General features: G+C 40.5%; 9 protein-coding genes across 10 annotated transcripts; all 9 read right to left on the reverse strand.

Annotated features, from left to right (window-relative positions):
- Positions 1-14,605: 14,605 nt before the first annotated feature.
- LOC124408366 (trypsin-3-like) lies at positions 14,606-15,631 on the reverse strand. Its single transcript, XM_046885258.1, has 2 exons — positions 15,553-15,631; positions 14,606-15,373 (listed from the first exon to the last, which is right to left on the reverse strand). The coding sequence occupies exons 1-2, from the start codon at positions 15,593-15,595 to the stop codon at positions 14,655-14,657; spliced, it is 762 nt and encodes a 253-aa protein (XP_046741214.1). The 5' UTR covers positions 15,596-15,631; the 3' UTR covers positions 14,606-14,654.
- Positions 15,632-16,593: 962 nt separating this feature from the next.
- LOC124408365 (trypsin-1-like) lies at positions 16,594-17,692 on the reverse strand. Its single transcript, XM_046885257.1, has 2 exons — positions 17,587-17,692; positions 16,594-17,411 (listed from the first exon to the last, which is right to left on the reverse strand). Exons 1-2 carry the CDS (start codon positions 17,627-17,629, stop codon positions 16,675-16,677), a joined length of 780 nt encoding a protein of 259 aa, XP_046741213.1. The 5' UTR covers positions 17,630-17,692; the 3' UTR covers positions 16,594-16,674.
- A 1,340-nt stretch (positions 17,693-19,032) lies between these two features.
- Positions 19,033-20,270, reverse strand: LOC124408360 (trypsin-3-like). Its single transcript, XM_046885250.1, has 2 exons — positions 20,179-20,270; positions 19,033-19,833 (listed from the first exon to the last, which is right to left on the reverse strand). Exons 1-2 carry the CDS (start codon positions 20,222-20,224, stop codon positions 19,097-19,099), a joined length of 783 nt encoding a protein of 260 aa, XP_046741206.1. The 5' UTR covers positions 20,225-20,270; the 3' UTR covers positions 19,033-19,096.
- Positions 20,271-21,522: 1,252 nt separating this feature from the next.
- Positions 21,523-22,659, reverse strand: LOC124408361 (trypsin-1-like). The gene is made up of 2 exons (XM_046885251.1): positions 22,555-22,659; positions 21,523-22,276 (listed from the first exon to the last, which is right to left on the reverse strand). Exons 1-2 carry the CDS (start codon positions 22,595-22,597, stop codon positions 21,537-21,539), a joined length of 783 nt encoding a protein of 260 aa, XP_046741207.1. The 5' UTR covers positions 22,598-22,659; the 3' UTR covers positions 21,523-21,536.
- A 1,760-nt stretch (positions 22,660-24,419) lies between these two features.
- On the reverse strand, positions 24,420-26,429 carry LOC124407941 (trypsin-1-like). Its single transcript, XM_046884553.1, has 3 exons — positions 26,370-26,429; positions 26,282-26,316; positions 24,420-25,133 (listed from the first exon to the last, which is right to left on the reverse strand). The coding sequence occupies exons 1-3, from the start codon at positions 26,427-26,429 to the stop codon at positions 24,515-24,517; spliced, it is 714 nt and encodes a 237-aa protein (XP_046740509.1). The 3' UTR covers positions 24,420-24,514.
- A 1,171-nt stretch (positions 26,430-27,600) lies between these two features.
- LOC124408362 (trypsin delta-like) lies at positions 27,601-28,842 on the reverse strand. The gene is made up of 2 exons (XM_046885252.1): positions 28,718-28,842; positions 27,601-28,445 (listed from the first exon to the last, which is right to left on the reverse strand). The coding sequence occupies exons 1-2, from the start codon at positions 28,758-28,760 to the stop codon at positions 27,709-27,711; spliced, it is 780 nt and encodes a 259-aa protein (XP_046741208.1). The 5' UTR covers positions 28,761-28,842; the 3' UTR covers positions 27,601-27,708.
- Positions 28,843-32,317: 3,475 nt separating this feature from the next.
- Positions 32,318-33,556, reverse strand: LOC124408364 (trypsin delta-like). Its single transcript, XM_046885256.1, has 2 exons — positions 33,432-33,556; positions 32,318-33,159 (listed from the first exon to the last, which is right to left on the reverse strand). The coding sequence occupies exons 1-2, from the start codon at positions 33,472-33,474 to the stop codon at positions 32,423-32,425; spliced, it is 780 nt and encodes a 259-aa protein (XP_046741212.1). The 5' UTR covers positions 33,475-33,556; the 3' UTR covers positions 32,318-32,422.
- Positions 33,557-37,033: 3,477 nt separating this feature from the next.
- LOC124408363 (trypsin delta-like) lies at positions 37,034-43,168 on the reverse strand. Of its 2 annotated transcripts, none has more exons than XM_046885255.1 (2): positions 43,078-43,168; positions 37,034-37,875 (listed from the first exon to the last, which is right to left on the reverse strand). In XM_046885255.1, the coding sequence occupies exons 1-2, from the start codon at positions 43,118-43,120 to the stop codon at positions 37,139-37,141; spliced, it is 780 nt and encodes a 259-aa protein (XP_046741211.1). In that variant the 5' UTR covers positions 43,121-43,168; the 3' UTR covers positions 37,034-37,138. The 2 variants fall into 2 exon arrangements, with proteins under 2 accessions (XP_046741211.1, XP_046741210.1); XM_046885254.1 differs by lacking the exon at positions 43,078-43,168 and adding an exon at positions 38,148-38,272.
- Positions 41,975-55,338, reverse strand: LOC124408367 (trypsin alpha-3-like). The gene is made up of 3 exons (XM_046885259.1): positions 55,302-55,338; positions 51,534-51,538; positions 41,975-42,667 (listed from the first exon to the last, which is right to left on the reverse strand). Exons 1-3 carry the CDS (start codon positions 55,320-55,322, stop codon positions 42,076-42,078), a joined length of 618 nt encoding a protein of 205 aa, XP_046741215.1. The 5' UTR covers positions 55,323-55,338; the 3' UTR covers positions 41,975-42,075.
- Between the last annotated feature and the right edge of the window lie 14,927 nt (positions 55,339-70,265).

The raw sequence follows: 70,265 nt of genomic DNA on the forward strand, positions 1-70,265 counted from the left end.
TGGCAGGTAAACAATTTCACCGTTTTTTTTTTCTGCCCCTCACTAACGTTCGGGTTCACTACGAATTCGTGCATATATATATCTGACAGCTATGGCAGATGGCATATTAATCGAGAAACGCTGATCAAACGAGAAAGATTCCGTCGTCGTATTTTTCCTCTTGTTTTAGCTTAGTTTTTTTTTTTTTTTTTTTCCCATTGCTTTTAACTCGAAGATATTTTTTACACATTCCTATCAGACTGGTAAGTTGAAACTGGTTTAAATTGTTTTTTTGTAATTCATATTGTTTCACTTTTGACTTTTGATCCCATTGCTAGATAAGTAATATAAAAAAAAAAAAAAAAAAACACAAAGTACTAATATCGAAGAAAATAATTGGGCGAATGACGTATCCGGAAAGAATAATTTCTCTGCCGTATGAAGATTCTTGTACACTCGGTAGAAAAATATTTTAGTGTCTGAGAAAAAACAGGAACGCTTGTAAAAAAAATTCAAATCAATAAAAGCTGCATTTTAACGAAAATTTTGGTAATTATTTGTACAGTATTTTCATTATAAATCGTGACAAATTCAATCGTTTTATTGTCCGCTACAAGGAAAAATGCTTTTTTTTTTTTTCAACATTATTGTATTATATTAATGAATTATAAGATACAAAGTAAAATAAAAGAAACATCAAACTTTGCAGATACAATTACCTTCAGGTTACTTACAAGTCTGCGAAAATTATTTGGAATAAAAATATCGGATCTTCATTGCGATAATCCGGACTGTCACGTTTCTAGTCAATATCTAAAGAGATTTTTTCCGTACACCAAAATATATTTCCGAGAAAACTTTTTTCCCAGGGGGTGACGAGGGGTCGAAAAAATGGTCGAAAATCTTTTTTCCGGCCTCTTTTTTCCTCTCTTTTAACGTACAAACCGCCCTCACACGAGGGTGGGAATAAATTTGAGCCTCCGTTGAAAATTAATCGGGCTAAAATGTTCGCGGGGAAATTATATCTTACAGCGTCTAGGGATGTGAATTGTTTTTTTTTTTTTTTTCTCATCCTTACTCTCAAAATTCATTAAACACATTTATCATATATATATATATAAACGCGTGAATTCATAAATTTAAATTCACTCTTCGGCCAACGACGTGGCAGACAATCTGTACGAAGAGGGTGTATGTATAAAAAAAAGTTTGAAAAAAAAAACCCAGCAAATATATAAATATATATATATATATATATGTATATGCATATGAAGATGTATATATATATATATATAATGCCAAACAAACGGGCTGTTTGTTGATAAACAATGGATGTTGATTTATCGTGGTTTTATCAGTAAATCGAATCCATTTATCAAACGGGCACCCTGCAGATAGCCGTTGGCTTTGCTGCTGCTGCTGCTGCTGGGAGACTCGGTTTACGTTCTATGAATGAAGGCTTCACGTTCGACCAGTTTCCGATGTATATATATATATATATATATGTATATATGTATATACACATACCTATATATAACACGAACCGGGCACCGCAGCCTTATGAATTATGGGACCCGGCAATCTATCGCTTTCTCGCCTTCTCGCTTCTGTTCCACTCGGAATCGCTCTGCCGGCTCTGAGGCCCGATAAAATCGGCATGTGGAATGACGTTTGGCTATTGTAGATATTCGATGAGATACAGGCTTGGCTTGGCAGCTCGTTACAAAAATAATCCACGCCTATTTACGTTGAGAATGTAATTTCGGTGAAAATTTTTTGCAATTTTTTTTGCAATTTTTTAACCTTAGAAAGGTAACGGAAAACGTGAGGGGCGGGGGGGTGAAAATCACTTCACAAGAATTTAAATTTCACGCTACAAATTTTAAATCAAGATAAACGACTATAATTCTATTTCATTATCGGAGAGTTGAAAAAGTTTTTTCAACCACGTGATTCTTTGTTAAAAAATTAGGAAAATGAGACCATATAGGACTTTCAACGATATAATTTACCTACGGAGTTTCGGAATAGGTAAAAAAAAAAAAATTGTCTTACCATTCTAAGATTAAGATTGGATTATGAGATAATCGTACGTCTAATGTTTACCTAATTATTATGGCTATTCGTGAGATGTGAAGATGTCGTTGACTTCATTTCACGAGGACTTATATTGTTCGGAATTCGTTGAGGCAGGTTTTGTTTGAGTAACCAGTAATTCAATATTGCCATATTTGTTGGTCATGATCAGTATCGGTGAAATGTTGCAAAATGAAATATTTCATAATGCGAATTTTATATGAATATACTGCTTCAGAGTAAACTTGTAAAAAGAATTACCAGAATAGACTAGATTTTGAACAATTCCGAACATTTTTTTTATAACTGCCACATCGATATGTAAACTTTTATTTACACTTCCAGTATTCACTATTTTTGAGTTTTGAGCCAATTTTATATCTATCAAATATGTACCTAGCAGTTCATGCTAGCCGAACCAGCGACTTATCCTGGCCATATCTGATCTGATTTCGTATCTTCATCACTGTCAGAGGATTTAAAAGATCGTAAAACTTTTTTTACTTTCAATTTTCTCGCTCAAGCCGTTATCGGTCATTAGCAATTTTTCAAGCTCGTGCATAGAAACACCAATTTAATTCAAACGATTTTGCAAGGAAACGGATTCAAAAATGTGTCAATTTGTTGTAATGAAGCGTTACTTTGAAATGTGAAATCATTTTTTTTCCTTGTTTTTTTTTTTTTTTTTTCGTTTTTTATCACTTTCCGATTAACCGTCCATATCCAAAAATCTTATATTTATCTTAACGTAGTATTTATGGCCTTGTGGTTTTTTTTTTTTTTTTTTTTTTTTGTTTAATTTGATATCAGCAGTTTTTTGAAAGAAATCGGGAAAATAAATTGACTACGAAACTAATGACGAATCAGTTTTGAGAAAAATAGAAAAAATAAATAAAGTTTAACGTTGCGGAAAGTTTGCAATAATTTCCATAAATTTACGTAAATGAGGATGGATTTTGCATGTGTTTGAACCAGTTTATGTGATAAATTATATACCTGACTACATATCTATACAATATTCCTCGAAAATTGAACATTAAAAAAAAGTTTAAAAATTCCAAAAACTTTGAATGTATTGAAAATGGAAAACGGCATTAATTCATCGTCACAATCGATACGACGTTAGAGCTCATCGTCAATAATTGGGCGCTTTTAATATACCCTCCAACGTCAATATTTGTAACAGGATGAAGCCATTTATAGTACAGGAAAAATACTAATACGCTAATATATATATATATAGATGTGTGTGTGTTGTATACCAGTTTTGTAATAAGATTCCGTAGGATTTGTTACCGATTTTCGTCGAGCTTCGATATAGACTCACCCCTGAAATATGAGCTTAACTGTATTTTATGCCTTGTTAAGTATTCCCAATATAATAATACGGTAAACCTAACACGCATCTAAATACATTTTGTATATCGTGCTGAAACCTTGCGCCGAAACGTCTGTGAACTGTCAAACTTTTATCATACAGGTGCATGATTGCGATAAAAATTAGAATATCATTATATACGCAAGAATGATACGACCTGACAATTGCTGTTATCGTTTACTTTCATATCTCGATCAGATCTAGAGAAAAAGAAATAAAGGAAGAAAAAATTTCACCGATCATACCGTGTGTATCAAATTTCACTTACGATAATTTTTAGTTTCAAATATTTGCCAAACTACAGTTCGACTATAGCCGTTTCAAGCGGTTGATGTATTATCCTTAGTTACCCTTAGCGAGCGTTGATTGATCATGGAAACTCGGACGGTTGGAGCGGGTCGAAAGTATAACGAGCGGCGAAGAGAAAGAGAGAGAGAGAGAGAGAGAGAGAGAGAGAGAGAGAGAGAAATAGAGAAATTGCAAGGAAAAAGAGAGGAAGTAAAAAAAAGAAAAATCAAGCATCATTCCAACATGTGCGTTCGACTCGAGAGAAATGGAATGGCCTTGGCGTGCAGACACCCCCCCCCCCCCCCCCCCCCCCCCACCCCCCCATCACCCTTCTCCGACAACCAGCGGTGGCGGCAACCGCGCAGATTTTCTTTGCCATGAAAACCGCTTGCCACTAATTCATTTTCACCCTAATGTCCTTCTGCTGCTCTCTCCGCTTCGGATGTACAGAAATAAAAATAAAACGAAGAAGAAAGAAGAGAAAGTATGAAAAAAAAGTGAAAGAAAAAAACAAAAAAAAAAAAACGGCGGACGGAAAAAGGAATAACACGAGAACGTAAAGAAGAACAATATCAACAAAAAAAAGAAAAAGAGAGAGAGAGAGAGAGAAAAGTACTATACAAAAAACCTCGCACCTCCCATTTTTGCAATATATCAAACCAGCCAGAGGCTAGAGGCCGAGGAAATGAAACGACGGTGTGGTGGGTCAGCAAGGGGGGGGGGGGGGGGGAGGGGGAGAACGATGGATGGGAGAGAAGGATAGGTGCAGAACCAAGGTGTCTGCAGTGTGAACAGGATTAGAACCTATCAACATATCATATCATATCATATTATTGCAGTTGCAAAAATATATTTTTCATTTGAATGGTTCCGTACTTAACACTCCCCCCCCCCCCCCCCCCTCCCGTCCCCCGTCACTCGTAGTCAAGATGCAAGATTTGCGTATCCAGGATACATGAATAACCAGTTTTGATCACCTTAGAACCCCCAGATTCTTTGATTAACATGAATACCGATGAGAAGAAAAAAGAAGAAACAAACGACGTGTATCAAGTATAAAGAATTCCGTCCAAAACTTTTTAAAATTTGGATCTTAGTCAGGAATTGCATTACCGGAGAGATTAACAGTCAAATCAGGAAACATTGAGGTTTAGAAGGGTGGTTAGAAAAATGACGCATCACAACCCCTTACGTTCCTTGCAGAGGCGGTAAACTAACAGTAGCTACTATAAACGAGATGCGGCTGGCTGAGCTCTGGTTTCTTTCAAAGAAGGAGTAAACTCTTCGCGTCTGGACTCCCGAGGGAAGACTTAACCGTCCTCCCCTTCTAACGCCGCCTTGGATCCTGAAACCCCCTGGAAACCATCGTTGAATAGTGAGGAATTACGCTGGCAGCGATTCCCCCCATCCATTAGTCCGGTAGTTACATGGAATTGCTCAGCGATTTTCCATCCATCCCTTCTACTACTTTCTATACTTTGGATTTTATACTTCGCGGAGGATGACTACCGGTCATTATACTATAGTTCGAAGGGAAGAAGAGAGGAAAAAATTGATAAGCCGTAAAACGTTCGTGATTATAGTTATACTCACTCACTTAGTCGATAATATTTCACCAATTTTACTTCTCGTTACTTTATCTTATATGTATATATGCTGCTGGGACTTGTAAGTATACGTCAGTTGTTCGTAATTATCTGAAGTTAGAGGGAAACAGTTTTAGTTCAAATGACTTACAGGAAAAACCTAATGTGAAAATAACCAGCGATTTAATTGATCAATTATACAGTATGGTAGTCAGAAATGATTGCAGAGATTCTTTTTCCTTCAGAAATAATTTGAAATTATGTGATCGTTATTAGAACGGTTTCTTATTCTTTTCCATACGATCATCGTTGACTTGTGTTTCAATGATCCTGAGTTTCGGTATCTACGAGGTATAATCAGAATTTTTTCCAATACATATATCTAAATACTTTGAAAAATTTAATCCATTTCAAACAAAAAAAAAAAAAAGAAAATGATATCACAAATGTGTCTAAATTTCTTTTTCATCTCTTTTATCAAAGTCTCTGATGACTGATATCCTCAATTCATACTTTAACCATCGAAATTCGCAGGCATAGAGTTCGAGTTTTCTATACATATGTATACAGGGGCGCAAAAATCTGGTCAAATGATTAGCTCGCGTGACGATTATTGGGGTCCCGAAGTTGTAGGAACGAGAAAACGTTGGCCAAAGTCTCGAGTATGAACTTGAATAGGCCACGTGGAGTTCGACGAAGAAGAGCGACGAAAGAAGAGGGGCGGAAGGGGTATTGGAAAAGCCATTAAGACTTTGGACTTTATTGTGTTCACGGGGAAGTGGGGGGAGGGGTGGTGGTACCTTGAAAGCTAGCGCACCACCAGCCGTGGATACTATTCTGTAGAAAACCGTCGTAACTAACTACTTCCGGAACCATGATGAGGGAGAAATAGAACCAGGAACGTGACCAAGGTTAGCGATAAATCGTCAATATCAGAGCTTGATTTTCTTCCTTGGTCGTCGTTCGTTGCATTGTCTGTTTTCTTGCCAATTACTGCCATTGAAATCTTGACTTCTCACATTGTTCAAAGGGCAAAAAACCCCTCGAAGAATCACTGATCAGAAATGGATTCTCGCATGTATTTTGTTTTGTTCAATCCCTTCTTTGATGGAGTTTCCTATTGTTCTGAAGGCTTGGTATTGGCTCAGAACCATGCAACGTCAAGCTTCTTCGTTTGATCAGAACTCTTTATTAGGAGCTTATGATTTCTGCAACTAGAAGCTCGTACTGAGAAGTTTGATTGTTTTGCAGTAGAATCGATCGTTTCAATTAATTTTAATTCCTTCATATCGGAGAATATTCAAACCCAGAGACGGTCACTTAGTTTCAATTTATTGGAAATCGATGACGGACGACGTTCAGTTTCCCTTGGAAAAGCTCCTGGGATCCCCCCCCCCCCCCATCATCCTGTTTAAATGGGTTTCTTGCATCTAGGCCGTCGATTGTGTTTTGCTAGTTTGCGTAATTGTACGCGGTCGGTGGGTAAATAAGAGCATCCACAGCAGATGGTTTGTGTTTAATGACGGGTTCACGCTGATTCCAGGGTTTGCATATTGCTGACCAAAGGCTTTCGCCCATTCTCGGCATCGACGAAAACCGAAATCCAAATTTCGCCTTACTTTCATTGTTTCTCGCGAATCTTTGTTGCAAGGTTGCAACGCACACTTTAATGTTTGCAAATTGCGTGCGGATCGATTTTTACCATCTTTGAAATGGCTTTGTTTGTAATTACTGGTGCAGACTGGTGGTGGACGGCTATCTGACGCGTCTATCGATACTGATTGATTGCCTGGATCGCGACTGAGATTAGTAGATATGCTTATTCGTGTAATCTTTCTTGAACCATCATGATAAAAGAATTGACGTCATCGAGAGTTGATGTGTGGATTGTGATTTTGGCTGTGATTTTTACATTGTTTTATACGCGTGTATTTATTATTCACACTCAGATTTCAGACGACTTTCTGGTATAAACTGATTCCGAAATCTGTAAAAACGTATATTTTCTAAATTCTAGCGTTTTTTTTAAACTTTATGGGATATCCAGGCTTCTTCGAGCGAGTTTTTCGACAAGCAGTACGTTTAAAAATTAGCCGATTAATATACTTCGTAAATTTGCGACCTTTTCCATGTTTTCGGTAGAAAAAAAAAATAAAAAATTCTCCTTCGAGGATTACCCTTTTGTGTACGAATCAGAAAAGCTTCCACCATAAAGATGAAACGAGTAAAGGTAAGGGTGAGAAAGGGTCGACCATTGTAGGAAGTTCGCGTTGAGAAATGGTAGGGAGGGTGATAAAAATTCTGGTGAAATTTTATGAAAATTTGAACCGTTGACAATATGTCATAAAAATCGAGATCTGGATTTAAGCAGGCGGGGAATGAGACTCGTCGACGTGACTTTTATTCGTTTTTATTTTTTACCGTTATACATATATACGTTGCCGGTAATGCGTGATAACGATACTTGCAGTCGCAGCATCTGTTGTTTTCCTCGTCAAGGAATACGCTAACGACAACATAAAAGGGGGTGGTTCGACCGACTACGTGCTTCGATCAGAGTTATAATCCCCAACGAGTGGAAAAAGTTTATCCCCGGAACGTAAAGGCGAAGCCGAAATCCTCCGGGACCCTACTTTCAATCCTCCACGGTGTGTAGCAGGTGAAGCGAGTTCGCACGTAGAAAATAAAAATGAAATTCGCGACCCACGAAAGATAAACTTTTCCTCGTTCAGATTAGTTCGCTCCTCCCCGCCCCCCTTCCTCCCCTGTCATTTCTCCTCCGCCCCACCTATCACCGAATAAAACTTTCTTCAATATAACATCTCATTCCCGTGGCTTTTACGCTTGGCTGCCGATTTCTGCTCACACTTATCTTATCCTCGATCCTCGTACCCGGTATAGGTGCATACCTACATCTTTGAAAATAAAGTCGTTTTTTCATTCTTCGATATCCACGAGTGTGTCAGCAATTCGTTGTCGAAGGCTCCAGGGAAAATTACTTCCTAATTTCATCAGGGCGAAGGATCGTTACTTCATCAGCTAAATTCATACTTTACAAACCATTGAAGGACATGTGGAGTTGGAATTGCTTCTTTAACACTTGGCAATGGATCTCTGCATGCAGAATACGTATAATACGAATGGAATAGTAAACCAAGGAATGAACTTACAAAATCTCTGATATTCTCGAAATACTCTTCCCACCCTGATCAGATTTTATTGAATCTGTTGTGAATAGATTTTCGGATAAGCAGTGGGTGCAGGAAGTGGTACACGAGGCACGATTACATCCTTCAAAATTTTAACCCGAACTCTTGTTCTCCAGGGGGAATATCACGGACTACAAACAATCGGTTTGCCCACGAGGGAAACTTCCGCAGAAGGCTTGTTCCAGGGAGTTGGAAATGCTCGGCCACGTGGTCTGTTAATAATGTTTCCCGGCGACGGCGGTCGCCAACCCAAGACATAAATCGACATCTTATTTCTCTGCAGGGAGTCTCGCGGGCTGCGCCCACATCCACGCCGGGACTCGAAAGCTCTTTATGGATCGGTTTAGAAATAGAAGCACCCCCTCCTCCCCCCCCCCCCCCGCCCCCTCCTTCCACCAAGCTTATTTATTTATGGCTATTGCCTATCAGGTGACTATTTTACAGGTCTCGGCTAAGATTTACTGCTAAAAGTATCCTAAGACTTCCTTTACGGCCGTGCTCCTCTTTTCCCCAATAACGCCGAAATGACACCAACGATAAATACGCGCTGTAACCATTCATGAAAGGCTGTCGAAGCTTTATTCAAAAGCTTCTGGAAATACTCGAATGTATTCAATGTCTATTTACAAACGACTATCAGGCTTAACAGTAAGGTAAGTGTACCAGGTATTTACACGTTTAGACACAATTGTTGACCCTTTTATTTTCCAAAATTATAAATTGCTAAAGAGTTGGATTCTACAAATTTATTGTTCGGCAATTTTAGAATTAAGGATCAAACAGACGCAAACAAAAAAGAAGGGTATAATTGGTACACTTACCTTGGTACAAAGCAGTTTCAGGTGTTATTAGATTCGTTGTGATTGAATATAAATTCATGTTTGTATGCGATTCGCCGTTTTCAGGTTTCCGTTTCACTTTCATATTTGGAATACTCGTTTTGCTATACTTGGTGTGCCTGAAAATTCTTTCGAGTTTTCAGTGGTTAACATGCCAAGGGTTCACGCAGGTCACGTGTATCGTAAATCGGAGCATACGTGGGCAACAGCTGTCACCTGACGTCACCTAACGTCACCTAACAATGATTTATCAGATGCGAATAACACGGCACACTACTTGGGAGTGGATCGCAAGATCTCTGGCACTAACAAGCGAACCAATAACTCATGTGGATACTGAGGCACTCGAGTGATTTCAACCGTCCAATTTCCAGGATACGTGGTGATAGTAATCCAGCGAATCAGGTTCTCATTTTATCGCAAAAATGGCAGATTTGTGGTTCGAGATCACCACGCAAGGCCTCGGAATATGATTATCAATAGATTTCTTATTCTCTTATTCACTTGTCGAATTGACTCTCAGGTGCTTCTCCACGAAATGGAGTCTCGCTTGTATTATGTATCGGACCCTCGATATTCATCTGTGAAATTTATGGTTATAGTCATCGTCTTTGTCCACTGGGTGCAGAATGGTGGGTTTGTAAATGGGGTGGGTTTGTAGGTTTCTACAACTGTTACAGATGGCACTGAGTGACTTTTAGTGAGTACGCTAGAATTAGCGTTCGAATTAAGGGGGAGGGTGAGCCGAAACTCGAAAGCTGCCTGTAATTGCCTCCAGACACGAAGTTCGCCCAGGAATCGAGTCCCGAGTCTGAAATTATTATGTATAATCCTATTAAGAATATTAGACTTAAAGCCTTGCCTAATCCACCGCGAAAAGCAGGTATCGAGATTCCAGATATTCGCCCAAGAGCCAAGCCTACGCCTCAATTTCCGTTAATATAAATTTCCGGCGATTGATCGCACCCGAAACCACAACCGTATATAGTTCTTCGATTATCAACGAGACCATTGCTTTGTTTCAATCTCGCCCATTTCCCACCCGAAGTAATTCTTCCTCGATGTGCCGGTTCACCCCCGGATATGCCTTTGTGTTGAGTATCGTTAGCCTCAGCCGCTCGCTGGGTGAATTCTTTCTTCCGCAAGCCTTTCTGGGATTCCGGGGATTTCAAGGATTCCTTGGATTTAGTTCCATTGTGTCTCGTGCCACATAGTCGGGTCTTCTGTTGCCGTTGCGAGAGGGTGAAAAGAATTGACAAACCATAAAAGGAACGGATCGGATATTTTTCACTTGGGAATACAATGCGAATACTCCGCGTCCTCTATCTCACTCAAATTTTTGGTGCTCATGGTGCCTGAACATTCGCTGTAACGGCAGCATCCCGTCGTCCCTTCGGAATCAACAGACACTGGCAACGATAACACGCTTCCTAGTGATCTATGATGCTATAATTATCTTGCACGGGCATGCTTTTAATTATTCCCAAGGGAATCAGACGAGTAGCTATATCGCTAATGCGTGGCTACCCTACACCGAGGCATGTGATGGGTTATCTACTCGATTCACGCCGCTTCCGTTTCACCTGGACGATTAGTGAACCTCCGGCTTATACTCAAGGTTGGAGGTGGGAAACTCTCGGCGGTACGGGGAGGGAAAGAGAAAGAAAAGAAAAATCCACGTATAAAAATTTGGTCGTCGTGGCAGGTGCAGGTGAGAATCGATCCCAGTTTCATAAGTATGGAAAGCCATTAGCACTTGAGCACTGTCTACCAACTCCGTTGCCAAAACCTGTTCTTTACATTTCCATTCCATTATTGTTCTCCGGTTTCTCGTCCCACCCCGCCGCGGCCCTCTGCACCCCATTACACCCCGTTTCTCTGCCCCCAAAGCTCTGCACATTGTGTTTCAGTACAATACGCCTACAGCCATACACGAGGGTGCAGATTGTATATATGTTTCCAGTCATGTACATGGGTATGTAATGCGACGGAGTGAGCTGGCAACAATATAGTTAACGTTGCATAATACATTTTCGTTGCTAGGGCAGATTATTGGGTAGAGAGACACGTATATAGCTATAGTTGACTTGTGTCACACGTCGATCTAGTCCTTCGCTTATGTACTTGATGTGTGTGTATATGTAGGTGCAGGGGGATATAGTGTAAGAGATGTGAAAGGTTGACGATGTAGGTACGCTATCGTGCGTGGCACTCTGCAGGATCTACAAGTCCTTTGTTCAGCAGCTCGAGAGCGAGAAGGACAAACATGTTTGTAATTGTTTCGAACCAATTACGTATAGTCTGGTAAGTTGAAGAGTACTCGACGTCAAGGTATTGTTTCATCACTCTGCTCGAAAGCGGAGTTGGAACTCCGGACTAGGCTGTTGCCTCTATCATTCTCCTTCACACACACACACACATACGAATCGGTATCTGTAAAAGTGCGAAAAATTTTCAGGGTAAGGCAGGTTGCGTAGAATGTTCATTATCGTCGCCTTCAAACACTTGAAGGTTCATTGGTAGAGTCTTGTGATCTGTGCTGTCGAAACGCTTCTGGATCGCTTCGAGTGAATTTCTCAGACAATGGCTCTTTAAGTGCCAAAATCCTGCATTTCGTGTACTTCATATAGCTTTTACGAGTATATTTGCTGGCTCTGCAGTACAGATCGATGAACGCTGCATCTGTAGGCATTTCTGAATAATAGTTCAGCACAATATGACTTGGTTCGTTTGAAACTTGAATGGCACTGCTTTTTGTTGCAATCGACATACGGTATGAACGGTTGCTCGATGGCTGATGATACAGTGAGGTTGGAACACAATAGTTTGAAGGCTAGGATTCATGGCGTTGGCCATTGCTGTTGATGATGCTGTTTCGGCCGTTTGTTTTGATCGAACCGTTGACAGAGGAGAACGAAGGATTTTGGCTGGTTGCTAAAATTAACATTTATTATTAGGGTCTGGAATAACCTTTATATACGTGGTTACAAATGAAAGGGGGGATTACCACGACCGGCTTACTGTTTAATAAATGTTCGAGCTTCCGAAATCTGGATGCGAAAAGCTCGATTTAACGGTTTAATGGTGTTCATATATACCCCACAAACACCAATACGGGCTCCCATTTCCTATTAGGTGAAGGACTTTAGGTCCTTTGTGTGTAATATTTTGCTCACTCGGTGCCCCGAGGCCAAAAATGTTGCCGAATTCCGTAAAGTCAAACACGCCTGGATTTTGAACGTGTTTTAAATTGAGACAATTGTTAAACAAAAAGATGCGAAAGTGAGGACAATTCCAAGTTCACGACAACACGTCTATCCTTGGTACAGTAGGAAATCAAACGTCCGAACACTCCAGTGAATTATCTTATCGTTATATTTGTGGATAGCTGAAAATCATTTTAATTTATAATCAAGCTTTCGAAATCTCGTTACCATCATGAGAATCATTAATGAAAGTATAACAGACGCGATGAGAACTTTGAATCTCCCTGTTAGTAGCCACAGAATAATCGTATGAGATATATTGCAGAACATTTGTTACTTGATTCCTAGTATTTCAGGAAATGGATGAGCGCTAATCATAGCGAACTACACAGTCAGTGATAGATGTTTTCGTTGTTTATAATGTGATAAGCCACTGTGGCTAATTTATAACGTCAATAAAATTTGATTGAGTAAATATTAGGGTGGGCTAGAAAAAATAAAAATAAAAACATTTTGATGTTTTACCAAAGAACACTTGATGAACTTCACGAAAAATATGATGTTTTATGTTTTTGAGTCATTCTTTCGTGATGAAATATAAAAAAAATTGTGGAAGTCATCGTATACCATTTGAGGTTGAACTTTAACCTCGAATAATTATTAAACGAGTTGACTTGACGATAAATTAAGTAAGACCTTTTTTGTAGGTCGTTCAATTTTCTACAAGAATATGTATTGATTTCTACAACCTGCTAATTCGTTAGAACGCGATAAAATTTCAAAAAAAAAATATGTATATTTCCCGTGTTATTTAAATGGGACATCAAAAATCACGATGAGGCACTTCTTAATATTAATATTAAGAGCTCAAATTTTATCAGAATTTGTTTGTCATCATCTTGAACGACATTTTCACGGTGTTCGCGCTCGAACCTCATGGACCCGTTGGTACCTCGCGACGTTGAGGGTATCGAGCCGCATGGCGGCGCGCTGTGCGAAAACGGGGTCTAGAGGGCGCGCGCACGATTCACTTAGAATCGAGCGCTCGAGTAGGTAGGATGTACTGCTAATTCTCCTTATTCTGCCCGTGTGTGCGATTACCGCGTTCTTCCCGCGCTCGGTCGGGTGTCGAGTTCTTTCCATCTCACGTAGTTTTGAGGATTGCGTTTTTAGGGTTGGTTATGGGAACGGGCTCCACCTTTTGGTGACCTGAGGTGCCCGTTCCTAGGGGGAGCGTCAACGCAGCGAAACACTTGTCGCCCGAGCACAACAGCGTTGGACCCCCGAGAAATCGGGACCGCTGTTTGCACGGCCGTGAGCCATTTTGGACGCTCCCCGTTACCCCACTTCCACGTAACAGTCGTAAGTGCGGCGTGTTGATAAGTTGTACATACTTGGTAGGTTGAATAAGATTATTGAATGATCATTCAATTTAAATTAATTTGTTTAATAAGGAACGTGCCAGGCAATTCATTACTCTGTAGCCTGCTGAACTGATTTTTGTTGAATAAATACAGGACTTGCTTCGGCTTTTCCTTCTAAACCGTGAGGGCTTCTGTGCCGAAGCAAGCGCTTTCTCATCTCTCGCGAAATTGCGGACCTTATCGATTCATCCTCTCACTCACTCATTCCATCCTGATTAGCTTTGGAATTGAACTCTAGACAACTAACGAAACACACAGTAACTGAAAAAAAAATTATTGCATGGGTCGCCGGGGCTTATCATTAGTAGCAAAGCCAGGGGAGCAGGATTGGACTGGGTTCAACTTACATCCGAAGCTTCATGTCGGAGTGGTAAAACCGGCGTGAATTTACAAATTTGCAGAAGCTCTCCACGAAACACTCATTCAACTCATGCCACAAAACATCCCGGGCCTTTCGTCTCTCCTGAATGTCGTACCTCGAACTTAGACAGACCAGTATCTAGTTTCTTGCTAGTCAGATTCTTGCCAATACAAGTTTGGAAGGACAGGACAATGAAAATTGTTAACGTGATTTTAATTCATCCACAACAAGTGCCGTGTCTCACTCCATCAGCATTCAAAAGAAAGACCCAAGACTGTGACGATAGTAAAGAGTCAGGGCCCGGCTCCTTACACTCCTGAAATCCCAGATATCCAGCTGCGATGAGCCGCGATTTCAGTATACACACTGGGAAGTCCAGGCTGGGAGCATCCGTAGCTCCACGACATGACTCCAGCAAGCCGTCGCTGAACGAAGAGAGGACCGCCCTGGTCTCCATGGCAAGTGCCCCGACCGCCTTCGAGGAAACCAGCGCATATCTGACCAGCAGGAAGTCCTCCCCAGAAGCTGTAAGCGCTGCTACACTCGGCCTTGGAGACGATGGGGATGTTGATGATCTGGAGGTTTGTGGAGATGCTGCCACCCTCGATGAGCGCACCCCACCCAGTGATAACGGCACGATCACCGGCCATAACCTCTTCGTTTTCAGAGTACATAGAAACCGGCTGGCGCGTCGCGTCCAGGATAAGCGGTGAGCCCAGCCGCAGAAGGGAAATGTCGTTGACGTGGAGACCCCAGTTGTTTGAACCATAGTTCGGGTGGTTGACGACTAGGAGCAGCGAGTTCAGGCTGCCACCGTTAGTCGAAGTGATGGATCCAGCCCGGACAAGGTACCAGCTTCTGGGGTAGACCATGCAGTGAGCCGCGGTCAGGACCCAGTTTTCGGAGATTATGCTGCCACCGCAAGTGTGGGACCCTAGGAGATTCAGGGATACCTGGTAAGGTGCCTCAGCCATCACTGCATCCATGCCACCAACGATGCGACTCGTGGGGTTCAGAGGATTTGGAGCTGGAATAAAAACATCCGAGAGAAGCGTCGATTGGCGAATTGACTGCCTCTGGTGGGCGTTTTGTCACTGGCATTTTCATTAGCCGTGGATGTTACACAAATACACGTCTATGCAGTTGATTCTACATACTGATTCATGACGGTGCTAGTATTGTACTGTATGGGTATTGGGTACTCACCAGCAGCAGCTACGATGGCGAGCATAATAACGATCTTGATCATCCTGATACGATGCCGATTTGATCGTTGGTTTCCAAGATTGTACAGACGTTAATTTACTGTAAGTCTACTTTATATGGTCTGGGAATCGAGCTTATCAGGATCGACTACCTCAGAACATGATTGAATGTAATTGAATATCTCCTTGTATGCAGCTTTTATGTACCTGTGTTGGACAGATCTACGTAATCGTTGATAATGCACTAGAAATTGATCGAAGTCTTAAGAACCTCACATTTTTTTATTCGGCAGCCAGATTGTTATAAAGATTACTCAGGTCATTTGCATTTTCCATCTTCCGTTGGATTAACTCCGCATTAATCTGTCCCAAGCATAGCGGTAATTCTCTCAAACGATCCTTGGTATATATTCTGATATTATTATTGCTTCAGACGCTCAAGGTACACGTGAGATACCAGGATGAGCATGATAATGGGAAATTTGAGTAAAACGCAAAATTGTTCTAACGTCGACAGTCGTTAGGTTTCGCATCGCATAAATGACGATTAATCAAACCAGTACTTTATCAAACGAAATTAATCATCTTTATCAAATAAATCTCGTAGCACGTACACACACTGCAGATGCCAGACGGATATAAACCTTCGATAACATTCTAAGGGTGATTGAAAATCTATGTAACTATCAAACACTTGACTTGAACGCTTTTCGTCTTGATGTCTTTTATCTATTTACATGGTGAATCATATCTAGATTAAATACCCGTTATAGGAGTTTTCATAGTGTAAAGAATGGTTCATCAGTTGTTATATTTCATGGTTCAAGTAGTTGAGAAATCTCAGGAGACAACGAAGTACTTGTTATTCGATGTTCATATATATTGGTAATAAAATCAAAGTTAGGAGTATGTATAGCAAATTTACACAAATTTGAAGACGGCAAAGACACTGTTGCTTAAGTGAATAAGAAGATGAATGGTTCAACAGCCCCAAGATTAACGGGTTCATCAAACATGTATTTAGTTAAATTGCTATATCGACCATGATATCAAAATATCGTGAATGAAATTACGCCCCGCGGTTGATTGAAAGGTAGTCGAGGTGCAATGGAGAGACTACTTCTTAGACTCCAGAGTTGGTGGAGATCCAGCTGCGGTAGGAAGCGACCTCGGTGTATACACCGGGCCATCCAGCGCGGGCACATCCGTTACCCCAGGAAACGACACCAGCGAGACGTCCGCTGATGGCGAGGGGACCACCAGAGTCACCCTGGCAGGCGTCCTTGCCTCCCTTAGGATACGCGGCACAGATTTGACCATCGGGAAGTCCTCCCCAGACGCTGTAGGCGCTGTTGCATTCAGTCTTGGAAATAACGGGGACAGAGACAGTCTGGAGAGTTCTGGAAGCCCTGCCTCCCTCGGTAAGAGTACCCCATCCGGTTATGACAGCGACAGAACCGACGGCGGCTTCTTCGTCAACGGCGTACAGAGAGATGGGTTGACGGGTGGAGTCCAGGGTGAGGGCTGATGCCAGTTGGAGCAGAGCGATGTCGTTGATCGGAATTCCCCATCTGTTTGAACTGTAGCTTGCGTGGTTCACCACTGAACTGAGTGATGTACGGCTGCCGCCAATGCTGGAGACGGTGGAACCGGCGCGAACGGTGAACCATCTTCTGGGGTAAACCATGCAGTGAGCAGCGGTCAAGATCCAGGTCTCGGAGATGATGGCACCACCGCAAATGTGCGAGCCGAAGACCTGGAGAGATACCTGGTAGGGTACTTCAGTGATGTCGACATCCTCACCACCAACGATGCGACCAGTCGGGCTTACCTTGCCAGTTTGGAACGAAGCATTTACAGCTGAAATAGAGAGGATACTGATCAATAAGTGGAGAATATGCTTTGGCTCTTGGTAATGATGCGGGTTTCGTAAATTTGAGCAGCGAATATAATCCTCATAACCAGTGTAAGGTATGAAATACATATTTTTTGGAAAACTTTGTATTAAACATGTGTACGGGTGTCAGGCACTCACAGGCAACAGCCACGAGGGCAACCAGAACGGCAATCTTGATCATCCTCAGACTGAAATAATGTGTTCGTTGGTTTCAAAAATGCGACTGACGGTTGACTTTTATATTTAGCTATATTTATACGGTATGAATACAAATTTTGTCTGAACTACGTAGGAACTTGTCTGATTGAACATGATTAAATCGACTCATGAGTTTGGAATGATAACTGAGATATTCGTGCTTGTCTGCAGGTAGGAATTCAGGTGACAATGTGCCGCGTATAATTAGAGGATTTAAACTTCACTCTTATTCTGACACTTGATCGATCAGATATGATTACATCAGACACTGTGATCGTGAGTTTTGATCTTGAAGAGAGATGAGATTAACGTGACGGTATATTAGGCTCCGGCATCTGAAACTTTGAGGCAATTCTCATTCTGGTTATAGAATCCTGAACATATTTTTCGCTGGAGGTTCGTGAAATAATCATTGTTTCATTCGACGTTGCATAATCTCGTACACATTTATGATTGATTCGTCGTATCAAAAAATTGTGGAAAAAAATGTTGCAACCGACGTTGAATTTATTTAACCCCACGTGAGGAGAAAGCAAGAAGAACCGCGCAAGGGCATCGTCGTCGGCCATGTTATACAATTTTATCGTTCGTTCAATGGCTAATGAGTGGGTATCCATGTGTCTGTTCAAATGGCCGGTAAATCCAGCCCCGAAGAAACGCTAGTAAATCTCTTTAATCAGCTGGAGTCCCAGGGTAACTCTTCCTTAGGGTCTAACTCATTTTGCTCCGTAAAGCACGACCCAGACAATAATTATCGCAGCTGCTATCCTAGCTGATATGTGCTTCCCCCGCAGAGAAAGATCGCGGTAGGAAATTACATTATTTTCCTCTGTTGGATTAGGGAGAGAGAGAGATACGGACAAATGGTATTTTTAGCTCCTTTTAACCCATATTACTTTACTAGCTTGCTCGACATCTAACAAGTCATTCTCAGTGTTTATTACTAGTTTCATGGTATAGTATACAGAAACAAATGAAGCCAGTCGAGAACCACTGACTCATGTGCGGATGGTGAAAAACACATAAGATTGGACTCTTGGCGAAGTTCGTATTACGATGTACTACATGAAATGTTTCAGGTGACAAAATAATAGCTTGATTCAATTACCACCACGTTGCAGATTAGACTGGATACAGAAACCTAGGTCTGGATTAAACCACCCAAGTTAATTTACAGAACTTACGGTGAATTGCTACGATTTATAACAAAACACCATATTTTATTACACAGTGTTAGTAATACTTAGTAGTAAAAATACTCCGAAGGTAGAGATTGGAAGTGGCAAAAACGTTGTGAATTTCGAGCTAGTTTAAAAAAATTTCATTCGGGATCCAAACCTTTCACACTTATTGAAAATGAACTTGGAAAATAGAAAGTAGTACGAGTTTATTAAAACTAATGTTTTCTCAAATAATTTGGATTTCGGTTACGGAGCTGCAACGTCGATTCTTAGACTCCAGAGGTCTCGGTGATCCAGGTTCGGTAGGCAGCGACTTCGGTATAGACACCAGGGAATCCGACAGCGCCGCATTGGAACGTCCACGAAACGATACCTGCAAGGCGTCCATGAACGGCAACGGGGCTACCAGTATCACCCTGACAAGCTCCCAGACCACCATCAGTCCAAGCGGCGCATATGTGGTTGTCTTCAATCCCCCCGATACTGGCGTACGCTGCGGTGCAATCATCCTGAGAGATGATGGGCACGGCAATGGCCTGGAGGGTGGTGGAGTAGGCGCCATGGTTGGAGATCGCACCCCATCCAGTGACGATGGCGGGGGCACCAACGACTGTTGGTTCGCTCAGTTCATACAGTGAGATCGCAGCCTGAGTGGAGTCGAAGACGATGCTGCTGCTCAGCTGGATGAGGGCGATGTCGTTCACGGGGTACCAGTAGGCGTTCGAACCAAAGCTCGGGTGCAGGATCGTCGCTGCAGCCTGGGTGACGGTGCCACCACTGTTGGAGAGGGCGGATCCGGTGCGGACCGTGTACCAGGTCCACGGGAAAGGCAGGCATTCTGCGGCGGTAAGGATCCAGGTCTCAGAGATTATGCTGCCACCACACCAGTGGGTACCCAAAGCGAGAATCGAAACCTGGTAAGGCGTCTCTTCGATGGTGGTCGCCGCTCCGCCGACTATGCGATGGGTCGGGTTGAGCTCACGGGTGCGGAGCAAAGGAACTGCGCCTGGTAAACGAGCGACAGTCTTAAGTGTGGACCAGAAATTAAGATTAGGGAGGAGACCGGACTGTTATTCCCACTTCAAGGAAAAAGTGGAACCAATTTTGGTTACGGAATTCATCAGTTCCGAAAACATCACCCGCAGCACCGTGGTGCAAGAAAGTTATAGAAATTGTGGGTAACTGCCGAACTCCGTAAGCGAAATTTGGTCTACATTTACAAAAAGAGTTCACATAAGGCTTCTTACTGATTTTGCTTCCTGATCTAGACTTTCAAGAAGCGATTGGTTACAGCTCACTTACGGGAAACTTTGTCAACTTGAGGTTTTATAGTTATCGTTTGATTACTTACCGACTGTGGCAGCAGCCAGTGCGAATAAAAATGTAAACTTGATCATCGCCCAATCGAGTTTACTGTTTGCGTGAATTTGAAGCTTGAAACTGGCCTGATAATCATTGACGGCTCTTTTTATAGTATTTAGGCCTCAAGTTTATCGCGATCAAGGAAGCACGTATTTGATTAAATGCGATCAGTTCGGTGATCTTCAACCTGCCGCAACATTGTATTAACGTGCTGGGTACTTGTAGTGGCTTTACGTGACGTGGCTTAACTCGTGCTCAAAATGATATACCGGCCAATTTCTACCTCCAACTCCTCTTGTGTTACCTTTCTCATCATCGACTCGTCACGTGCCAATTGCAAACGCAATGATTCATGTGCGGGGAGGGGGGTTCCAATCGCGAATGTTCTCCTCAACTATTTTAGAAACACCATTGCTAATCAAGACCTGGAAAAACTCGAATTTGGTTTAACTAAGGCTTGAGTATTATTTCACCGATTCGAGAGTCACTTGTAATACAAGTTTTCACCTGGATTGCGTTGCAATTCCCACTGCAATGGAAAATCTTCCGCTATGTCGGACTTTGACAGGTACTAAGATAAATTTGGACACAGAATTTGTGCTTTCTAGGCAGAACTGATACGAATCTTATTTTTTGATTATCGCGTCCGATAATAATTCCCCACGAGCTTGAATCATGTTCAAACTTCAATCTTTTTCGTTTACCTAAGTTGGCGGTTTTTAAAAGTCAAAATAATTTTATTTGACGTTTTGGTCCGAAGAAAAAGACCATCTTCAGAGTGAAAGAAAATTTTTTATGACAACACAAAGAAATTCGTATAAAATTGGCATGCCCAAAAATTGATTAAAAAATTTTTGTTGCAACTTGCATTTTTTGACATATGTGTATATACATGGACAACCTAGTGAAGGCACTATGTCTCTCTGTATCGAATAGGATGCTCATTTTGTGTACGCATACTCAACTTTTTAAACTTTCACTTGTTTGACTAATGTAAATTGCATTCCATGTATTACATGGAATTTCGCGAACCGCAATAGATTTATTTTTAACAAGGGTTTTGTGTTTTCCCAAATCAAATAGAAAGGCTTGACCCGAAAATATTGTTAATCAACACCAAAGTCCAAGATTATCCATAATTCGAACTGGACATGGGCATATCTACAGATATCATCATCTTAGCGTTCTTCTGCTGACGATTCGTTTCAGTTAAAGGTGCTGTCGAAAGTGGATGAAAGAAAAGAAAAAGAAACGGTCGAATAAGTTCATCAGAAATGTTTTGGTCAATTTAATACATTTCTTTTGATAGTACAAAATCGAGAATGAAATCAGCTGAGAGTCTGCTCCTCAGACTCCAGAGTTCTTAGTGATCCAGTCGCGGTAGTAAGCAACCTCGGTGTAAACACCGGGCCATCCCGCCTCGGCACATCCGTTACCCCAGGTAACGATACCTGCCAGAACACCATCGATAGTCAAAGGGCCACCAGAGTCACCTGTGCAAGCGTCGCGGCCTCCCTCAGGATACCCGGCGCAGATTTCGCCGTAAGGAAGTCCTCCCCAGGTGATGTAGGAGGCGTTGCAGTCAGACTTGGAGATGATTGAGACATTCACAGCCTGGAGGAAGGGTTGAGAGTGGCCTCCTTCAGTGAGGGAACCCCATCCGCTGACGACAGCCTGAGCACCAGCAACGGCTTCTTCGTCCTGTTCGTATAGAGAAATACTGGCGCAGGTGGAGTCCAGGGTGAGATTTTCCTTCAACTCGACCAGAGCAATGTCGTCGATGCCGAATCCATACTCGCTATTCAATGAGTAATTCTCGTGGATCATGTAAGAGGCAAAGGAGATGACGCTACCGCCACTGGTGGACAGAGATGATCCAGCGCGAATTGTATACCAAGATATTGGGTATTCCATGCAGTGAGCAGCGGTCAAGATCCAGTTCTCGGATATGATGGAACCACCGCAGATGTTAGAGCCGTTCAGCTGGATAGATACCTGGTAGGGTACTTCATCGATGGTCACATTCTTTCCACCTATGATACGGCTCACGGGGCTTAGCTTATTCAGGATGGAACTCGGGGCCACAACTGAAACACGGATGTCGAGGCTTTTGCGAATTGGAAAATAGTTGCTGGTAAAAGTAATTTTCATTCAGGATTACCGCAGACCGGGGCTAGTTGTGGGGACACGACAAATATCTCTCGAAGGATAATCAGAGTCACAGAAAGATTTTAAGCTTTTTCGCACTTGGAAAGTTTTCCTTTCGTGAAGCAGTTCTAATGGCATTTACTTGATTGATGGTGAATTTTTAATTACAATTGAAGAATGTTCTCCGTAAGATGTTTACGGAGGTTTGCTGACTTACCAGCGGTAGCCACAAGAACGAACAGGATCACAATTTTCATCATCTTCACGATGATATCAGTGTTTCGAAGTCTCGATGAGAGTTGATTTATGACTGTTGGGTCGCTCGTTTTATACTATTCAGGCTATAAACTTATCACCATTATCTCAGTACTTACAATGCAATCTAGCGTGATTAAATATCGTTTTAATTAATCTTGAATAGTCGATTAAAAATCTGAACATTCTCCGATATTCAGCACCATATTCTCGTGAAGATTGGATAACATCAGACTTCATCTGTGCTTTAATCGTTGTGGTTATATTTAGTGATTTTGAAGTACATACTACATGAAGTCACCGAAATAAAGTTCGTGAATCTTTTCAATGAGATGGAATCCTCAGAGTCCAAACTCATTCTGCTTTGGTATCTAGCGTAGCAAGTAGTTTGTTCTATAGATACCAGAATCCTCCGCAATATAATCATGATGCCACTGTGTCAAGGACATCGATTCTTTCATACAAAAATTGACGTCGCAATTTACAGTGTGAGACGATTTTGCTCTTGATCAACCTGAATCTTTGTATCGATGACGTGCACAAAGGTAAATGAAACAGAAAAAATTCAATTTCATAGAAATGGTTGCCGTATTCATATGAAAGTTGACGATGACGCCCTAAACTGACCTTCGCGTTTCAGTCAAGAAGATTTTGACACTCACGGTTGAACTACTGCTCCCCAAAGTTCGGAGATCAGAACTTCACAGGAATTCGGATATGAGTTGCTGCACCCACGAGGGTTGAATACTAGGGTGTCCTAAAAAATTCACAAAATTATACCACGCAATCTCGACGAATTGCACATCCTCGAAATCTAACTATTTTTGCATTCAGAGGAAGTGCAATTCGTCTAGATTTACTGGTATCGTGATGTAAATTTTTTTTACAGATAGTAGCACTAATGCTCACTAAAACCTGACAGTTACAGATTTTTTCAAATGTTATTACTCTTGTAACAAAATACATACCGAGGAAACAAGTTTTTCCCATGTTATTTCCATAAGAAACTTCAACCACGAAGCGGACTATCCCAGAGTTGACGTAGAAATCTGAAAAAATTAGGCAATTGTTTTCGAATTATTTGAAGTCGATTTGGGGGGTGGCGTGGCAAAAGTTCTTCAACACCCTAAATGAGGGATACTACGATACCTTAGTGAACACAATGGCTCCTAAACTTGATTGACTTGGCTCTACATATACCATTTGAATGCAATTAATTCTGCTTTCGTGTACTTACCGTGGTATTCAAAAAACATGCTAAATAGATGATGGCTTGATTGACGTGGTCCAGCTTGTCCTTTAAGTAAGACCAGTAAATTGGCCAATCACCAGCTGGCTGGTGATTACAACTAATAAGGAACCCTAGGTAGTTCGCCCTTTCCGATTTTGATCTAGTTCACATATGTTGTAGTACATCGAAAACTAATTCACACGCATATCTTTTTATCTGCTGATAAATGGTCTAGTGGGGTGAAAATTACCCCAGAGATGGACACGCAACGGGGTGATTCCTTGATGCACTTGATGAATTTGAATGAAATCAATGCTGAAATGTTTATATTTATTCATGATTAAAACATTACTATCGGCGTATCTCAGCACCTGAGTTCGTTTCCTGTCTCTGGTCGCGTTGACTACAACATATATGATCTGAATCCAAATCAGACGGGACGACCTACCTAAGGTTCCTTGTAAGTTTAGCCACTATTAACCGAATTTAACTTCTTTAATTTGTAAATGTTGTTTCAGCAGCGTTAATTGTAAAATCATTTCACCGGATTTTCCTTTATATGAGGTTGCGTAAATATGAGGTGATTTCTAGAACTTTCTGCTATATTTTTATTGGTATTACAACATCGGGAATGAAATGAAACTTCGTAATCAATCGGAAGGCTGGCCAGGTGCAGTTGATAGTCTGCTTCTTAGACTCCAGAGTTCTCGCTGATCCAGTCGCGGTAGTAAGCGACTTCGGTGTAAGCACCGGGCCATCCAGCTCGGGCGCATCCGTTACCCCAGGAAACGACACCAGCAAGTACATCATCGATCGCAAGAGGACCGCCAGAGTCACCCTGGCAAGCATCCTTGCCTCCGTCAGTGTAAGCGGCGCAGATTTGACCGTCGGGAATTCCTCCGTAGACGCTGTAGGCACTGCTGCAGTCAGCCTTGGAGATAATTGGGACCTCGACGATCTGGAGGACGGTGGAAGCGCTGCCTCCCTCGGTGGTGGTGCCCCATCCGGTGATGACGGCGGTAGCACCAACTTCGGCTTCCTGGTCCTGATCGTACAAAGTAATGGCGGCGCGGGTTGAGTCCAGGGTGAGAGCTGACTCCAATTTCATCAGAGCAATGTCGTTGATCGGGATTCCATAGCTGTTTGATGCGTAGTCGCTATGGCTGATGATGGAGGAAACGGAGGTTACGCTACCGCCGCTGTTGGAGTTGGTGGATCCAGCACGGATGGTGAACCAGGAACTGGGGTAGACTATGCAGTGAGCAGCGGTCAGGATCCAGGTGTCGGAAATAATGGCGCCACCGCAAATGCTGGAGCCGAAAATCTGGAGAGATACCTGGTAGGGCACTTCAGTGATGTCGACATCCTCACCACCAACGATACGGCCGGTTGGGCTCAGCGAATTCAGGAGAGACCTGGGGGACGCAGCTAGAACACAGATTTGCGAGCTTTCGTGAAACGGTGGACAGTCGTTGAGTTATGGTATTTTCATTTGGTCATATGTTTTTTAGGGTTGAATATCTGAGACAGATTCGAAGGAACGAATGATCAAAGGTGTAAGAAATTTTCAAGCACTTCCGCACGTAAAAAGCAGAGCGAAGGTGATTTACTTCGAAAAAATTTTTATTTTTATTGAAAAGTATTCTCCACAAGATTGTTACTTACCAGCAACAGCCACGAGGGCGAGCAGGACCGAAACTTTCAGCATTCTTGGAACCGTGCTGGATGCTTTGGCTTCTGAAGTCTGGATGGAAGTTGGTTCTCATCCAGCCGTTAACTCTTTTTATAATATTGTGGCAACGAATTTATCACGATCATCTAAATACGTGTTCCGCGATTGAGTCCGATTGAATATCTTTTTTAATTAATCTTGCGCAGTCAATTAGAATAAAGGACTTTTCGCTGATTCTTATCTCCGTATCCGTTGAAAGATTGGATAGGTTCAGATTTCAACTACGTTCTAATCGTTATTCTCAGAATTTCCGGTTTTTATTTCAATCTGGATCCCAACAAGATCTAATTGATTTCGATGCACTTGGCATTTGGGTGACTATACTGTCGGACGCGATCAGACGAAAGATTCAGTAATCACTAGGTTGCCATAACTCGGCGTTGCGATTTGGCTATCAAGAGAAAGTGCATCTTAAATTTTACGAGTATCATTTCATACATATTTTGCACTCTACTTTTTATGGTTTTATTCGATTTCAATTTAATTATTCCATAAAGTGTCTTCTTGGCATTCGTATACCTACAAATAATTGTTACAAAAGGTAGATGCATTCCATATGGAGGAAATATTCCAAGTGTATATTGTGTATCAAAAGGTAAGAAAAATAGATACGGCTCATGCCGCAAGTCACGATTGCTTAGATATCACTCATTGGCAGGTGTCACATATGATTCTTTAATAACGCACGTGTCGAAAGTTTGATTTGAAAAGCTCTGATGGTGCCACTGCCAGTGAGTTGAATCAATGTTAGGCAATTTACACTCAATTAAACAGTGCGTGAAATTTAATTATTCGAAAGTGCATATGCACCAACGAAAGCCATGATGTCGAAGAGTATTTCAGGCGTGTGCTCGAGTTTAAATTCTTGCCACATTACTTACCAAGTTTAATAGAATCACATCCGCACTTCCACAGTGAATCGAGAATCTAATGAACTACGTTTTACAGTAGGAGCAGATGTTGGGCAAATTGAGATTCTAACTACATTCTAGGCCATCATATATTGAGAATAAACGATGATCCAAAACTTTATTTGTCTTCTGCTACAATGTCGATCACGTTTTTCATGGCATTCAATCGAGACGTGTTACGTGATATCGAAGAGATGATGAGTAATTCTTTATCACTGATCATTTTTGGTTCGGAGAACCATCCATGATGGCGCTACTTATACTACAGCTTTGATAAAAACATAACCGCAATAGGTGGCGACTAAGATGGAAATTTCACCAAGTTTTAACCTTCTAAGACTTACCGTTCGCCAGGGATACCACATTAGAGTTTATCATTTTGACCTGACTGAGGTTAAAATACGAATTATTGTCGTGTTGTTATCAGCATAAAAAAATAACGAGAAAATATGCGTCTTAAATTATGTGAAAAACTCTTACCTTTTCGAACATATTATTCATTTTTGGACAACTTTTCAAAATGTGTTTAGCGACTTCAGAGCGATTCAGGTGAGTTCGTAACCTGGTGGAGAGTTGTACAACCCACACTTGATTTGCTTTGTTGGTGACTTTGGATCTACTTAACTCTGCTAGTTTGTCGGTACCTTGTTTTTTTACTGCTGTAATTACTGGCAGGTGTCGAAACTTGTCTGTGACAAAATGTGTGGCAATTAATTGCGTAAATTAGATGTGACCTTGGTAGGGTGAGTGATGTAATAGATATTCTACTCAATTCGATTGCACTTTGTGGAAGCTGGATGGGCAAGAAATTCTTTAATGAAACTGAAGGGCCAGAGAAAGATTTGCAAAATGAAGTTGTCAAACACGGAATCTCGTGTCATTGAAGAAAATGAAGCATGTTGGATAATTATTCGATTTGCAATGAAACAGTTGCCAATAAGCATAGTAAGGTGGATGAAGGGATTTATCGGTACCTTAAAGTGTAACTGCTCTGTAAAGTCAGAGACAGGAAGTCTATCAAGACTGCCTGGACATGCATGGATATCGCTTCACCGACATCGATTTAATTGGAATGTACGTCCTTTTACGAAGGTGTATTGATAGGTATATGGGATGATGAATGGATTTTCGGAAAAATTTTCATTTGAATTGCTTTATTTTCGTTGATATTACAAGTTCAGGAATGACGTAGAGCCTCACAGTTGATTAGAGGGTAGAGAAGTCCAGTTAAGCGAGTGCTTCTTAGATTCCAGAGTTGGTGGAGATCCAGCTGCGGTAGGAAGCGACCTCGGTGTATACACCGGGCCATCCAGCGCGGGCACATCCGTTACCCCAGGAAACGACACCAGCGAGACGTCCGCTGATGGCGAGGGGACCACCAGAGTCGCCTTGGCAGGCGTCCATGCCTCCCTCAGGAACAGCGGCACAGATCTGGCCGTCGGGAAGTCCTCCCCAGATGCTGTAGGCGGAGCTGCAGTCAGACTTGGAGACAATTGGGACGGTGACGGTCTGGAGGACGACTGGAGAACTGCCTCCCTCGGTGAGGGCACCCCATCCGGTGATGACGGCGGAAGCACCGACAACGGCTTCCTCGTTGGCGTTGTACAGAGAAATGGCGGCACGGGTGGATCCCAGGGAGACGGCGCTGCTCAGACGGATGAGAGCAATGTCGTTGATTGGGATTCCCCATCTGTTCGAGCTGTAGCTGGCGTGGTTGATGACGGAGGCGAACGAGGTCGTGCTACCGCCGCTGTTGGAAAGGGTGGATCCAGAGCGGATGGTGAACCAGGAAGTGGGGTAGACCATGCAGTGAGCAGCGGTCAAGACCCAGGTGTCGGAGATGAGGGCACCACCACAGATGTGGGAGCCGAAGACCTGGAGAGATACCTGGTAGGGTACTTCATCGATGGAGGTAGCGACACCACCGACGATACGCCCGGTGGGGCTCAGCTCGTTCAGGCGGGACACGGGCTCCGCAACTGAAACACAAATGGTCAGGTTATTGTTGCACGGTCAACGCTCGCTGGTCCGTGAAACTTCCAGTCAGGCACGTACTACTTCAATGTTGAATACTTCCCAGATAATGAAAAAAAATTAATTCAAGTGACACGGGGCTGCTCTTCTAACTCGAACTTGGAAAGTTTTTCTCCCGCGAAGCAGAGCGAACACCATTTATTTGGTGGATGGAATTTAATTGCGATTGAAAAATTTTCTCCACACGATGTGGAAGAGGGTTGGTTAGCTTACTCACCAGCGGCAGCCACGAGGGCAAACAGGATCGCAACTTTCATCATCTTCAGAACCGCGCTTGATGCTTCGATTTCTGAAATCCGGATGGGAGTTGTTTAACATTTGTCTGCCGGCTCTTTTTATACCATTCTGGCTATAATTTTATCACGATTACCTGAATCTACACCACGTGATTGCGTGTTATTAAATATTTTTTTCAATTAATCTCGTCCGGTCAATCAAACAAACGAACGCCTTACTGATTCTTATCTTTATATATCAGTCCCAAGATTGGGTAAGCTCAGATTTCATCAGTCCTCCAATTCTGGCAGTCATAATTAACGATTTTATATGCAGACGCATCAATATCTAATCATTTTCCGTAGACTTGATACTTCAGAGTTATGTACACCACGATTACTTGCTGTCCGCTGCTCGACAGGTACAGTACCGGACACAGCAAACGGGGGATTCAGTCACTTTTTTCAATCGATAGTACTGTAGACCAAGTCAAACTTTTCGAGTTAGCCTTTTCCATTCTTGGCAGTTTTTTCATGAATTCGTCCTCTCCCGGAAAACGCTTTTCCGAAGTTTGTCCTTTTGGTTTCTCAGTCAAGACTTTCTCTGGTACCCATACATCTCTGTTGTGAATCTGATATAAATTGAAAGATTGGGTTCCTTGTGCAGCTGGTACAGTTCGTGTTTGCATTTTATTCTCCAGAATCCCCTGTCGCAACCTTCTACTCTGAAAGCTATCCAGTAGCCATGGAATAGTAGTGATTGTTTAGGCTATGTTTTTCTAAAATGGTACCACATGGATGAGTGTCTTTTAGAGCCGTAATTTTGTTTTTCTGAAAACGTTTCTCGACTTCATGACGGATAGTAGTGAGAAAAAGGTGCGATTTGCTACGGCTCTTCGCTTCGTAACTCTCTTTGTCTCTTCGTTGTTTGTTATAAGTTCTGGTAATAATCCTAGTTAGGTGAACCGTTTTGTCACCTCAAAGTTATAATATTCCAGATGAATATCTCGCTCTAAACCGTTTCTTTGTTTCTATAATTTTGCACATTAAATTTGATCTCATCTTCCAGAATTCTAATAATGTTGAATGGTATGGTATTCTAGCCTTACCCAACTTTGAGGTAGAAGTCCTCATCTTTAAAATCAGCTCCGCCTTTAGTTTGCATGTGTGAGATGATAATGGATAGTTGAAAATACTTCATATTCTTTCTTACACGTACTAAATTGTTGTACTGCTGACGATTAAAGGACCTAACCAGGTTTGGATGTGAAATTTACCCCTTAATCAAATCGGCTTAGTCATATATAAACTTGCTGTTAGTCCCAAAATAACAAGTTTGACTAAATTTGAACCAACTATCCTGTCCTAGGCTTTAAACCAACAGAAACGTGATTTTCAATTGTTATACGATTTGGACAACACTTTCGCTTTGAAAATTATTTAAAAAATCATCATTTTTTCAAATACTTGTGTTTTTCTAAGGGATTTTTATCAATTTTTTCGGTGCCAAATTTGAGCTGTAAAAAATTTGTTGAGGTTCAAATTGCTGATTACTGATGGAATTCGTAAAGCGATATCATTTACATTTTCAATTTCTCCACAGAAGTCCGGCATTGCTGAAAAAAAGTTTTAAAATGTTGTCTTGAACCCGTTTCGCATGAAAGTGACCAAGCTAGTTTTTGGACATATTTTGGTTTCACCAGTTTTCCAAACAATTCTAAATACTCTAATATTTACTCAATGATTTATCGAATCGAGAATTGGTTATATCTCATTTCAGCTGGTATAACTTCTCCATTTTATAAAACATATGAGGATGTCGTGAGGCAACGTATAGTCTGCTCATTCCTCGTTATTATCATTATTGATAACAGGATCAATCGACTTGTGTAGTCTCAAAAACTTCACTTAATTTCTCTGCGAGATATTGATCAGCTAGCTGGAAATACTGAAATTGTCTTCATAATCGTCCATTTCGTTTTCGTCGGTCGTTCAATGGTTGATCTTCTGCCTGCCATACGTGTCCCCGACAAATTACGTCATTCGATTGTCCTAAGACAGGTAGCGAATTCAGTTGCTAATAAAACCTCAGTGAATCTCTTAAATCAATCGCAGTCCGTAGGATCCAAACACAGATTGCTACATAAAACACAGACCGGGCAAGAAATGTAGGGGAAAACTCTAGCTGATGTCCATTATAGCATATCATGGCGTGACCAATAAAGTACGTGTTCGATTGAATTCGATTAGTACCACTACATAATTCACTCGTTGCTAAACTTTAAAATCCTGCCAAATATTAGTGACGGCTTGCATGACGTGGCTCAGTTCGTCATCCGAAATTTTAAACAATCATACGGCTGCCACTCTTTGAATCTATTAGTCCACAAAAATATTTGTATAATTCTTTGAGCCGAAGGTAATTTAAATGGCATCCTACAGGCACCCAAAGTAAGATTCTAGCTTGCCTGCTAGTGCTAGTTGTACCGATGATGTACTTCAATTTGATTCTCTAGTTTCACGAATGTTCAGTACTGAAAAATTCTATTCTCATATCGCTAGTGTTACTAGTGGTTGTAACAATAAATGTACTGTGAATTACAGTTTGAGATAAATGCTTACTTGTTTTTCTTCAATTGCGATTCACTCTTGACGGTGAAACAATAATATGGGCCAGTCCACCAATTATCAAGGAATGATCTGGACGTCAAAATATTGATTTTTCTGAAAATTTGTCCTCTTTTAGTGTCTACTAAGATTGGAAACTTCGCCAAGTTTTAACTTTCTAGGACTTACCTTTCACCAGGAATACCAGATTAAAGTTTATCATTTTGACCTGACTGAGGTTGAAATACGAATTATTATCGTATCGTTATCGACATAAAGAAATAACGAAAAAATATGCGTCTTATGTGATAGACTCTTACCTTTTTGAATATATAATTCATTTTTGGACAACTTTTCAAAATGTGTTTGACGACTCCAGAGCGAGTGGGGTGAGTTGGTAACCTGGTGGAGAGTTGTACTACCTACACATGATTTGCTTTGTTGGTGACGTAGGATCTACTTGACTCTGGTAGTTTGTCGGTACCTTGTTTTCTTACTACTGTAATTACTGATAGATGTCAATACTTGCCTGTTACAAGATGTGTGGCAATTAATTGCATAAATTAGATGTGACCTTGGTTAATTGATTATCGTTATTGAATCGAAATGAATTCTTTTATAGGGTATTTGATGTGATAGATATTCTGCCTAGTTCGATTGCACTTTGCGGAAGCTGGATGGGCAAGAAGTTCTGTAATGAAACTGAAAGGCCAGAGAAAGATTTGAAAAATGAAGTTGTCAAACACGGAATCTCGTGTCATTGAAGAAAATGATTTGCAATAAAACAGTTGCCAATAAGCATAGTAAGGTGGATGAAGGGATTTATCGGTACCCTTAAGTATAACTGCTCTGTACAGTCAGAGACAGGAAGTCTTTCAAGACTGCCTGGACATGCATGAATATCGCTTCACCGACATCGATTTATTTGGAATGGACTTTCTTTTACGAAGGTGCGTTGATAGGGGTGTGGGATGGTTAATGGATCTTCGGAAAAATTTTCATTTGAATTGCTTTATTTTTGTTGATATTACAAGTTCAGGCATAAAGTAGAGCCTCACAGTTGATTAGAGGGTAGAGAAGTCCAGTTAAGCGAGTGCTTCTTAGATTCCAGAGTTGGTGGAGATCCAGCTGCGGTAGGAAGCGACCTCGGTGTATACACCGGGCCATCCAGCGCGGGCACATCCGTTACCCCAGGAAACGACACCAGCGAGACGTCCGCTGATGGCGAGGGGACCACCAGAGTCGCCTTGGCAGGCGTCCATGCCTCCCTCAGGAACAGCGGCACAGATCTGGCCGTCGGGAAGTCCTCCCCAGATGCTGTAGGCGGAGCTGCAGTCAGACTTGGAGACAATTGGGACGGTGACGGTCTGGAGGACGACTGGAGAACTGCCTCCCTCGGTGAGGGCACCCCATCCGGTGATGACGGCGGAAGCACCGACAACGGCTTCCTCGTTGGCGTTGTACAGAGAAATGGCGGCACGGGTGGATCCCAGGGAGACGGCGCTGCTCAGACGGATGAGAGCAATGTCGTTGATTGGGATTCCCCATCTGTTCGAGCTGTAGCTGGCGTGGTTGATGACGGAGGCGAACGAGGTCGTGCTACCGCCGCTGTTGGAAAGGGTGGATCCAGAGCGGATGGTGAACCAGGAAGTGGGGTAGACCATGCAGTGAGCAGCGGTCAAGACCCAGGTGTCGGAGATGAGGGCACCACCACAGATGTGGGAGCCGAAGACCTGGAGAGATACCTGGTAGGGTACTTCATCGATGGAGGTAGCGACACCACCGACGATACGCCCGGTGGGGCTCAGCTCGTTCAGGCGGGACACGGGCTCCGCAACTGAAACACAAATGGTCAGGTTATTGTTGCACGGTCAACGCTCGCTGGTCCGTGAAACTTCCAGTCAGGCACGTACTACTTCAATGTTGAATACTTCCCAGATAATGAAAAAAAATTAATTCAAGTGACACGGGGCTGCTCTTCTAACTCGAACTTGGAAAGTTTTTCTCCCGCGAAGCAGAGCGAACACCATTTATTTGGTGGATGGAATTTAATTGCGATTGAAAAATTTTCTCCACACGATGTGGAAGAGGGTTGGTTAGCTTACTCACCAGCGGCAGCCACGAGGGCAAACAGGATCGCAACTTTCATCATCTTCAGAACCGCGCTTGATGCTTCGATTTCTGAAATCCGGATGGGAGTTGTTTAACATTTGTCTGCCGGCTCTTTTTATACCATTCTGGCTATAATTTTATCACGATTACCTGAATCTACACCACGTGATTGCGTGTTATTAAATATTTTTTTCAATTAATCTCGTCCGGTCAATCAAACAAACGAACGCCTTACTGATTCTTATCTTTATATATCAGTCCCAAGATTGGGTAAGCTCAGATTTCATCAGTCCTCCAATTCTGGCAGTCATAATTAACGATTTTATATGCAGACGCATCAATATCTAATCATTTTCCGTAGACTTGATACTTCAGAGTTATGTACACCACGATTACTTGCTGTCCGCTGCTCGACAGGTACAGTACCGGACACAGCAAACGGGGGATTCAGTCACTTTTTTCAATCGATAGTACTGTAGACCAAGTCAAACTTTTCGAGTTAGCCTTTTCCATTCTTGGCAGTTTTTTCATGAATTCGTCCTCTCCCGGAAAACGCTTTTCCGAAGTTTGTCCTTTTGGTTTCTCAGTCAAGACTTTCTCTGGTACCCATACATCTCTGTTGTGAATCTGATATAAATTGAAAGATTGGGTTCCTTGTGCAGCTGGTACAGTTCGTGTTTGCATTTTATTCTCCAGAATCCCCTGTCGCAACCTTCTACTCTGAAAGCTATCCAGTAGCCATGGAATAGTAGTGATTGTTTAGGCTATGTTTTTCTAAAATGGTACCACATGGATGAGTGTCTTTTAGAGCCGTAATTTTGTTTTTCTGAAAACGTTTCTCGACTTCATGACGGATAGTAGTGAGAAAAAGGTGCGATTTGCTACGGCTCTTCGCTTCGTAACTCTCTTTGTCTCTTCGTTGTTTGTTATAAGTTCTGGTAATAATCCTAGTTAGGTGAACCGTTTTGTCACCTCAAAGTTATAATATTCCAGATGAATATCTCGCTCTAAACCGTTTCTTTGTTTCTATAATTTTGCACATTAAATTTGATCTCATCTTCCAGAATTCTAATAATGTTGAATGGTATGGTATTCTAGCCTTACCCAACTTTGAGGTAGAAGTCCTCATCTTTAAAATCAGCTCCGCCTTTAGTTTGCATGTGTGAGATGATAATGGATAGTTGAAAATACTTCATATTCTTTCTTACACGTACTAAATTGTTGTACTGCTGACGATTAAAGGACCTAACCAGGTTTGGATGTGAAATTTACCCCTTAATCAAATCGGCTTAGTCATATATAAACTTGCTGTTAGTCCCAAAATAACAAGTTTGACTAAATTTGAACCAACTATCCTCAGTCCTAGGCTTTAAACCAACAGAAACGTGATTTTCAATTGTTATACGATTTGGACAACACTTTCGCTTTGAAAATTATTTAAAAAATCATCATTTTTTCAAATACTTGTGTTTTTCTAAGGGATTTTTATCAATTTTTTCGGTGCCAAATTTGAGCTGTAAAAAATTTGTTGAGGTTCAAATTGCTGATTACTGATGGAATTTGTAAAGCGATATCATTTACATTTTCAATTTCTCCACAGAAGTCCGGCATTGCTGAAAAAAAGTTTTAAAATGTTGTCTTGAACCCGTTTCGCATGAAAGTGACCAAACTAGTTTTTGGACATATTTTGGTTTCACCAGTTTTCCAAACAATTCTAAATACTCTAATATTTACTCAATGATTTATCGAATCGAGAATTGGTTATATCTCATTTCAGCTTGTATAACTTCTCCATTTTATAAAACATATGAGGATGTCGTGAGGCAACGTATAGTCTGCTCATTCCTCGTTATTATCATTATTGATAACAGGATCAATCGACTTGTGTAGTCTCAAAAACTTCACTTAATTTCTCTGCGAGATATTGATCAGCTAGCTGGAAATACTGAAATTGTCTTCATAATCGTCCATTTCGTTTTCGTCGGTCGTTCAATGGTTGATCTTCTGCCTGCCATACGTGTCCCCGACAAATTACGTCATTCGATTGTCCTAAGACAGGTAGCGAATTCAGTTGCTAATAAAACCTCAGTGAATCTCTGAAATCAATCGCAGTCCGTAGGATCCAAACACAGATTGCTACATAAAACACAGACCGGGCAAGAAATGTAGGGGAAAACTCTAGCTGATGTCCATTATAGCATATCATGGCGTGACCAATAAAGTACGTGTTCGATTGAATTCGATTAGTACCACTACATAATTCACTCGTTGCTAAACTTTAAAATCCTGCCAAATATTAGTGACGGCTTGCATGACGTGGCTCAGTTCGTCATCCGAAATTTTAAACAATCATACGGCTGCCACTCTTTGAATCTATTAGTCCACAAAAATATTTGTATAATTCTTTGAGCCGAAGGTAATTTAAATGGCATCCTACAGGCACCCAAAGTAAGATTCTAGCTTGCCTGCTAGTGCTAGTTGTACCGATGATGTACTTCAATTTGATTCTCTAGTTTCACGAATGTTCAGTACTGAAAAATTCTATTCTCATATCGCTAGTGTTACTAGTGGTTGTAACAATAAATGTACTGTGAATTACAGTTTGAGATAAATGCTTACTTGTTTTTCTTCAATTGCGATTCACTCTTGACGGTGAAACAATAATATGGGCCAGTCCACCAATTATCAAGGAATGATCTGGACGTCAAAATATTGATTTTTCTGAAAATTTGTCCTCTTTTAGTGTCTACTAAGATTGGAAACTTCGCCAAGTTTTAACTTTCTAGGACTTACCTTTCACCAGGAATACCAGATTAAAGTTTATCATTTTGACCTGACTGAGGTTGAAATACGAATTATTATCGTATCGTTATCGACATAAAGAAATAACGAAAAAATATGCGTCTTATGTGATAGACTCTTACCTTTTTGAATATATAATTCATTTTTGGACAACTTTTCAAAATGTGTTTGACGACTCCAGAGAGAGTGGGGTGAGTTGGTAACCTGGTGGAGAGTTGTACTACCTACACATGATTTGCTTTGTTGGTGACGTAGGATCTACTTGACTCTGGTAGTTTGTCGGTACCTTGTTTTCTTACTACTGTAATTACTGATAGATGTCAATACTTGCCTGTTACAAGATGTGTGGCAATTAATTGCATAAATTAGATGTGACCTTGGTTAATTGATTATCGTTATTGAATCGAAATGAATTCTTTTATAGGGTATTTGATGTGATAGATATTCTGCCTAGTTCGATTGCACTTTGCGGAAGCTGGATGGGCAAGAAGTTCTGTAATGAAACTGAAAGGCCAGAGAAAGATTTGAAAAATGAAGTTGTCAAACACGGAATCTCGTGTCATTGAAGAAAATGATTTGCAATAAAACAGTTGCCAATAAGCATAGTAAGGTGGATGAAGGGATTTATCGGTACCCTTAAGTATAACTGCTCTGTACAGTCAGAGACAGGAAGTCTTTCAAGACTGCCTGGACATGCATGAATATCGCTTCACCGACATCGATTTATTTGGAATGGACTTTCTTTTACGAAGGTGCGTTGATAGGGGTGTGGGATGGTTAATGGATCTTCGGAAAAATTTTCATTTGAATTGCTTTATTTTTGTTGATATTACAAGTTCAGGCATAAAGTAGAGCCTCACAGTTGATTAGAGGGTAGAGAAGTCCAGTTAAGCGAGTGCTTCTTAGATTCCAGAGTTGGTGGAGATCCAGCTGCGGTAGGAAGCGACCTCGGTGTATACACCGGGCCATCCAGCGCGGGCACATCCGTTACCCCAGGAAACGACACCAGCGAGACGTCCGCTGATGGCGAGGGGACCACCAGAGTCGCCTTGGCAGGCGTCCATGCCTCCCTCAGGAACAGCGGCACAGATCTGGCCGTCGGGAAGTCCTCCCCAGATGCTGTAGGCGGAGCTGCAGTCAGACTTGGAGACAATTGGGACGGTGACGGTCTGGAGGACGACTGGAGAACTGCCTCCCTCGGTGAGGGCACCCCATCCGGTGATGACGGCGGAAGCACCGACAACGGCTTCCTCGTTGGCGTTGTACAGAGAAATGGCGGCACGGGTGGAGCCCAGGGAGACGGCGCTGCTCAGACGGATGAGAGCAATGTCGTTGATTGGGATTCCCCATCTGTTCGAGCTGTAGCTGGCGTGGTTGATGACGGAGGCGAACGAGGTTGTGCTACCGCCGCTGTTGGAAAGGGTGGATCCAGAGCGGATGGTGAACCAGGAAGTGGGGTAGACCATGCAGTGAGCAGCGGTCAAGACCCAGGTGTCGGAGATGAGGGCACCACCACAGATGTGGGAGCCGAAGACCTGGAGAGATACCTGGTAGGGTACTTCATCGATGGAGGTAGCGACACCACCGACGATACGCCCGGTGGGGCTCAGCTCGTTCAGGCGGGACACGGGCTCCGCAACTGAAACACAAATGGTCAGGTTATTGTTGCACGGTCAACGCTCGCTGGTCCGTGAAACTTCCAGTCAGGCACGTACTACTTCAATGTTGAATACTTCCCAGATAATGAAAAAAAATTAATTCAAGTGACACGGGGCTGCTCTTCTAACTCGAACTTGGAAAGTTTTTCTCCCGCGAAGCAGAGCGAACACCATTTATTTGGTGGATGGAATTTAATTGCGATTGAAAAATTTTCTCCACACGATGTGGAAGAGGGTTGGTTAGCTTACTCACCAGCGGCAGCCACGAGGGCAAACAGGATCGCAACTTTCATCATCTTCAGAACCGCGCTTGATGCTTCGATTTCTGAAATCCGGATGGGAGTTGTTTAACATTTGTCTGCCGGCTCTTTTTATACCATTCTGGCTATAATTTTATCACGATTACCTGAATCTACACCACGTGACTGCGTGTGATTAAATATCTTATTCAATTAATCTCGTCCCGTCAATCAAACAAACGAACACTTCACCGATTTTTATCTTTATATATATCTGTGCCGAGATTGGGTAAGCTCAGATTCCATCAGTCCTCTAATTCTGGCAGTCATAATTAACGATTTTATATGCAGACGCATCAATATCCAATCATTTTCCGTAGACTTGATACTTTAGAGTTTTATGTACACTACGATCACTTACTGTCCGCTGCTTGACAGGTACAGTACCGGACACAGCAAACAGGGGATTCAGTCACTTTTTTCAATCGATAGTACTGTAGACCAAGTCAAATTTTTCGAGTTAGCCTCTTCCATTCTTGGCAGTTTTTTCATGAATTCGTCCTCTCCCGGAAAACGCTTTCCAACTATCGCAGTTTTGGTTTCCCGGTGGAAGTTTGTCATTTTGGTTTCTCAGATAAGACCTCATTTGGTACCCATACATCGTCGTTATGAATCTGATATGTGTCGAAAGATTGGGTTCCTTGTGCAGCTGGTACAGTTCGTGTTTGTATTTTATTCTCCAGAATCCCCTGTCGCAACCTTCTTATCTGAAAGCTATCCAGTAGCCTTGGAATAGTAGTAATTGTTTAGGCTATGTTTTTCCAAAGAAGTACCACATGGATGAGTGTCTTGTAGAGCCGTAACTTTGTTTTCCCGAAGACGTTTTTCGACTTCCTGACGGATAGTAGCAAGAAAAAGGTGCGATTTGTTGCGGTTCTTCGCTTCGTACCTCTCTTTGTTTCTTCGTTGTTTGTTATAAGTTCTGACAGTAATCCTAGTTAGGTGAACTGTTTCACTACCTCAAAGTTATAATATTCTAGATGAATATCTCGCTCTAAGCCGTTTCTTTGTTTCTATAATTTTGCACATTAAATTTGATGTCATCTTCCGGAATTCTAATAATTTTGAATGGTATGGTATTCTAGCCTTACCCAATTTCGAGGTAGAAGTCCTCTTCTTCAAAGTCAGCTCTGCCTTTAGTTTCCACGTGTAAGATGATAATGGATAGTTAAAAATACTTCATATTCTTTCTCACAAATACTTACGTCCCATTATTTATTTCTCGGTGAAATCACCATTTATGTTTCATTATACTTGAACAAATATTTTATTTTATAAATACTGTTCAATCAAGTCTACCGAAAGGCAACCAAAATGGGTTACAAATACTTCTATTCTTCCAATATTGTCAACCCACTTTACAGAAAAGTAAGGCCTAAGACAGGTCAAGCTACAACCCGCTGCTCGGCACAGTCAACTATACCCGTATAAAAACGATACCCTCGCTGGAAAAAGGCATCCAAGTTTTCTAACAACAAGTTAACTGCCAAAAAAAAGTCCACCGTTTCTCGTACGAAAATGTACGCTTTTTATGACAGTCACTTAAGACCCAAATGTGGAAATTACTTTGTTTGGACGTAACGTAATTGAAATGGCATCTCACAGGCATCCTAAGTAAGATTCTAGCTTTGCTAGTTGTACCGATGATATATTCAGACTCGATTCTCTAATTTCTCAGTATTGAATAATTCTATTCTCATATCACCAGTAGTACCTACTAGTGGTAGTAGCAATAAACGAAACTACCATTTTGTATAAATTCTACTTGTTTTGCATAAATACAATTTATTCTTGACCGTGGAACAACAATATACACTTGGAACACTTATTCCGAGGTAATCATAACAACAACAACAATAATAATAATGTCTCTATTTATATTACAATAACGATGCTTGAAATCTTAAAACTCAGCGCGGGAGAGTAAATCAGGGTTGCCAGTCGCAGATAGAAACACTTTCATTCCTACGAGGGACACGGGAAACTGATGAAAAAACCTTGTCTGAATGTAGCCGGACCCGAGTTCAAGCCACCGACCAGCAAGCAGGCGTCTGAACGGCGTGACCCACCTTACATTTTTGCAAGTCACCGTTCAGAGCCTCACCCTACGGCCGGGGACTTGAACCCGAGTCCTCCCGCTCCGTAGACTCGAGTTCTAGCCCCTGAGCTACTACGATCGGTACCATTAGATATGAACAATTCATAGCTGCGTGACTTTATACTTCGGCATTAGCGAAAATCCAGTTGCGGTAAGCGGCGACCTCGGCGTAGACGCCGGGAAATCCAGGACGAGCACATCCGTTACCCCAGGACACAATACCGGCGAGACGTCCGTCGATGGCGAGAGGACCGCCAGAATCGCCTTGGCAGGCACTTTGCCTCCTTCAAGTACAGCTGCGCAAATCTGATGATCGGGGAGTCCGCCCAGTGTTGCATAGGCGGCACTGCAGTCAGATTTGGAAACGATGGGGATGGTAACTGTCTGCAGAACGGTGGTAGAACTGCCACCCTCTGCTAGAGTACCCCACCCGGTGATCACGGCGTCGGAACCCACTTTGGCCTCTTCTCCGGCCGAGTAGAGGGGGATCGCTGCGCGAACCGAGTCCAGGATAAATGCGGATCCCGGCCTGACGAGGGCGACGTCGTTCAGGGGAATCCCAAAGGAGTTTGTTCCGTAGCTCTCGTGGATTTTTATGGTGGCGACGAGGCTGACGGTTCCACCCCGGTTCGAGAGTGTGGATCCAGCCCGGATCGCGTACTAGCCAATCGAGTACACCATGCAGTGAGCAGCGGTGAGGACCCAGTTTGCAGATATTATGCTTCCGCCGCAGATGTGAGATCCGTAAACTAGTAGCGAGACCTGATAGGGAACCTCGTCGATTGAGGTTGCCACTCCACCAACGATGCGGCCCGTGGGACTCATTGTCAGATCGTTGTGGTGGAGCCGAGGGTCTTGGGCTGGAATCGGAATGTTTTTTATGAATGAAATTCGACATTCTCCGGGCGTTGGGTTCTGAGAGAATAAGTACTTCATATTTGGACTCGGAACTAGTGTTTAGAACTAGATTGCTGCTAAGTTTCTCGGGAGTTACTTACCGAAAACGCCGGCCACAAGAATAAGCGTCACTACGAGCTTCATCATTTTCAGACGCGAGTCTTTTGTTTTCACGAGGGAAAGACTTGACTGGTTTTGTTGTACTGACAAGATGTCTTTATAGTCTTATAGCACCAGACGAATTGCGATTAATTGAATAAATTATATGCGAGCTAATATAATCAATTATCCTTATCAAATCTATATAAATTCTGTCAGTAGTGCGGGTAATGTAATAGATATTCTACTCACTTTGATGAAATACCTGGAGATGTTAGACAGAAGTGTCTCTCTCTTGATGCTAGACAGAAGAATACTCTCTCACAAGCCTAGATATCGCATGAAAGATTTGGAAATCAATGTCTCAAGCACTCAATATTAAGAATTCTCATGTCTCGATAAAGGATTTAGAGTTGATAGAATAATTTCGCTTTTTGCAATTTTGCAATGGAACGATTACCATTTGTACAAACAAAAATCGGAAGGTTAGCGGAGGAAATCTTCTGCATCTTAAGGGTACTGTTATCTAAAGCCTGGAGAGGCAATGAGACTGTCATGGCTGCCTGGACATCTGTCAGCGTCGACTCGTTTGAGCCGCCTGAAGACCCTTCCGTCAAATGTCCTTTTACCAGCTGGTTTCTACGATAGGTGTGTAGAAGAATGAATAAATTTTTTGACATTTTTTTCAACTGTATTGCTTTATTTCGGTTGATATTACAATATCGTGAATGAAATCAAGCCTTGCCATTGGGTGGAAGGTCAGCAGGGTGCAGTTTAGAGACTGCTTCTTAGATTCCAGCGTTGGTGGAGATCCAGCTGCGGTAGGAAGCGACCTCGGTGTATACACCGGGCCATCCAGCGCGGGCACATCCGTTACCCCAGGAAACGACACCAGCGAGACGTCCGCTGATGGCGAGGGGACCACCAGAGTCACCCTGGCAGGCGTCCTTGCCTCCCTCAGGAACAGCGGCACAGATCTGGCCGTCGGGAAGTCCTCCCCAGATGCGGTAGGCGGAGTTGCAGTCAGACTTGGAGACAATTGGGACGGTGACGGTCTGGAGGACGGTGGGAGCACTGCCTCCCTCGGTGAGGGCACCCCATCCGGTGATGACGGCGGAAGAACCGACAACGGCTTCCTCGTTGGCGTTGTACAGAGAAATGGCGGCACGGGTGGATCCCAGGGAGACGGCGCTGCTCAGACGGATGAGAGCAATGTCGTTGATTGGGACTCCCCATCTGTTCGAACCGTAGCTGGCGTGGTTGATGACGGAGGCGAACGAGGTTGTGCTACCGCCGCTGTTGGAAAGGGTGGATCCAGAGCGGATGGTGAACCAGCTAGTGGGGTAGACCATGCAGTGAGCAGCGGTCAAGACCCAGGTGCTTGAAATCAGGGCACCACCACAGATGTGGGAGCCGAAGACCTGGAGAGATACCTGGTAAGGTACTTCATCGATGGAGGTAGCAACACCACCGACGATACGCCCGGTGGGGCTCAGCTCGTTCAGGCGGGATGCGGGGTCCGCAACTAAAACACAGACGGTCAGGTTTTTTTGAAACAGTAAATACTTGCTGTTTTGTGTTACATTTACTCAGGAATGTTTTTTTTCCATGGTTGAAATTTCACAAATGTTAAAATGAACGAGCAATCTGAGTTACAGGAGAATGCGAACTCGCACTTGGCAAGCTTGCTTTTCGTAAAGCAGATGTAATGTCATTCACTTGGTGAGAAACGTATAATTCTGATTGAAAAATATTCTCCACAAGATGTAGATAGAGGTTTGGTTACTCACCAGCGGCAGCCACGAGGGCGAACAGGATCGCAATTTTCATCATCTTCCAAACCACACTTGATGCTCTGTCTTATGGAGCCCAGATGTGAATTTGTTTGTAGCCGTTGGTTGGCTTCTTTTATACTATTTCGGCTTTGAATTTATCTCGTTTAACTACATACATGACGCGTGACTTAGTGCTATTTATCACGCTTATCAATCAAAATCGGCATATCATGACAAAGAAAAACTATACGACTGATCTTCATCTTTGTGAAAACTGACAGGCCCCAGGTTTCAACTTTACTACAATAATCACAGTGAAAATCTCTCAATTTCAATTCAATTCAAATGGATTTCAATATTCTCAACCCAAATGGCTTGGATAGAGCATTTCGGAGTTTCAGCTTTAGATTCAGCAAAGCGCAAAATCCTAAAAAACCAATCGCACATGTGAAACTGCATGCAATTCAAGTCGCACGTTCCGCATTCGTGGGTATTCGATCATTGGTTATTCCACCGAGGTGGGTCAAGTTTCATGGGTTTTACCGGACGGCAACCACCAGGACGATTGGACGTTGCCTGGTTAGTTGGGAAACTGTGGTTTTAGTTGGTAAAAGCAATTTGTCCTGCCGTACATTTGTCAAATTAAATTCGGTTTACCAAGTTTTCGGTACTTCATAGCTGAATTAGCCGCTTGCATGCACACAAAGATAGCCTTCGAGATATCATTAGCAGCGCCGATGTTATCAGCCTGATACTAAAATCGTAAACTACGATCTCTTCTCCGTCCATCAACGTCAAAAGATAATATTTGAAATCTTAACTGATATTCCGGAAGATTCAGAGATTGGAATAGCATCCAATTATTTACTTTACGCTCATTTCGCCAATGCGTATATCGCTAATCCAGACATCACAGAACTGATAGACCGCGTGAATTTTTATCATGTATAAACAACCTTGTTGTCAGCGTTAGTTAACGCACTTGATCCGCAACATTGTTTAGAATATTCTCATCACAGACGGACAGAAGTGGATAATTTTTCCGAATCACTTTGTACATTTTGTGAAGATACAGCGAGTAAGATTGTTCTTAAAAGTTTTTAACTTATTTCAATCCCAAAATGTGACAAGGTAATTCAAAAAGAGTAGACCTCTTTTTATATTGTTATAATTTTAATTCAACCGTGGTGCATCTGAATCTTTTTTATACACTCTGATCATAATGAGTTTAGAGTTGAGCAGATGATCCTTTGAATAATTCCCCATCTTTTAATTCACCTCAATATCATTTATAAGTAATTAGATTGCGGTTAATTAAATACAAATAAATTGAAATTGAAAAAAAGAGAGATAAAAGCTCGAGATTCTAGGATTGATATTGAAATCATTTTGTTTGTACAACTGATCGAGGTTGATCGAAGATTCGTAGATTCAATTGAATATGTATTATCACAGAATCGACCTGCTCCATGGAAAAACTGGATGCTACTTGTAAAGTTTTATTTTCTCAACGTAGCATCTAAAAACGTCATAGATTTCGCATGGAAATTTGTTGTCGTATAATTTCACTGCAAAAGCCATTTCGAAGCTCTGTTCTCTTGACGACAAGAGTGAATAATCCTGATTAGCGGTACATAATAAGCGCTGCGCGTCGACAGAGAATTCAAGATCGTTAGAATTAGCGGAGATTATCTTCCCCGCTATTTTCTTTGCCACAAAATAACAATAGAATTGAAATTAGCACGCAGACTCGGTTCTGCATTTGTCGCGTGCGTCTCGAAGCTTGAGTAAAACTTAATCAGCATCAAACCCAATCTGACTGGCGTCGCTTTGTATATTATACTCGTATTCCTCTTCATTCTTCTCTCAGCTTCTGTTAACTTGTCGATCTGCTTATATTACGCCTAAAGATTGTAGCTGGAATTTTTTGAAGCACAATTGATACCCTCGTGAACATCTTGGTACATGCATATTAGGGTGATTATATTTGAACGAATATTTTTTTTTTTCAATCCCCATCGAAAATTTTGTTCTATATGTCGAACAAAAAATTCCCTAAAAGTTATAGCCCTTAATATTAATATTAACTACTCGCCCAGGGCGTGAAAAGATTTCCCATATAAAATACACGTGAATAGAATCGTTTTTTTTTTCAAATCTCTACAACTCAGCGGAATTTTATGACATGACATTGGTCTTGGTCGCAAATTACGCAGAATTGTACGATCTTTAAAAGTGTTTAGAACGGTATAAGTGCAACTTACATTTGTGAGATGGTACAGGGCACTAAAGTTGATTTTTACCCAAAATTCTCCTTTTTTCGCTGTTATCTCCAAAATGATTGACTGTACCAAGAAATTGTAAAGAAAAACTTTGTTGGAAATTTTATTTCCTACAAAAAAGGTCCTTTAGACCGAAAAGAGTTATAGAGATTTGAAAAAAAAAAACGCTTCGATTCACGAGTATTTTATATGGGAAATCTTTTCACGCCCTGGGCGAGTACTTAATATTAATATTAAGGGCTATAACTTTTAGGGAATTTTTGGTTTGACATATTGAACAAAATTTTCGATGGGGACTGAAAAAAAAATAGTAGTTCAAATATAATCACCCTAATGCGTATACATATATTTACATAGTCATATACCTGTACACAGCATGTACCAAAAGTCCACTTTATCGTTCGCCATGACTGTGGCGAACCTGTCTTCTCGTCCTTCGAGTAACATAATCCTACGAATTTGCTCGGTAATCGAAAAACTGTTCAACAAAGAAGATTGCAAGCAAATATGAAACAGCCTGTAGTTTATGCAGGAGAATGCATAGTAATGGCAGCATGTGTTTTGTTGTTTCATCGTTTCAGTTAGTAATAATGCAGGTAAAAAATAATAAAACAATAAAAATGAAAAAAAAAGAAAAGAACGGACAAAAAAACCTCATCGTCGAAAGTCCAGTTTAATTATGCAATCTTTACAACATCTTAATACAGGGATTCTGTGCCTGAATAATACATTTCGGAGGTTACGCCTCTACCTCTGTAAAGCGAACTACTCAGAGGTAAAACCTCGCTCTGGAACGGAGCGATTGCTTTTTACTATGTAGCACGCTAGGATGTAGATGGCTTCTTTACCTGGAGAGCAAATTACTCACATGGTCTGCAGAAATTTGTGGAATCATTAATCACCCTTAAAAAACTTGTTTCTTTCTTTTTATTTCGCTGCGAACAAATTAATTCAGTACAAAGAACACCGATTATCTACAGTTTCATTGGAATCAATTTTTCGTTTGCAATTTAAAGGGTAAATAGCGAAAAATAATTGCAATTTATAATTGCATCTAGTCTGATATACGGACTAACGAATATACGGCCTCGTTAGATTGATTGACGTTCAACGATTTCCAACTCGTTCGTTAAAATTCATTTTTCCTTAACTTCCTTTATCCGGATTACAATACAAACTCCGTGAATTATTTCCATATTATTCATATTAAAAAAAAAAAAAATGTAAGTTAAAAGAAGAAAACGGTGCATAACGTTACATCTTCACTCGAATTGTCTATATCTATATTTCAGATGCCATGAATGCTTGAAAAATTTCGACAAATCTCGGATCCGACGCTGTGATTTTTTTTTTTTTTTACCTTGTGTCAAAGTGATGAAAAAAGAACGGAAGAAACGAAAAAGGGTTCCACAAATCGATCGAACAAAGGAAGCATTTGTCACGTTGAACTTTCCAACTCACGACTATCCCGTTTCTCGCATACATACTTACACACATACATATATATGTATGTATACATATGTATTATTCGCGAGAAATTCTCGGCAAGTCTGGAGCATCAAGTCACCGCGTGGTCAAGGGATCGAGTGACCCGAGACCTTCGGTCAGGTGGGACGAATAGATACCCGCAAAAGTTTTACGATCTCATTCGAAAACAAATGGCCTGTGGTAGAATCGAGGCAGTTGGGCTGATGGTCGTCCCTCGAAATAAACCGTTCCACGTTGTTACATGTAATATGCATTTATACAATCGTGCTGGAAACGGCAGAAAATTTTTTTATTTCATCAACTATCATTTATTTTTTTACATATTTAATTCAAAACGGAGGTTTCCTATACTTTTGAGGCCTTACATACGTCTAGCAGCGCCAAAAATGCGCTACAAGAAAAAAAAATAAAAATTTAATAGGGATAACAATAGAAATTAATACAAATAAATAGTATACATTGTTTGTTGGTTTTTAAACTTTGTAAAAAAAATTTATTTCATTTTATTCTTACAAAAATTAGTGTATAAAAAATCATGTGATACACAACTGTAAGAAAAAAAAGTTGCTCCACGGTCGACGTCATGTCTCCGGTGAATTTTAATCGATCTGCAAAATTTTGGAAAAATTCTTGTGAAATAAAGTTGTAGTTACAGTCTGTCGAGGAATTTTGAATTTCGAAGAACTTGGCAATTTATGGCAGTTTAAAAAAAAGTATGCGTTTTACGTGATAAATTTTACACTTTAATTATTTTTATAAAATTTCGAAATCAAAATATCAAAAATCCGCCTCGGCAGACTATAGAGAAAACTGTTTCAAATTTCTGAAAAAATCGCATCAAAAAATTGTTCAAAACTGTACGAGTTATCATGTCGACAGTCGACGACGAGCTGTTCTAGCCTCTTTCGTCGGACATTTACATTTTATCCCATAACTTTGGATCTATGCAGAATTTTTGCAATCGACTTTTACAGAAATACGTCTAAAACTATAGAGAACAAACTGTTGGAAAAAAAAAATTGCTTCTTTAAAAAAATCTGAAAGAAGAAGTCGCTACTCGACGTTTGACGAGTAACAAAATAAGACGAGGAGTAACCGTGGCGGAAAATGAAGAACCGAAGATGAAAAATAGCGGAAACTCAATGCGGTCAATAAACTGATTCGCTTGGACGACTAGCGGGGGTTTTAATGACAAAGGACTGGGTTCCGTCCATACATTGGAGAGCAGACCGTCCTTGGCGAACGATCGAGTTTTGTCGACGTTGAAGGGCCGACAGGGGATGACCACGAGGCCAGTTGCCGAGGGTAGCTCATAAACACCCGGGACTATGGGATATGAATAATAAAGGATTCGCATCGTCGGAACCCTGGTCGGAGCCGTTCGTGGCGTCGTGGCGTCGCGTCACGTCACGACGACGGGTGGACATTCCTCTTTTGCGGAAGTTGCAAGGGGTGCAGAACCTTGGGATGCCGGAGGTGTCGTTACAGGGTTTACTTACACTCCGAAACTATCCCTCAAGGAAAACCGAGCTCACGGAGGGGTGAGAGGTGGACTTACAAGCAAACATCCCCTGCCTTCCCCCCCTCCCCCTCCCCGAGCCCCCTTTTTTCGTTTCACCGCATCTCGTTCGCCCGTCTGGCTTCGCCGCATTCAGGTAAATAAAATTATCCCTCTTTGTTCCCATCTTCGTGAATGTGTCCAGAAAATGTGTAAACACCACTTTTTCGCTCTCTCTATCTCTCTCTCTCTCTCTCTCTCTCTGTCACGAGAAAAAAAAAATACGAAAGTAACTTGTTGTTTTTTTAGAAATAGATGTTCTCGTGAATTTTGAAATCAAATTATCAAAAGTTTCTGTTGCAACTTTTTTTTTCACATCTGTAAAAGAAGACTTTTTTCGGTTTTGACAGATGTTCAGGTTCGTGTTTTTTTTTTTTTTTTGTTTTTTTCTCAAACTCGAATTGCAAAAAATTTGAATTCATAATATTGATATTTCATCTGGGTGCTGATTTACGTAAATTTTTTACATCAGTATATAAACTGGAGACTTTCAACGAATAATTATTGTATTTTTAATTTGCGAAAATTTACTCACGTGTCTGATATCAACTGGCTCTTTAATCTGTGCAACGAAATAATCTACGCAGATGAAAAAAAAAAAAAATCTAAAATCTTGACGCGTATACGTACATCCAGATAAGGACATAACTGATGACGGGATCATTCATCGTGAGTAGTATGTCAATATTTAATTTGATTGAAGAAATCAAAACATCAATTTACTTCGCCATTGATAACAATATCTTTTATCAATATTTATCTACTTCGTATATTGTATACAATACACGTTGTATAATATACCTTATATATATATATATATATATATATATATATATATATATTTGAATTTAATTAATAAGGCAAGATTCCAAGGCGTGCGAGGATTTTTGTCAATCAATACACGACGTAAATCGCAAAGCTTAACAAATCAAATAGGTACTCGCACAGCTCTTCATAAACAGTAATCTTCATCGATACGATCAAAACTGGAAATGAGACATCAGAAACGATTATAGGGCATTCTAATTTAATAAACCCATTGCGCGGTTTCTCCAAAAAATATCACACCGATCGTGAAAAATATTATACAGACTAATAAAGTAAGCTTCAACGTCACGTGATATCAATGATATACTTTGATGTACCTACTCAGAACATGTTCGAGTGGTTAACATTCCTTTAAACAGAATTCCACACTCATCCCAAAGTCCCAAGTGCATTTCTACCTTCAACTACTGAATAGTAAAAAATGTCTCATTAAATCCCACACAGGTTAGATCTGAATATGCAAATTCTCTCTACAAACCCGCGGCGTTTCATTCCTGCAATTTCTTTAACCCGACCTGAATTCTGTTGGTAAATACTTTCTTTGACTGCGAAAAAATTTGTAGGTTATTATGCCGACTAGTACGCCTGTGGGAACGGGAAAAACGGATTGTCGCCACCTAGCGGTGGATGACGCAAGAAGCATTTAAATCGACGTCTGTATCAATGACGATAGTAAGTACCGTCACTCTGTACATCCGTTTCGAGTTTACGGATGGATTATATCCACGTGGCGAATGCTGATCATACCTTATATATATATATATATATATATATATATATATATTCCTTATCATAGATCTCTCGAATAACTTGTGTTTCAAGTTGAAGTTTGTAAATAAGACTATTCGTATCTAAGATTACTAGGTGAGTACACAATGCGTGTTACCGAGGTATCCGCGTGAGTTTTCTCTGTTGACACACAAATCCGTTGTTCCCAGCCGTGCTCAGGACTCGACAGTTCGTTCGAGTTCGAGTGCACTCTCTATACCAAGTGTATAGTCCTCGACCAGTCCACGCGATGAAAGTGCTCTTTCAATCGGATTTCAATTGGATCACTGTGTTCTCCCCTTCGGTTTCTTTCGCCGAGCAACCGTGCAAGCCCATGAACGAAAGTGCACCGTGCCTTTTGCACTTCCCCTCTCTCACTCTGCCTGGTTTTCACACTCTTTAGCGAAAACGGATTTTACGATGGAAAACCAATGGGAGAAAAAAAATGGAGTTAAGAAGGCGTGGATAGCCGAGGGACAACTCATAGCAAATATTACATTAATTTGGTCAATTACAATCTCATGTGTCATCGCAGGATCCTATTCGTAGAATTAAAACAGGTTATGTGAGTACCTATGGCTTACAAGGAAGGTATCCTAGGTCAATCTCTACCATTTGATTTCTTTCGTAATATGTTACAGGCACTAAAAACTGAGCAACACGTATAATTTTTTATCTGCCAATAAACACTTTAAAGGGGTGATTCCACCCTCCAAAGTAAGGCATGTCAAGTGGCGATTTGGCATTTTCATCCACAAGAACATACTGTTTCTTAACCAATTTAACTGGAAAAGTTTTCTCATAATGGGTAATGAAAAATATAATTTTCTCTAAAAAAAACAAACAATTTCCCCCTTGACACGCCTTGGTTTCTAGGGTAGTTTCACTTGCTTGAAGTGTTTAATAAAAAAATAATACGTGTCGCTTAGTTATTGGTCTACTATAACATGTTACAAAAGAAATCAAATCAGAACAATTGACCTGAGATACCTTACTTGTTAGACGTATTTCGTGAAGGGTGAGCAAAAAGGAAGAGATAGTATATAGGTAGTGGTTGGGATAAGGATGATTTGCAGAGAGTATGGTAGTGCTCGTTGGTTTAGGGTACAATAGATGTTCTGTTTGTCCGTCATCTACTGTTCGAAATGACCGTTGCGTCTGCACTCGACTTTGGGCTCGTAGCCCCATTCGGTTTTGTGACGTTAGGGAAACTGCAGAAAATCCATGTCAGCTACTCGGTATCAGATTGTTGTAACAGGTGTTTGAATAGTTTGTCTTTGACGGAGATTAGGCATTTGGTGTTTTGGATGCCACTAGGTTTGGTGTTCCAGTAGTGCGGTGCAGCGAACCTGAAAGATTTCTTGAGGAGCTCGGTTCTGCTGGTGGGCCTGCAGGGCCGTAGTTATATCAATGCATCCAATGCGCTCGCGACGGGGCCCCTGACTCAAGAAGGCCTCAGCCAGGCACAAAAAATGATGTTATTTAAACTTTCAACAAAAAGCAACTCCACAAGAAACACAAAGTATCGTGAATTGAGCCCACGAGACTCGGACTATAAAACTTTTTACGTTGAACATGAATTTTACAATATTTTATATTGGAATAAACCGAATTTCATCTATCTTTTGGTTGATGAAATAATTAAACCCAGCTTTCAGATGTCCACTGCAGATTTATCGTCCTTCCTTTTTTTCGCACTGGGGCCCGTAAAGTCTAATTACACCACTGCAGGAACGACAAGATTTTCGGAGGGTGCCCTAGTGCTTCGGTTTGAAGTCTGTTTCTGAAGATTAGGTGTCGATCAAGATAATGTGGAGAAATTTGGTTGGTCTCAATTTCTTCGAGCTTCCTCGACTCAAAATGTCAAATTTATTTCAAGCGCCTCTCTCAAAGGGTCGAAACGTAACCGAAATTTTTTTTTTCCGAGTAACCTACGACACCGAAAAAACGTTACCATACATGGTGGTGACGTATGCTTCTTGGACGTAAATTTGCGGGAAGCTGGAACGCCTTTCACGTGGCAAACTTTCTGATCTTCTTTCTTGCATGAAAATACCCAAAGAACTGGGAAACTTACGCGTTTCAAACGCTCCTAAAATACCGTAGATAGGTATAACTTGTTCCTGCAAAGGATCCCGTGAAGACCGAGATATGCACATGTATTAAGCATATACATATATATATATATATATATATATATATAATATCGTATAGCTCGTCTAACGCGCAACTACAGTTTTGTTCCGACGCCATATTGTCTGACGTTCTATGGGGGAGAAATAATGAGCCACGACGCGTATCGACGTTCTGTCTAACGATAAATTTTACCCATCAGTTACTCGAGACTTTCCTCGTCGAGTTTTCACACCCATTCAACTTCCTCAAACTGAGCTATACTATTACAGCCGGCCTGCACTTTGCAGTCGTGAAATTAAACCGGTTTAATTTTTAAGTTTCGCGACGAGAGCGTCGCGACGTTGTTGTATAATAAAGGTATGTATACAACTTGTGTACATGCTCTATATTATTATTATTATACTATATTATACGTATAACACTTACTCTTGACATTTTTTTACTTTATTTTAAATTTAATATTCATGCGTTGTAGGCTTGTTTTTCAACGACCAACCCTCCTCCGTGGAATTTAATATACCTACCTGTGCACGCCCGTTTGTTGGAGTGGGTACAAAATTCAAAGAACATTGCGTATCGCGTAAACATGATATATAATATATATATACACAATAATTTGCAAACACTTGGAGGATGAAATTTAATATACAAACTTAAGCAAGGTAATAAAAGACAAATATATGTTGTCCTCTAATAAATACTTGATGAGCGTGGGTTAATTGCGAGGAATTTAATACGTGCGCAGAAAATTGAGTCAATATCATCGTTTAAAGACGCACGGATCGTCACTGATCAAGAATGCGTGCAAATCTGAGGTGTTGTAAGAAATTACGTATTCTATTATCATTAAGTGGGACAGATTAAAAAATAACGATTTGCTTCTGAAGGCACTGAATTGCACAGGATCACGTTTGCTTAAATTCGATTTTTACCTTCCAATTTCGGATAAATGTTGACATGGTGATTTTTGAGAGATAGCATCTTTATCACAAAAACGATTTTTGGGGAATAATAATGAGCAATTAAAATTATACGAAGATGTTGATTCGTAAGGGAAAGTAAAAAAATAAATGAATAATTAGAATATTGATAATAGTTACTAAAAAAATATTTTGTTGATTATACAATCATTCTAAACTTGAGTTCGCAAATTTTTATTTTCACGAATGGATTGTAGAAAGAGTGGGTCCCAAATTTTCAAAGAGATGAAAGTCTACTTTATAGAATTTCCAAATGTATAAATTCGAAATAAGGAAAGCCTATATAAGCTCGTTGGAATAGATAAGAATACAGCAAGCCGATACATACGGAATCGTTTTCTATGCTATTTTTTGTCTAGGTATCGATTCTTCTACATTCCAACGTTCCACATATTGAAATTCTGTAAAATATGTTTTCCAGATATCCTAAGAATCCGATATTGCGACCTTTTTACTTTCTAATCTTTTTATACTTTCACTCTCTACATCCGAGTAAAATAGACTAAAATTATTTTGGCGATATGCTTGACAGTAACGAATAATAAATCCATCAGAAGGATTTTGTAGTGAACTTGACACGTCGTCAACTTGAGTGAGTTAGAAATGTTGCAAACTTACATTAAGCAGAGTTTGAAAACCGCAAGCAAACCTTGTGCATGCGGAGAATTTATATACAAACAGAAATCTAGACGAGTGAGCGAAAGCAGCTTTCTCGTATAATAGAGAGAAACAGAGAGAGAGAAAGCGACCTAAAAGCTTTCCGCGGGTTTGTTTTAAGAATTAAACATGAACCTAGCAGTTCCAGAGAGAATGGAAATCGCCGGTAGGAATCCCGCGGTGTGCCATACCTTTGATATAATTCATGCATATTTGAAACAAAGCTGCGAAATTTCTGGATCCCCGACGAGCCGTAGGAATAATATTGCTCCTCGGTTTTCGGACGATTATTGATACGCTTCGACAGACCCGTATTTTCCCAAATTCCATATTCCTCCACCGCGCCCGGAAGCAGATAAACCGCCGGGCATCAATGGCGGTCAGAAACTGTGTAAGGGTCCCAGCGTTACTCCCATTGATTTCAACTCCTCTATTCTTCTTCCACCTATTTTTCATTCACGACGGTACATTTCCATCGACTCCCCCCCCCCCCAGACCTGCACTACTGCCGAGATAAGGCCCGGGCTCCATCTCTTCTTGCCTTGGAGTCGACCTGAAATGAGGTTTGGCACGTGTTACATGTCGTAAATAAGCCTCGAGCGTACACAAACACACACGCGCTGACATCGATGCCAGAAAATCCTCGTTTGATGCCCCAGATTTCAGGCTGCAGCTGTGGTCCGGCTTTACGCAACCCTTATTGCAAAGATCCTACAATAATTGAAGATCTGGGTGCAGGAAAGGGATCTTGAAACGAAATTTCAAACGCTCTACGCCCTAGGCGTCCATTCTTTTGGATCTTCTAGAAGTAGTGTCGTATACTGTCATTTCTGATCATCCTGAATACAACTTGTGTAATTTTACACCTCTTCACCTGTAGGAAAGTAAAAAGTTGATAGGAATACTCTAGGGGAGTTTTAGTTTCAGACACAGATTCCTACGTTACAGACACTGCTGGACGCAAAACGTTTTCTAGAACGTATGTATGTAACAAGGGTGGGACTTACCTCCACTTTGATTGACTTTATCGATCATCGCATCGTTTAATTGTCCGACGTTATCGACCGATGGTAAAAATCCCCCATCCTCGAATGTTATAGATAAAGACTTGGGTCTGGCACTGTCGGTAACGTAGCAATCTATGCAAACATTTGTGTACGAACTCCGCAGTCAAAAGATTGAATTTCAAAATAAAAAAAAATCACCTGGAGCATTGCGATGCGTATCACCATATCACCTTTGGAATATTGTAACAAGATCGTGGCTGGAACAATCAAAGTTTGTCTAGTTGTAAATATGCATTATATCATCCCCATATTTTCTATAACATATCTATATTACGCCACTGTGTAGATATAATATAAATTCACGCCCTTTCGGCTTCCCTCATCGCGGCAAACCCCTCGGCGAAGTCGTTCTCCATTCGAAATTAATCACATGGATCTGCATTTTAATTAGTACTAAGTCTTGAATAAATATATACTCCGGGAGTTCAGCTTTGCAAGGAAAAGAGGAAAGGGGATGCCGAGGGGAAAGGGGGACGATGAGGGCACCGTTGAGCATATTTGTTATCTCCAAAACGTACGTAGAGTGGCAGAATTTCGCTGTGTGCATTAATAATCAGCACGAGTTGGAAAGAAGCAAAAAACAATTTGAACAACAATAAAAGGCATCATCAGCCCTCCAAGCTGTTCAAGCGTGAAACGATATGATGAAATTCGCTTGCAAAACGTGGTGTAATGAAAATGAGGAAAAATGTTTAAAAATTCGAATGAAAAGGGGTTGGAAAACGGGAAAAGCATCTCTTGTTTCGAATTTGTTTTCTCGCCCGGCTAAACAGATCATAAATACATCCAAACTGGTAGCGACGCGATGCACGCGCAACGGTTTCAAGCTAATTCTCCGTACCTACAATGTGGGGAAAAAAGTTTTTTCGGGAACATATTGCAGAGCTGCGACCAGGGGGCGGCGGTAAGTGCTGGCGGTTTAATTAAAGCGGCTATTTGCGTGTTCCGTTCTGTCGGACACGGAACGTGGCTTACGGATCTCGCTTTTCTCCCGCCACTCTCGCGCTATTTACCCCGGGTATATTCTGGGGGCTCTGCCGATTCGCCACTCCCCGAAAAACATCCCCTGCACACACACACACACACACACACACACACACACACACACACCTTGAGAGAGTTTGCCGGGCACGGTGCGAGCATTCGTTTAAACGCTTACCTGTATTAGCTGCCGCCCGGTAATTACTTACTTCTCGTTGAGGCGAACGACGCGTTGCGGCGTCGGGAAGTTTTCACGGCAACAACTTTATTTCAACCCCTTCGAAAGGCGCTCCTTTTCACCCCTGCATACCTATACCTTCTAACAAATGCAAACACACGCAGACTGTACCGATAATTGACACGCAACGCGGTCGTTATTTTCTGCATCTTGGACAAAGACGACTATGCGTAACTTCCCGATCGTCAAATTCCCGGTTACTTGGTCAGTGTGCCACTTATTGACCTTTTTTAGTTGCATCTGTTTGATTCTTTCACTTCGAAAATTGACAAAAAGTTAATTTGCACTCTCTTACCCTCTTGCAATCGGTTTTAGTCGTAGAGAAATTCAAAATTTTTTCCGTCCCTCAATTTAAGAGTCAATAATTCGATCTGAGCGTGTAAATATATGGTACACTTACCTTATATAGTGAGCAGAAACTTTTCTGTTGTAGTTGAAACAGAACTTTGAACAGAAATTTTGTGTTCTCCAAGCAAACAGCGTATTTGCTCGATTATGTTGAGAAAAAGGGGTTGGTAGGTACAGTAGTCGAATCAAATATACGCGTATTCTAATTTACTACCCAGACAATATTTGTTTAATTAAAGTAGGAACTTTGTATATTATTGAAAAATTACTTCTCAAGTTTGAGTAAACGAGTAATCGTGTATACCCCACATGCTTCATTTAAGAAATATTTTATTAGGATTAAGTAAATATTGTTTTAGGATCGTTCAAACTCACGATAATTATAATTGAAACGAGTATCCCTCGGCGTGGAGACTGAAAGCGAAGTCAACATTTTTCTTCCCTCATGTATGCACTAGTTCAAAGCGTTCGTTCACTTTCCAGACCCTTCAATTTCAGGTCTAGAATCAATTGAAAGGGAACAAATTTCAGGCGAAATTGTGTTTATCTCACAATCAGTTGTGCGATATTTACATCAATAATTAAAGAGGGCTAATCCATCTGGTTAAAACATCTGATGACGTTTGTGATTGGGGTATAATTTCAGATGCAATTACTGGTAAATATTTGAGCCTCTCCGTTACCGTCAGGTTTACGGGGTCGTTATTAACACGAGTTTAAAGCTCTCGCCGAGCTTGCACGGCGCTCTTGGGTCCGGCCCTAAATCTAACCTGAACCAGCCCCAATAAACTCCAATATCACCAACCCTCGTGAGATATGAGCGTACTTCTAAGGCCAACGCCTGCCTCATATAAGGGAGTAAGTTGTTTATTTGCTCAAGACCTTTATGAACCGAACTGCACGAGCATAGCGCAGAAGCTTCAAAGCGGGATTAACGAGGCGCGATAATTTGAGTGAAAAACACTAGCGATCACAAGACGTAATTCAGCGAATGATCGAAGCTTTCAGTCGCGTGGCGGAAGTCGAGTCGTGTAACTCGTAACGCTGCTATTTTCACCCACCGATCTTGAGGTGTAGATTCTCTCCTTCTCTCTCTTTCTCTCTCTCTCTCTCTCTCTCTCTCTCACTTCTCCCGGTTTGTCGAGCCGGAAATCCTCGGAGACCAAGCTGCTAATGATATCGTGGAGCCAATTTCTTCTTCTCTCCCGGGAATTTGAGGTTAGGCTGGAGATTAGCTCGGCTTACACCGCTTATTCGGTCGTCGTCTTGACTAAACTCACACTCGAGAAGAATAAGTTTCTGTATTATTAACGATATTTTTTGACTTGTGAATAAAGGCTGAATGTTCTCAAGCAAGCCAAACCTTCTGTCTCTAATATCTAAAAAAATTAGTAATTCCTGCACGGTTTATCAGCCTGAAATATAGAGAGGATACCGTGAAACTGAGCGACCGACTGCGCATGCGCAAGACCATCGCATTCCATTGGTTGGCGAGATCATATGGCGGTCATCTTTTCTTCTGCAAGGCAGGAGAGCCAACTTACTCGAAACGGGGCAAATAATGTCAAATTTTCACTCGGCAAGTGGTGGATCGAAATGAAGGTAATCATATGTCGAAAATAATCCGTAGCAGTCATTAGCTATCAATTAACTAACAAAACAAAAAGTTTTCAAGCCTCTTTGATTCGCTACATCAACTATTGGACATGTGCTCAACTCGAAAAAATTCGCCTCGCTTCCGTAGCTTTCATAAACTGTGTTTGACAACTGAAGCCTGCATGACAAGATGGCAAAGCTCGCGCATGCGCAGTCTGATGCTTAATCTGTTGGGTATTACACTTTTCTCTTTGTATATAGTTGGAACTTGCATCGAACGATACGCTATGCACTTGCGGATCGGATGATAAACGATTTTGAACCTTTTTCTGCAGTTTAAAAATGATTTCGAGTAGCTTAAAACTAGTTCCAAAAGAGTTTTGAACGAATTCCAAGTGATCTCAAACGATTTTCGAGTGATATTAAAAAAATTTCAAGAGACTTCATGCAATTTCCAAAACGTGGTAGAAAAAAGTGCTTCAGGATTTCAATGAGTAAATAGATCCTCGTTAACAAAACTCCATGTAATAATTTATCCAATTCGATGAAAAAATATCGTTTTTCAATCAATAGATCGAGTTAATTATGATTGAAAAATCTGAAAATTTCGAGGCAAATTCACACTACCAGGATGAAATGTTTGTTACAATGATAACTGCAGGTTCCAAGAATTCCTAAAACGATGCGATCGCAAGCGTTAATTTTCGACATCTAGGATCATTCGTTCAGCGCGAATTATTCGCAACCAAGCACAAGGTGATTGGACGGTCTCAATTAGTCGAGCAGAGGTTTGCCGTTCGTGGGCAAAGAGTAAATTGAGTTATTAACTCGGGGCAGCAGCTCTGCCGGCGAGCAAAGTATGCAAGTGAGAGAGACAGAGAGAGAGAGAGAGAGAGAGAGAGAGATAAAGATAGAAAGAGAGAGAGAGAGAGGTAAAAAAAGAAACGAGCAGGACGGAAGCAAGAAGAGGGCGAACTTCTTTGCCGGAGAAACTTTGGTCGAGCATTATCAGAGCAATCGTTTCGGAGTACTCGAACCCCCGCGCAATTCTCGTTTATCTGCTTTTGGCATTTCACAACTTTGCCAAAGTCTCCAGAAACAGCCGTCTCCTCATCGCCGGCCCGATATCACTTCATGTTTTGTGCTTTACACGCCTAACTTCATCTCTCTAATCGATTGGATGGCGCAAACTTTTGCAACAATCCGAGTTACCCCCGCTTTGCTGGGTCTCTTTATCGACGTCTCTGTATCTCCTACCCTTTTTATAAAACTCAGAATATCCGCGAGCTCTTTTTCATATTCATAAAAATATTTCCGGTCAATATTCGACGCGCTAAAGGTTGTTTAGAAATTATGAAAAAAATACAATACCTTGCTCTTATTTCCAAATTATTTTACTAACAATAAATGAACGCTAATTCTATCGTATTAACTAAATTATCCATGTTATCCATTCACAGTAAAATTATCGCGTCACTATACCGATGATCTACGGTTTACAATCAATCTAATCCAGTAAAAAAAAAAAAAAAAAAAAAAAATCAGTCAAACCTACATCTAAAATATCCATTTCAAGTTTTGATAATCTTTCAAAAATATGCCAATTTGTTTAGTTGATCCATAATTTGTTTCAGGTCAAATGCCTCGACGATATTTCCGCGATCTTTTGTTAAACTCTCCAGACACATGTTGATGAAAATATTTATCCAAATTGACGCAGTGATAAATTACAAAAATATTTTCACCTATATGTAAGTCGTAACGAATTGATTGTGTTAAAAATATTCCAACTTAATTCTGACGCGTGTAAAAGATGGAGAAAATAATCGGCTACCTTGGTTATTGTTCGTATACGAAGAATGGATCGAATAAAATACTGTGAAGGTAGAAGAGTGGGAGATTAATGGGAGGGTGAGTCGAAGGTGAAGTGTTTTCGCGAGGATCACTCGGCCCGCTCTTTCTTTTCCTCATTCTTCGTTACCCGGCTGACCCTTGCTTCGTATTTTATACATACGCTTTCGTTGTTTTTTTTTATCCTCTTTTTTTTTTTTTTTTTTTGGTTTTTCTTTTTTTTGTGTTGCTGTTGTATTTTTTTTATTCATCACCCTTTTCCGCGGAACGGCTCTCTGGGGCCTGATGGACGGCGTCGTCGTGACGTTAATGTTAGAATTGAAAGGTGCGCCACGACGCTTCTTCTACCATCGTTTTCAATTTTTCTTTCTCATTTCCTTAACGCGGGAAGCTACAGCATAGCGAGAGAAAGAGAGAGAGAGAGAGAGAGAGGAAAATTCCCCCCACTGGGTGTATTATGAAAGTAATGTTTCACAACCTTGGTGAGTAAAGCCCTTATTTGGAGGCTGGTTTTCAATTTATTGTCCTCTGAGCGATACGCTGCCACGTTGAAAGAGGAAAAGGAGGGAGATTTTCCTTACCTCAAATGTGCCCGAATGTCGACACCGGATGACGGGCTTCCATTCGCCCGGGACTTTGCTCTGCAATACAGTCACGAAGCTTTAGAGCCACGTCAGTTAAACGGTAGCACAATATTCGTTCTCATGTAACGTCTAAATAATCGAGAATGACTTTGATGTGAATGTCTTACGGTTTTGAGCAAAATTATGTAAGAGAAGTCACACCTGTCATCCACCCCCTCCGATTATTACTGGGCACCTTATCCTTTCTTGTTGGTTGGTCAATTTTACAGTAGGAAACCGGTTTTTAGTTACTTAGTACAAAAAACCTCTGCGTAATAACAAAATTCCCAAATTCAAGTAAAAAATTTGAATAAAAAACGTACGATTAATGGCCCTGGCTCAGCCAATTAATTTTTGCTGGATCTCATATTTTGGATTTTGATTACGCTGTGGCCGAAAATAATCAGCCAATTCGGAAGGGGGTGGACGACAGGTTTGGGTTTTTTTTAAATAATTTTGCTCTTTCCAAATTCATTCTCACCCCAAATTGTGGAAATTTATAATACTGATATTCGCTAAGAAGGTATTTTTCATTCCATATCTTAGATCCAATCGTGATAGAAGGTACACATTTCAAAGAGGTTAGAGAAGGTCTTTCAGGAGAATACCGGAGGAACTCTTTGAAATGCTTGTTTCATCAGTTTCGCCGGACTTGCGTGTATGATTGCACATACGTATATATGGGATCAAAGAGAGAGCTCTTCAGAAAATCAGTTTCGGACAACTCTTGAGAACGGTGTTTGCTCGACTCGTGACTTCTCTCTGGTGCAGAATATTTTCAAATTTCAGATAAAGAAATTTTGGCGACCTTATGCAGTCTTGAAACTTGGACATACTCGAGCAGATTTGAGTTGAAATAACGGTAACACAGGCCTGCGAAATGAGATTATGAAAAAATAAAATATAACGAGTATAAAACTGAATGATTGATTATAAAATATACAGCATTAGTTTTAAACAAGACTTAAGAGACTAGACGAATCAAAAAGACTTTAAAACTCCTGTTCAATCTTTTTCTCTTGTACTTACGTAACTCTAAATATGCTTAAGATTATCATTATCAATAACTAGTGAGGGTAGATCAATACTTGAATATCAACACGACCATTAACGCGTGTAATTAAGGTGTTTATGAAGACGCATTGTACACCTCGAAAACGCGGGGATGCAAAACTTCTATACCGCTTAAGCGATCAGAGTGAAACTTGAGCAATTAATGCCTTATTTTGGCAGTAAGTGGAGCGCCTTTTTACTTTTTCAAAATTTGGAAAAAAATTTTACAGATTGGTTACCACCCACAAAAATTGGCCAAATTTTCACAGTTGCACGGAATGGATCGAACAATCCGGTACGATGCCACTCGGCGCTGATGAAACACACATTTTGAGCCCAGTCCCATGAGATTTGATGGTGAAACGACGAAATGGCAGCTGATCTGGTTTTCGATTACGAAGTACACCAAAATTTCATTTTGGCAATACTTCTTACCGATCTTTTACGTCTACCGGTAATTTTTTACCGACATTACACGCATACATTACCGGCATGTGCGTAATGTCGGTAACAAATGTCGCCAAAATGAGATTTCGGTATACTTCGTAATCGAAAACCAGATCAGCTGCCATTTCGTCGTTTCTCCATCAAATCTCATGGGACTGGGCTCAAAATGTGTGTTTCGTCACCTCCGAGTGGCATCATACCGGATAGTTCGATCTATTCCGTGCAACTGTGAAATTTTGGCCAATTTTTGTGGGTGATAACCAATCTGTAAAATTTTTTTCCAAATTTTGAAAAAGTAAAAAGACGCTTCAGTTTTTGCCAAAATAAGGCATTAACTGCCCAAGTTTCATTCTGATCGGTTAAGCGGTATAGGAGTTTTGCATCCCCGCGTTTTCGAGGTGTACAACGGGTCTTTATAAGCACCTTAACACAGAAATTGGAAGTTAAGTCTAGTAATACAAAGAAGAGAGAAAAAAAATATCTCAAAAAATTAACCTGATAGAATTTTTTGAATGAATTTTTCATAGATTCGTACCTAACACCTTATAAAATTACTACCCAGTCTTTTCAGGGGAAAAGAAGGTTTTCAAAGATGCGAAACGTGATACAAGGGGAAACCGAAGACGCTTCTGAGTCACGTTTTCGTCGAAACAATGCCGTTCAAAGTCTCATTTTCATCCAGATCATGAACGTAATTTCGGATTTGCGGATCTGCTGACGTTGACGTCACGTCTGTGTCAAGCTCTTTCGGAGCATACCTAACAGCAACATCCTCCGGTTGTTCGAGAGGATATCTGCACCAGACTCGAGACTGTCCATCAACTCTTTAGAGAATCCATCATCCGTTACCCCGAACTTCCGCATGACGTTCGGCCGCACGCTGCTGTGTTCGCGATTCTCGTTCCTTACAGAAGTGACATCGTTGTCATCGCACCAGGAAGCTGCTTCAGCATTACGGTTTTCCTCAATAATTTTCACCATTTTGCTGTGAATTGAAAATTTAGGGACAGAATTTATCGTCTCTCGGGAATGTTGGACTGGAATCAACCTTCGAGGTCCGAGCTAAGGGTCAAGCTTCTGACGCTGAGAACCGAGTCGGTTTTCTTTCCGTAACCTTACCGTTACTCGGGATTAGTTTTCATCGAATTTTCGAGGGTCTATAACGTCAGGTTAACGAGGTGATTTAATCAGTCGAGATTCACGACTTCCGGTCTCCGGTCGTCCCAAAACTTGGCTAACGTATTATGGGCAGTGGAGGAGCGATAGTCGCATGCATTTATGGTGGTGGAAACGCGCAAGGACGGGTTCGTTTGGTCAGGTATAAATTCTGTCTTATTGGAAGGGAAACCAGGAATCCGCCACACCGGAAACACACTCGAGTTATACCGGAATGCTCGGTATTTCATGGAGCCGCCAGCTAGTTTGCCAACAGCTTCAAACACTCCGGTTTGCAAACGTCATCTGTAGAATGACTTGCTATGCATCGATCGCTATGCGGGTCACAATAATTCCGACGTATATTTTTCGTTACGAGGATTCCCAGTCCCGTTAACTTAGATCTTTTTGACTCGTTTATTCGGTTTAAAAAGAAATACTCGGTAGATGACTTTGAAAAATTTTTCTGACCACGGAATAAAGATTTTCAATCAAAGAAAAACGAATTGACTAACGTGTTCGTAAGAAACTTCTAATCACTAGAAAAAATTGCAACAAGTGTTTTAAACCCAATTGATTTTTTCGCTGACAAGCTTTCTAATCGCAAGTCTGTGAAATTTTTACTGTAAATTTTGTTACTGATCAACGTCACGGACGTGTACCTTTTTTATGATTTTTTTCGCGGTAACGGGGTGAGACCTCCTTAAATGTCAAGCAAACTTTGAGAGGTTCGATACAAGTGAAATGTAGGGCTTGGCGAAGCGTGATATTCCAAAGACAGCAGTTTCTCAGACGTGAAAAGCTCTTATTGTCTCTCAGTACTCAGCCTAAGCTCTTGTACTTGAGGAACAAAGCCCCAAAAATTGTGATATTATATTTAGTGGTTTTTTTTTGTATTAGTAAAAATTCGACTCACCGCGTTTATTAGCCGTACTTTTTGCCAATCTCTTCTTGTAAGTTTGTACTTTGTGATAAATTATACGCTGATTCTTTTATTCAAGTGTCTAAATCAGAAGACCAGCCAAAATTCGACTGACGATGAGGGCTTTTATTGTCGGCTTAATTATCTGCGTTGTAAAGTCAGCGTAAGAATTATCAGTGAATTTACTTGACTTGTTTAAATGTTCAACGATCAGATTTCTACCAGCAACAAATCTCGTCAATTATTTTTTCCTTTTCTCTACAGAATTATTTCTGTATTCCGGTAACCAGCGGTTCATTAAGATTGCAGAATGCCGGAGGGTTCTGTGAAGTTCTCAAAATCTAACGATACGCCTTAATTATTATCTCCTTAGTGGGGAAAGAATTTTGTTTCATTTTTCTTTTTAGCCAATATTGCTAACGACGTGTAATCATCATCATTATTATTATTATTAGCATCGTTTAAAAATGTGAAGACTTTTATTAATATGCGAAAACATGGAATGACATTGTAGATTTGAAATTATAATTAAATTATATCAACCATTTTCGTTGAAAACTGTTTGATTCTCTCATATTCTGCTGACACGAGTAATTGACGATTATTTTTCAACTGAAAATTTGAATAACTTTCGAAGTGCCAATATTTGAAATGTGATTATAGCACACGAATATGTAGCCATTATTTTTACTGCTAAACGGTAACTGTAATCTTACGCATAAATTTCACCTCGGGTGTTATTTTTATTTATTATTGTTTCATTTTTTTATGGAGTATTAAATTCATGTATTCATACGAGAACAAGAAGATTAGAAAATGGATTCTTGAGAGGTTACATAACGTCTAATTGGTAGAATTCCAGCAGCAGTTGAAGAAACATTCAGGAGTCGTCGTTCCTGGATGGGTCTCTCGTCAATTCCGGGAACCAATAAATTTGGCGAAGATGCTTCGCGTCGAGTTGAGTCGAAGCTGCTGCCTGCTGGCTGGAATAAAATTTAGAGAGATGTAGACAAAAACAGGAAGTGAAAAAAAAGAGTAACAAAATGAATGATGATAATAATAATGCCAAAATAAAAAAACTTGACAAAAAAAAAAAAAAAAAAAATCGAATATAAATTCCTCGAATTTTAATTCGGTGAAAAATCCACTCGAGACTTCGAGTTTTATTATACATATACACACATACTCGCATCGTGCATTATAAATCCGTGGGTGGTACGACACGCGGGGTTGATTTCGGCTCCCGCTCACAGCATCCTCAGGAGCGTTAAAGGAAAAACAATACCGTGGTATATATATATGTATTATATATATATCTATAAGAGGTAAAAATTGATGCAAGAATAACGCACGTGTATAATATCCATCGGTGCGGTCGATACGGGCACTTCCGTGTTCCTTTCTTGTTTCATTTCCATCGTTACGCGCGTGTTCGTCCGATACGTGCGTCTGCAGTATAGATATAACAGCCCTGGGGGGTTGGGGTGGAGTATAAGGTTTGTCATTCCTTTAAGGAGGGTACGTCAGGACAAGCTGCCGCCTCTCATACCGCCGTCGCCGCTCAACGAATAACAATATCCTTCTCTCTATACTTATATACATACACCTATAATATCGGTGTGTCATACCTATCCATTCATCGATCTATGTATCTACTATACGTATTTATTTATTTATTTATTTATTTATTTATTTATTTATTTACCTGCGACTATTATTATATATACGTATATACATATATATGTATGTACGTACCGCGATGTTCGACTTTCCAGTATTTTCACCAGAAACAGCTCGCCCACAGGGTACTTCTGCTCTTTCACGATGAAGAGTCTTGAGGGGTTACATGGGTTTTTAAAGGCAAAAAAAAAAAAAAAAAAATAAACAACAACATATATATTTTCTCTGAATTTTTATTCAATTATTTTTTTTCAACATTTTTTTTTTTTTTTTAGTACAATATAAGAATTATTTTATTCAACCTTTAAGCATATAAAAGAATAATATTTTAAGAAATTTGTATCAAAATTTTTTTTTAATTTAGCCGTTGAGAAGTGGTTCTTGGAGAAATGAGTAACCTCGCGGTGGACAGGATCACATCATTTTAGCTTTGTCTGAAATAAAAAAAAAAAAAACAGTCAAATATTTTCTGGCAGTAGGTGAGTATAAATGGTGATTTATCGAAGGATTATTTTATTCTATTTTTTTTTTTCCACTTTGGTCACAAATTATTTTACAAGGCAATACATGGTATAGATTTGACTGAGAATTGTACCGTTTTGCATGCAACTCTACTATTCAAAATCAAGTTTTACCGAGAATACTATTTTTCATACTGAATTTACCGAAACAGATTTTTTTTTTTTTAGTGTAGTCAATTTCGTATTAATACAGTATTTTTTTTTTTTTTTTTTTTTTTTTTTTCTCATGAAAATCAAGATTACTGCAATCTTGCAAAAATTTTCAACCACCTTGATTATGTGACAGTAAAACAGCCTCCTAACAGCATTGTAGAAAACAGTTTTCTAAAAACAAAAATTAACTAACGATACTAAAACTTTTTTCAAACAGCTATTTAAAATCAAGAATAAATATCTGATATCTGGCTTACGAATTTCTTTATTTCCGTTTCTTGAATTTTCGCTAACATTTGGTAAATTATCAACCGACTAAATCAACTAATTGTTAAAGTAGAAATCGATTTTTAAGTAACGAATTACTTCCTCAAGTTAAGTTTTGTTGTAGGAAAGTCGAAGCAGTCCCTCCTATACCCCGTAACAAAACTTTGCTAATTATCGTTCATAATGAGTCAAAAATACGTCGTTTTGAATATTTGGCCGTTTTTATTCCAATTCAAAACAAAATTCGCTCAAATAAATCTCAAGGGATTCGGAGAAGTCTTTTTATCGTACCATTAAGTGGCTTGGGAATATCGTATCGAAGGTCTCTTGGGTTTCTGAAAAGTGATGTATGCAGAGAAAAAGAAAAGAATAAACAATCAAGCAAATCCCGGCATATTGCTTGGGGCTAATAATCTTCGTTAGAAACGGGAGGCAGCTCGATTCGCTGTCGCGTTTCTGGTTCGTATCTGGTTTATTGCCAACCTACGCTCCTCGCGTCCAATTAACAGCGAGTTTCCTGTCAACATGAATACCGAAACCAGTCTCCTCCATCCGTTGGTTGTTATGGGGACAGCAGCCACGAACATCGGCGTCGAGACTCTAGTCGAGGGTGGAAATTAGGGGCGGCGGATTCGCGGAGGCTATGCGATTTACGGGGCGCCGAATCAAACCTGTTTAAAATGCTAATAGGGTCATCAACAATCTCTCTGTGAACTGTCGGGTTGGTTCACATGAACGCACCTGTCACTGCGAACATTAGGCAAGGGAAAGTTGCATATAATGCAACATGCCGAGTGGATCCTAGATGAACATATTTTGGAGAATAGTCCTTTACTAAGAGAGAAAATAAAATCATTTATTTGTGTCAATTCAGGATCTGTTGATCCATCAAAATTTAGTTGAAATCAACTAAACACTTCGTTGGACCAATGGATCTTGAATTGAACTTGAATTTAGTTGAAATCAAGTAAACATTTTATTAGACCAATAGATATTGAATTGAACTTAAATTTAATTGCATGAATGATAAAATTATAATGTGAAAAAATTTATGTTGCAGACGATTAACTAATTGTGAAAATTGGACTAACGGTAATCTTTTGCGATTAAAGAATTATAGCACAATCATACAATCACTGTAAAGTCGTAACAACAAAGCTTTTCTAAATGAAATTTGCAGTTTTTATACTTTCTCCACCGTAAGAGAACATTGTTTGAATTCAAACTCTGATCGATTATTGCCACTTACACTTTATCCGCCCTTGTTTGAATGTTTATTTGTTTGGCTATCGAACGATTAATTTTCAACCGGTCCAATCATTCGTGGATAGAAAATCAGAGAATTCGATCAAATTGAAACCCCTATTTAAAACGGTTAATCTCCGTTCATTCCTTGATATTGGGAAACAAAAGCACTGCTGAAATTGAATTGATCGAAGCCGATTTGTTTTCAGTTGGTATTTTTTGTTTTTCATCATTTTTTGCACAGCGATTGTTTATAATCCATTTTCTGTTCCCAGGACGTGATGCCAACTGCAACGTTTCTCTGGACCAACTTCAACGTTTTTTTTTACCAACTTCAGAGGTCGTGAATGGTAAGTGAACCAATTTTTTTTTTGTATACAATTTGTTAACGTTCCCATTCGTGCAATATTTACAACAATGGAACAGGCTCAGAATGCTAGTTTTTACCGAATCAACAATTCTTGGTAAAGTATAAGATTTTTAATTCGAGTCTAACCCAGATGCCAATATATATTAATAATTTTTAATCTACCGTGTAAAAAAGACAAAAAATATGTATACAATTACCCATATTTGCCTAATTGACTAACGTCTAACTTACACATTCAGTTCAGAGTGTAAAATAAACAGTTTTAAAATCCGACAAAAATTTCTCTCCGGTTATAAACTGGCGTGCAAGAATCTCTTATTGCCGCATCTGATTATATCGCTATCGTCCCACATCGAAGGCCAGAGTCTAGATGGGTAGACTGAATAATCAGTTAACCGTGAAACGTCGATTCACAGCAAGGCCGAGTGACGGCTGATAAACGGTGCAGAGTGCAAATGGAGAACCTGACTATATACGGACAATTGATGACATTTTTTTGGCCAACGATGACGAAGTTTTATTCCAGACGTTTATCAACCTCGGCATTATTTTGATCTGACATTGTTTTATCAGAAGCCTTGATTCGAACGGATGAAAGTTTGTGTTTTCAAATTAACGAACGTTGTTCACTTAATTGTGTAAGATGGTGTAAATTCTGTGGGAAAAGTGCGATGGTTTAACAATACGAAGCTAAAAATTATTATGGTATGGTGATGGGTCAGGAATTAAGATACTGTGCTGCCGAATTTTCCGATTCCTTTCAGCCTGAATATCACACTTTGTGTGTCACGTTTCGCATTTCTTTCTCATTGATAAAATTCGGTTATCATGTTTATTTCAGATATTTACTCTTAAGCTGTTTACTATTTATCAGAAATTTTGCCGGAACTCATTGAGTTTTTTTTTTTTTTTTTTTTTTTTTTTTTCATTAAATCATTTTTAGAATAAAATAACTGAATTTGAAGCTGCTTTCGAAACTGAAGTGTAATTCATTTCCTTTCATAAGTAATTGAACATATTTAAAAAATTTCCCTCATTTACAGCTTTCGTGATGTTTTTTTTTTCTACTTCCAACAGTTTTCAACTCCGGACAAATCGCATTTTCCAAGAAATTTTTTCGGAAATGTTTCGCTTATTTTTTTCACTCGAGCTTGATTTTCTCTACCGATTCTGAAACTCTTGTGCACCAGCTGTATTTGCTTTAAATTAAAAATTCTTCAAAGTCTATTCAGAATATGAATTCAAGTAAAGAAAATATTTTCCCCTTTCGAAATAGCTCAAAGTTTATCCGGACTGAACAGCTTGGAATAATCATAATTTTGTTACGGGAAGAAAAACAATAAACAAAAAACAAAAAATAATTACCAGGATGAGTGTAAATTGTTACGTCTGATGTATCGTTAAGTAGATATTTTAGACAGATTAAACCGGAAGACCGGAATGTAATAGCTTGTAACCAAGGTGATGAAAAAAAAAAGAAAAAAAAAGTGTAGAACCCAGATGGAATGAGCCATACATATAGTGGGTATTGTAAAAAAATTAGCAACAAATTTATGAAGTTTTTAAAGTACGTCTTTTTCGAGAGATATACACGGCAGTCGGTTTTGCAATGCATGCATATTCATAAAATTGATCCTTTAACTCTGCTCTTTAAATATATTAATATTCATTTGATACTGATTAAAATTTGTTCGCCGGGATTGTTAGCTGGCACCGAAACACGTGCCTATAACTTATCAGAGAGGATTTTCCCTCGGAATCGGGTGGCTATGCTAGTGTAAAATACGCAACACCGACATCGTAAAGTTTAGGCGGCGTAGGTAACTAAAATTTTAATAATATAATACAACGGTGTTTCCTGGTACACAGCGAGTAATACAAGGCAAGAGAGAACGCGTTTTTAATAAACCTCAGCCTTATTCTTCCAACTTAATTAAAGCGTCTTCATTCCCACACACACACACACACACACACACACACACACACACG

Source organism: Diprion similis, chromosome 7 (genome assembly GCF_021155765.1).
Source record: "Diprion similis isolate iyDipSimi1 chromosome 7, iyDipSimi1.1, whole genome shotgun sequence".
Classification (NCBI taxonomy): Eukaryota; Metazoa; Arthropoda; class Insecta; order Hymenoptera; family Diprionidae; genus Diprion; species Diprion similis.

Coding starts and splice junctions, on each gene's coding strand:
- LOC124408366 (XM_046885258.1), bottom strand. CDS start 15,595: ATGATCAAGATCGTTATTATGCTCGCCATCGTAGCTGCTGCTG. Junction 15,374..15,552: donor CGCCATCGTAGCTGCTGCTG/GTGAGTACCCAA, acceptor TTTTTATTCCAG/CTCCAAATCCTCTGAACCCC.
- LOC124408365 (XM_046885257.1), bottom strand. CDS start 17,629: ATGATCAAGATTGCCGTTCTGGTTGCCCTCGTGGCTGTTGCCT. Junction 17,412..17,586: donor TGCCCTCGTGGCTGTTGCCT/GTGAGTGCCTGA, acceptor TCTCTATTTCAG/CTGTAAATGCTTCGTTCCAA.
- LOC124408360 (XM_046885250.1), bottom strand. CDS start 20,224: ATGATCAAGTTTACATTTTTATTCGCACTGGCTGCTGCCACAGTCG. Junction 19,834..20,178: donor ACTGGCTGCTGCCACAGTCG/GTAAGTAATCAA, acceptor CTCGTTTACCAG/GCGCAGTTCCTTTGCTCCGC.
- LOC124408361 (XM_046885251.1), bottom strand. CDS start 22,597: ATGATGAAAATTGTGATCCTGTTCGTTCTTGTGGCTACCGCTG. Junction 22,277..22,554: donor CGTTCTTGTGGCTACCGCTG/GTAAGTCAGCAA, acceptor TCCGTGTTTCAG/TTGTGGCCCCGAGTTCCATC.
- LOC124407941 (XM_046884553.1), bottom strand. CDS start 26,429: ATGTGGCAAGAATTTAAACTCGAGCACACGCCTGAAATACTCTTCGAC. Junction 26,317..26,369: donor TCTTCGACATCATGGCTTTC/GTTGGTGCATAT, acceptor TGTTTAATTGAG/TGTAAATTGCCTAACATTGA. Junction 25,134..26,281: donor ATTGATTCAACTCACTGGCA/GTGGCACCATCA, acceptor TTTCGGCTCCAG/CATTTGCGGTGGCGCCATTA.
- LOC124408362 (XM_046885252.1), bottom strand. CDS start 28,760: ATGATGAAAGTTGCGATCCTGTTTGCCCTCGTGGCTGCCGCTG. Junction 28,446..28,717: donor TGCCCTCGTGGCTGCCGCTG/GTGAGTAAGCTA, acceptor TTTGTGTTTCAG/TTGCGGAGCCCGTGTCCCGC.
- LOC124408364 (XM_046885256.1), bottom strand. CDS start 33,474: ATGATGAAAGTTGCGATCCTGTTTGCCCTCGTGGCTGCCGCTG. Junction 33,160..33,431: donor TGCCCTCGTGGCTGCCGCTG/GTGAGTAAGCTA, acceptor TTTGTGTTTCAG/TTGCGGAGCCCGTGTCCCGC.
- LOC124408363 (XM_046885255.1), bottom strand. CDS start 43,120: ATGATGAAAATTGCGATCCTGTTCGCCCTCGTGGCTGCCGCTG. Junction 37,876..43,077: donor CGCCCTCGTGGCTGCCGCTG/GTGAGTAACCAA, acceptor TTTGTGTTTCAG/TTGCGGAGCCCGTGTCCCGC.
- LOC124408367 (XM_046885259.1), bottom strand. CDS start 55,322: ATGCTCAACGGTGCCCTCATC.